At 41.9% G+C, this 71,293-nt stretch overlaps 2 protein-coding genes and 1 pseudogene across 5 annotated transcripts; 1 reads left to right on the top strand and 2 right to left on the bottom strand.

The window, feature by feature from the left end:
* Positions 1-11,558: 11,558 nt before the first annotated feature.
* Positions 11,559-21,307, bottom strand: AICDA (activation induced cytidine deaminase). Of its 3 annotated transcripts, none has more exons than XM_077953600.1 (5): positions 21,112-21,251; positions 15,273-15,420; positions 13,638-13,908; positions 13,222-13,337; positions 11,559-12,756 (listed from the first exon to the last, which is right to left on the bottom strand). In XM_077953600.1, the coding sequence occupies exons 1-5, from the start codon at positions 21,117-21,119 to the stop codon at positions 12,703-12,705; spliced, it is 597 nt and encodes a 198-aa protein (XP_077809726.1). In that variant the 5' UTR covers positions 21,120-21,251; the 3' UTR covers positions 11,559-12,702. The 3 variants fall into 3 exon arrangements, with proteins under 3 accessions (XP_077809726.1, XP_028685087.1, XP_077809727.1); XM_028829254.2 differs by having other exon boundaries at positions 13,222-13,307; XM_077953601.1 differs by lacking the exon at positions 13,222-13,337 and having other exon boundaries at positions 21,112-21,307.
* Positions 21,308-40,457: 19,150 nt separating this feature from the next.
* Positions 40,458-42,328, top strand: LOC722255 (trifunctional enzyme subunit alpha, mitochondrial pseudogene; annotated as a pseudogene).
* An 11,112-nt stretch (positions 42,329-53,440) lies between these two features.
* On the bottom strand, positions 53,441-70,529 carry MFAP5 (microfibril associated protein 5). Of its 2 annotated transcripts, XM_015151032.3 has the most exons (10): positions 70,257-70,529; positions 69,676-69,735; positions 68,488-68,523; positions 63,486-63,530; positions 63,112-63,144; positions 62,037-62,072; positions 59,469-59,498; positions 57,992-58,079; positions 56,995-57,068; positions 53,441-55,694 (listed from the first exon to the last, which is right to left on the bottom strand). In XM_015151032.3, exons 2-10 carry the CDS (start codon positions 69,731-69,733, stop codon positions 55,582-55,584), a joined length of 513 nt encoding a protein of 170 aa, XP_015006518.2. In that variant the 5' UTR covers positions 69,734-69,735; positions 70,257-70,529; the 3' UTR covers positions 53,441-55,581. The 2 variants fall into 2 exon arrangements, with proteins under 2 accessions (XP_015006518.2, XP_015006519.2); XM_015151033.3 differs by lacking the exon at positions 62,037-62,072 and having other exon boundaries at positions 70,257-70,519.
* Between the last annotated feature and the right edge of the window lie 764 nt (positions 70,530-71,293).

The raw sequence follows: 71,293 nt of genomic DNA, 5'->3' as shown, positions 1-71,293 counted from the left end.
TTCTAAGTAACAGGTTTGTTCTGTCATATTAGAATCTCCACATAAACAATAAAATAAATAAATTGCAAGTTTGATGAAGTTACTCCCACTTTTTTGTTAGAGACGAGGTCTTGCTATGTTGCCCAGGCTGGAGTGTAGTGGCTGTTCACAGGCACGATTATAGCACACTACAGCCTCAAACTCAAGTGATCCTCTTGCCTCAGCCTCTCGAGTAGCTGGGACTAGAGGAACACACAACCATCCTCAACTTAAGTTATTAGGTTGGTGCAAAAGTAATTGCGGTTTTGCCAAAACCACAATTACTTGTGCACCAACTTAATACTTCCCCTTTTAAAAAATTATTTTAGATTAGCCAGGCATGGCGGCATGGAGTTGTAGTCCCAGCTACTTGGGAGATTAAGTCAAGAGGATTACTTGAGCCCAGGAGTTTAAGGCCGTAGTGTGCTATAAGCTCCCGGAAGCCGCCTTTGAACCTGTGAGCTGATTTAAGATGATATCCTCCATGTGTTTCTGTGCATGATGGTGTCAGATTTTGTGTTTGAAATTGGGTATCGTTGGTCTCTCCTTCCTCTAGGAGCATTTTTGAAGGGAAAGGCTGTTTTTCACTAACTTCGTAGCACCAGCACCTACAATGGGGTTCAACAAACAGCAGGCACTCGAAAGGTATGTGATACAGAAAAAAAGATTTCCCTCTGCTTGAGGAAGATATGGCCAACCTATCCAGTCACAGTCACCAGAAAGTGAAATTAAATTCTGTAGCCTTTGTGCTGTAGAGTTCTGTTCTTACCCAAAACAGCAGCTTCATCAGGAATTGCAGGGCTGAGCTAAGCCTGAGTAGAGGAAAACCAGCATGCACATTTCAGGAACAAACATGAAAATTCGAAGTCTAGAACAAGAGCTGGGCGTGGTGGCTTGTGCCTGTAATCCCAGCACTTTGGCAGGCCAAGGTTGGCAGATCATTTGAGTTCAGGAGTTCAAGACCAACCTGGGCAACATGGTGAATTCCTGTGTCTACAAAAAAAAAAAAGGGGGCAAAAATTAGCTTGGCATGGTGGCTCGTGCCTGTAGTCTCGGCTACTTGGGAGGCTGAGGTGGGAAGCCTTGAGCCCGGGAGGTGGAGATTGCAGTAAGCCGAGATCATGCCATGACACTCCAGCCTGGGTAGGCCAGGCCCTGTCTCAAAAACAAAAGTCCAGAACAACAGAGACTAGAATTGAGGTATTTCCATGAGACTGGAGTTTAGAATACTGACCTAGCAGAGCTCATCAGAGCATAGGTAGGACAGAAATAAGGTGAAAGTGTCCTGGGATGATGGTGAGAAACATAAGCTGGGCTTTGAGTTTAAGTGCTGTTAGGTACATGTTTGTGAGTCATACTGGTTTATAGGGCCAGGGACAGAAGAGACAGCCAGTTAGGCAAGGAAGTACAGCCACTGGGTAAGACCCAGGCTCAGATGCAATATGTTCTTCAAGTATAACTGTTAACAAGGAGCAAAACTCCAGTCAGTGTAGAAAATGGTGGTTTGCTTTTAATTCAGTTTCCTTTTGCAACTTTCATACCTAGTCATTCACTTTCTTTAAGTTAATTCTTCATAAGCTGTTTTATAGCTGTCATGCTAATTCTCACTAGTACCACCTTAGTTTCAACATTCTTCATGGTGAAAAGATGAGTAGGGACAATGATATTGACCCTCTTTGGGGAATTCGAGGGAAAAAATGCCCGTTAGCCATAGGATTAAGAATATAAAATAGAAAGTGAAGAAAGGGGTGGGTATGATGGGCTGCATGCAAGTTAAATTCTTATAGAACAGAAACTGAGTAAGCCAGGAATTCAGCTGACAAGGGAGGCGAGCAGGAGGGAACCCTTAGAGAGAAAAGGAGATATTCAGAGAGACAGGCTGTGTAGTCCCTGAAAACCAGACAGAAGAAGTAGCCAATCACTACAGCCATCTCAGTTATTCAGTCCAACACAAAAGTAGGTGTTGCTCTAAGGTATTTTGTAGATATGTCTGAAGCCCATCATCCATTGCTTTTAGGTATGGAGGATGATTCTAGATCATTGGGTGGGCCTGATTGAATTAGTTGAAAGAAGTTAAGAACAGAACTGAAGCTTTCCCTGAAGAAGAGATTCCACCTATGGAATAGAGCATTGTTCACGTCCTAGAGTTCCAGCTTGCCCTTGTTGACAGCCTGCCCTGCAGATCTGGGACTTCCCTTGCCATCCCCCATAACCACCTATGCCATTATAGCCCCACGTACAGTCATCTTTCTCCAGTTTAACCCTGACTGTTAAACTATCTCCCATAGATTGTTCAACCCTCAGAAAATGTTTTGTAAGTCACTGTTGGAACAATGACTTGAGTGCTTGAGGCCACCCTATCCAGGTGGATCCCATTGCTGTGGAATGTTATAGCACAGGGTTCCTACAGACATAGCTTTATGATCACTGTCTCAGGCTATCACATGTGGAAGGACAGTTTTTAGACATTCAGAGAACCATGCCATCTCCTCTGCTAGATTTCAATTTTACTGAAATTTTCTTAACTCCTTAAAGCTGTGAAATATTCTATAGAGTAATAAGAAAATGCTGGAGAATATAGAATAATGAAGTTTATATTGCTTCCTAAGTTTAAAATAGTATTTCTTTTCTTTAATTTTAATTATTAAAGATATTCAGTGCTTCTTTCTCTCGTCTATTCTGTCTTCCTGGAGATAACCACAGCTAACAGGTTGGAGTTTCTCTTTAGCCCTTTGGCTAAGCATATATATATGTATGTGTATATATATGTTTGAAAGGAAGGCTATATGTGTCTGCATGTGTTATCTATCTACATACACACATACACATGTTAAAACATAAATGAGATCAAGGTATGCAAATTATTTTTGCAGGTTTTTTTTTTTTTGGTGAGACAGAGGGTCACTGTGTCACCCAGGGTGAGTACAGTGGCACAATCACAGCTTATTGCAGCCTCAATTTCTCAGGCTCAGGTAATCCTCCTACATCAGCCTGAGTAGCTAGGACTACAAGCACATGTCAGCACACCCAGCTAATTTTTTTTTTTTTTAAGACAGAGTCTCACTCTGTTGCCCAGGCTGGAGGTCTGTGGTGAGATCTTGGCTCACTGCAACCTCTGCCTCTTGGATTCAAGCAATTCTCATGCCTCAGCCTCCTGAGTAGCTGGGATTATAGGCACCCACCACCACACCTGGCTAATTTTTGTATTTTTAGCAGAGAAAGAGTTCTACCATGTTGGCCAGGCTGTTCTTAAACTCCAGACCTCAAGTGATCCTCCCGCCTCAACCTCCCAAAAAGCTGGGATTACAGGCATGAGTCATTGCACCTGGCTGAATCTGATCTTTTAGATATTGGCATTTTAAGACGAAAAGTTTGGCTGATCCAAAGGTAGGAAGTTATCTCAATTGACTGTTCACAGTTACAGATTAAACTCTTTGTTCTATTCTTTCCCTACCTTCCCACTACTGCATTTGACTAGTCTTTAAAAAGAAGTCCTTAAAATGGGCCAGGCACAGTGGCTCATGCCTGTAATCCCAGCAGTTTGGGAGGCCGAAGCGGGCAGATCACTTAAGGTCAGGAATTCGAGACCAGCCTGGCCAACATGGTGAAACCCTGTCTCTACTAATAATACAAAAATTAGTCGGGTGTGCAGGCAGGTGCCTGTAATCCCAGCTACTTGGGAGGCTGAGGCAGGAGAATCGCTTGAACCCGGGAGGTGGAGGTTGCAGTGAACCTAGATCGTGCCATTGCCCTCCAGCCTGGGCGATGAGCAAAACTCCATCTCAAAAAATAAAATAAAATGAACAAAAATAATGAAAGATCTGAGAAAATTTGATTAAATCTGTTGACATCATTGATATATTTAGGATATTTAAGAAAACTTGTTTTGCCATTGTGTAGCTTTAATTTATTAGATTTACTTGCAAATCTGCCCTGTAAAGCATTTTAACTGGTTAAAAGCAGTTATGTTCATATGCATGATGTAATTTGAAATGTTAAAAGTAGTGTAAGCTGGGTGCTGTTGTGCATGCCTGTAGTTCCTGCTACTGGGGAGGCTGTGGCAGGAGGATCATTTGAGCCTAGTGGTTAGAGTCCAGCCTGGGCAACATAGCAAGACTCCAGAAGGGGAAGGGAGGGGAGGGAAGGGGAAGGGAGGGAAGGGGATGGAAAAGGGAAGGGAAGGGGAGGGAAGGGAGAAGAAAGGAGGGAGGGAGGGAGGGAGGGAAGGAAGGAAGGAAGGAAGGAAGGAAGGAAGGAAGGAAGGAAGGAAGGAAGGAAGGAAGGAAGGAAGGAAATGAAGGAAGGAACGAACGAACGAACGAAGGAAGGAAGGAAATAGTGTAATCAAATTTGCCAATAGGATTTTTTAGCCAGATGTGGCAGCTCAGGTCTGTAATCCCAGTGTTCTGGGAGACTGAGGCAAGAGGATCCTTTGAGGCCAGGAGTTTGAGACCAGCTTGGTCAACACAGCAAGAGTGCATCTCTACAAATAATATTTTATGTTATTTTTTTAATTAATTTTTTTTTCTGTATAGAGATGAGGTCTCACTGTGTTGCCCAGGCTGGTCTCAAACGTCTGGGCTCAAGTGATCCTCCTGCCTCGGCCTCCCAAAGTGCTGGGATTATAGGCATGCACCACGGCACCTGGCCCTCTACAAATTATTTATATATTTATTTATGTATTTTGAGACAGGGGCTCACTCTGTCGCTGGGGCAGGAGTGCAGTGGTGTGACCTTGGCTCACTGCAACCTCTGTCTCCCAGACTCAAGCGCTCCTCCCACCTCAGCCTCCCCAGTATTTGGCACTACAGATGCACACCACCACGCCTGGCTAATGTTTTGTATTTTTAGTAGAGATGGGGTTTTACCATGTTGCCCAGGCTGGTCTCAAACTCCTGAGCTCAAGTCATCCTCCCACCTCAGCCTCCCAAAGTACTGGGATTATAGGCATGAGCCACTACGCCCAGCCTCTACAAATAATTTTTTTTTTTTAAGTAGTCAGGCATGGTGGTATATGCTCTTAGTCCCAGCTACTTGAAAGACTGAGGTAGGAGGATTGCTTGACCCTAGGAGTTTGGGACTGCACAGTGAGCTATGATCATACCACTGCATTCTAGCCTCAGTAACAGAATGCCGGATCTGTCCCGCAGATGCTGGTCAAGCGACGGATGAAAGGAGTACTCAGACACAGGTATACAGTGTAAGAGCTGCTAGGGGACTGCCAACAGGGTAAGCAGTGTGGAGCAGCTGGAGCTGCTTGCATTTATTTAGTACAAACATAATGTGAAAGCCTGGTACAAACACAATCTGCAGGTAATTAACTTTATTGTTTCCCCTTACTGGGAGCAGTCACGCTTGGATGACCACAGGTGGTTTCTGGGCAACATGGGTAAGCAAGGCTATTTAGATAAATTCCCCTATACTTCCTTGTACCTATTTCTCGCCCTCTGCCTCGGGATAAGTGAACAGCTGCCTCCAGTTTATTCTCCCCAGAAGCTTTGCAGAGCCTTCTGACCTTTCAAAAGGCCTGCTTCTTTCCCTATAGCTTCTTTCACCACTCTGACCTATCCCACGCAACAGAGCAAGATTCAGTCCCAAAAAAATAATACTTTTGTTTTTAAAAGTATAATCTCTATCTTGGGTTGCTCCAATATTAAAGAAGAAGTGAAAGTGGTTGTCATTTAATGCAAAAAATTAGATTTGTAAGTCATATAACACAATTTTTAAGTTTGAAATAGGACCGGGCATGGTGGCTCACACCTGTAATCCCAGCACTTTGGGAGGCCAAGGCGGGCAGATCACTTGAGGTCAGGAGTTCAAGACCAGCCTAGCCAACATGGCGAAACCCTGTGTCTACCAAAAATACAAAAATTAGCCAGGCGTGGTGGTGCATGCCTGTAATCCCAGCTACTCAGGTGGCTAAGGCAAGAGAATTGCTTGACCAGCCTGAGAATCAGAGGTTGCAGTGAGCTAAGATCATGCTAGTACACTCCAGCCTGAACAACAGAGCAAGCCTCTATCTCAAAAAAGAAAAAAAAAGTTTGAAATAAAGGCTTAAAATTCTGAAATACTATGAATAATGCTTTCTGTGATGAAAAGTTCCCCAAATTTCTTTCTTTTTTTTTTTTTTTTTTTGAGCTGGAGTTTTGCTCTTGTTGCCCAGGCTAGAGTACAGTGGCATGATCTCGGCTCACTACAACCTCCGCCTCCTGGGTTCAAGCGATTCTCCTGCCTCGACCTCCCAAGTAGCTGGGATTACAGGCGCCCACCACCAAGCCCAGCTAATCTTTGTATTTTTAGTAGAGACAGGGTTTCACCATATTGGCCAGGCCAGTCTCGAACTCCTGACCTCAGGCGATCCACCCACCTCGGCCTCTCAAAGTGCTGGGATTACAGGTGTGAGCCACTGTGCTTGGCTGCCAACTTTCATTTTAAAACTTCATGTAATATTTTATCCATGTACGTGGATTGCCAAAGCTTATTGAAGGCAGAGACTTTTTTTAATTAAAAACTTTCTTCATATAGCTTCATGATGTCACAATGTTATGCACATAGTACAGTTCATCAACAAATATTTGGAAGAATAAATAAATAAATAAACTCTATTTCTCATGAAATCTTAAAAATAATTATTGTCGGCTGAGCACGATGGCTCATGCCTATAATCCCAGCACTTTGGGAGGCCAAGGTGGGTACATCACTTGAGGTCAGGAGTTCGAAACCAGTCTGGCCAACATGGCTAAACCCCATCTCTATGAAAAATACAAAAAATTAGCAGGATGTTGTGGTACACGCCTGTAGTTCCAGCTACTCAGGAGGCTGAGGCAGGAGAATCACTTGAACCCAGGAAGCAGAGGTTGCAGTGAGCTGAGATCATGCCACTGCACTCCAGCCTAGGCGACAGAGTAAGACTCTATCTCAAAAAAAAAAAGAAAAGAAAAAAAAGAAAAGAAAAGTCATACTGCCTTTTAAAAAATGTGTATAATTCTACTATCTAACTCCAGGCTATTTTCATCACCCTTAAAAGAAAAATCTCATAACCATTAAGTAGACACTCCTCATTTCCCCCTCCCTCCAGTCCATGACAACCACAAATTTTTCTGTCTCTATGGATTTTCCTCTTCTGGACATTTTATATGAACTGAATCATACAATGAGTGACTTTTTGTGTCTAAATTCTTTCACACAGCACAATGTTTGCAAGGTTTATCCATGTTGTAGCATGTATCAGCACTTCATTCATTTTTATAGCTGAATAAAATTCCATTGTGTAGATATACCACCTTTTGTTTATTCATTAGTTGATGGTGTGTCTACTTTTTGGCCATTATGAATATGTTTTTTTGAACATTCCTGTACAAGTTTTAGTTTAAACACATGTCTCTAATTCTCTTAGATATATACCCAGGAGTAGAATTGCTGGGTCATATGGTAATTGTATGTTTAACTTTAGAGGAACTGCCAAACTGTTTTCCACAACTGCTGCACCATTTTATATTTTCACCAGCCAATATATGAGGGTTCCAATTTCTACAGTACTCGTTATTGGGTTTTTTTGTTTGTTAGTTTGTTTATCGCCACCATCGTAGATATAAAATAGTATTTCTTTGTGGTTTTAATTTGCATGTCCCTAGTGACTAATGATATTGAGTATCTTTTCATGTGCTTATTGACCATTTGTAAATATTTGAAGAAATGTCTGCTTAAGTCTTTTAAGTGGCAATTTGGCCATTTTTTAATGAGGTTGTTTGTCTTTTGTTGTTGAATTATAAGAGTTTTGTTCTCTCTCTCTCATTTTTTTTTTTTTTTTTTGAGGCAGAATATTGCTCTGTCACACAGGATAGAGTGCAGTGGTGTGAACATGGCTCACTGTAGCCTCGGCTTGCGGGGCTCAAGAGATCATCTGCCTCTGCCTTCCATGTATCTGAGACCACAGGCTCACAGCACCTGTCCAGCTAATTTTTTAAAATTTTTTGTAGAGATTGGGTCTCACCATGTTTCCCAGGCTAGTCTTGGACTCCTGGGCTCAAGCAATCCTCCCTCCTCAGCCTCCCAAAGTGCTGGGATTACAGACATTAGCCACCGTGTCCAACCTAAGAGTTCTTTAGATGTTCTGGATACTAGACTCTTGAGTAGAAAAAATACACAAAGTGTTTTTCCCTCTGTTCTCATACCACAGCCACAATCAACACAGGAGACTTCTGTAATCAATGCAAGCAATCTATTCTGCAGCAGACACAAACCGGGTATCCTCCAGTTCAATTCAGACACTATCTACCTGGACAGTTTCAGATCCCGCAGTTGAGGGTTTAGTCCCACAAGATTATCCCCACGCTCCCACCAGTCACACGTCCAGACCTCTGGAACTTCTGACCGGTTACTTCAAGTTGGGGTTCCCATGACCTTCGTTGGGTTTGATTAATTCATTAGGACTGCCCACAGAACTCAGGGAAATACTTATGTTTACTGGTTTATTACAAAGGATAATGACACAAATAAACAGCCAGATGAAGAGATACATAGGGCAAGGTCTAGAAGGTTCCTGAGCACAGAAGCTTCTGTACCCGTCGAGATGTGGTACACCACTCTCCCAGGACACAGATGAGTTTGGAATTTTTTGTTTTTGTTTTTGTATTTTTCTGTAGACCTGCACTGTAGGCATGGATGAGTTTTTGTTTACCTTCTTGTGTTTAACTCTCTGAAAGCTCCCTAAACCCTGTCCTCTTGGGCTTTATGGAGACTTCATTGGATAGGTATAACTGAAGCATGGACAACCACGTAAAATTGTGATTAGAAAAAAGGGTATGATCAAGACTGGCCACAGTGGCTCACGTCTGTAATCCCAGCACTTTGGGAGGCCAAGGCGGGCAAATCACCCAAGGTCAGGAGTTCAAGACCAGCCTGACCAATATGGTGAAACCCCATCGCTACTAAAAATACAAAAATTAGCCAGGCATGGTGGCAGGCGCCTGTAGTCCCAACTACTTGGGAGGCTGAGGCAGTAGAATTGCTTGAGCCCAGAAGGCGGAGGTTGCAGTGAGCTGAGATCACACCACTGCGTGCCAGCCTGGGTGACAGAGCTAGACTCTGTCTCAGAAAAGAAAAAGAAAAAAAGGTATGAGCTAATGCTAATAGAATGGGGAAACCCAGCAAGGCCTGTCGGTCCAGATTCTTCTTGGCCTCTCTGTGCAGCATTCCTTCACCCAAGACCTGGGCAGGACCCTGTCGGGAATGAAGGTCTCATGATCTACAGTCCAACAAGATAGGTCAGGTTTTTTGTTTGTTTGTTTGTTTTTTGTTTTTGAGACAGCCTCCTGAGTAGCTGGGACTACAGCTGTGTGCTACCATGCCCGGCTACGTTTTGTAGAGATGGGGGTCTCACTGTGTTGCCCAGGCTGGTCTTGAACTCCAAGGCTCAGGCCACCCGCCCGCCTCGGCCTCCCATAACGCTGGGATTACAGGCATGAGCCATCATGCCCAGTCAGATTATTTCTTTATAGCCAGTGTTTATATGGAAAAGAGGGGGAATTAGAGTAGTATTTTTAGGTTTTATGACTGGTTTGGGGGAAAGGAGGTGCTGGTTTCTTTGACTACCTTGTGGAAGAGAGATTCTAGTTTTTATGGATGGCCTCAGGGAAGAATGAGGGGCCAGAGACAGGAGGGCAGGAGAAGGTCAGAGAGACAGTTTTGCTTCTGAGGTCTAAACCATCCAACCTTATAACATGACTGTAATAAGGGTTGGGGGGGGGTTATAAGCCAGGAACTATGGACAATAACCAACATATATCATAATATCACAGCCCTTATCAGATATATGATTTGCAAGTGTTTTCTACTACTTCTGTGGGTTGTCTTTTCACTTTATTACTAAGTGTCCTTTGATGCACAAAGATTTTTAATTTTGATGAAGTCCAACTTATTTATTTTTGTCTTTGGTTACTTGTGCTTTTGGTGTCATAATTAAGGAACTGTTGCCTAATCTAAAGTCATACAAATTTTTACCTATGTTTCTCTCTAAGGGTTTATAATTTAGGCTCTAATATTTAGGTATTTGATGAGTCTTTTTTTTGTTTGTTTGTTTTGTTTTGTTTTGAGACGGAGTCTCGCTCTGTCGCCCAGGCTGGAGTGCAGTGGCCGGATCTCCCGGGTTCACGCCATTCTCCTGCCTCAGCCTCCCGAGTAGCTGGGACTACAGGCGCCCGCCACCTCGCCCAGCTAGTTTTTTGTATTTTTTTAGTAGAGACGGGGTTTCACCGTGTTAGCCAGGATGGTCTCGATCTCCCGACCTCGTGATCCGCCCGTCTCGGCCTCCCAAAGTGCTGGGATTACAGGCTTGAGCCACCGCGCCGGGCCTAGAGTCTTTAATTTTTATATACAGTGTGTAGTAGAGACTCAAATTCATTCCTTTGCATGTAATATCCAATTAGCTCAGCACCATTTGTTGAGAAGATCATTTTTGCTCTAATGAATGGTGCTTACACCCTTGTGAGAAATTAGTTGACTACAGATGTATGGGATAACTTCTGGACTCTCAAGTTTATCCCATCATACTGATTTTTTATTTTAACTTAATATAAATCACTTTTATATTATTACACTTGGTATTTTATCTTCAAAACTTCCAAAATTATTTATCATTTATTTAATTGATAGAAAGTGAGCCAGAAGCAAATTTGGTGTCATAAAAGTTTACTAAAAATCAAGAGAAATGGCTTCATAGCACCATTACTTCAATGTTACAATTACATACATTGTTATTAGAATCATTCCTACAGTTATAAATTTATGAAGCTTTGGGAATCCATTTCAATATATCAGAAAAGGAAATCATGTTAATAAAAATATCATTAGACACAAAATAATATAAAATATAAATGAATACATGAAGTAACAATTTTTAATATTTAACTTTTTTACAAACTTATGTACAATAAGATTAAAATAAGACAGCTGTGTATACAAGTTTTCCTATGGATCTGTTCATCTTCACTGCAAGGGTTGCTAGGTAATAACTGCACACGGATATAGTTATTCTGAATATTTTTCTCACTATCAAAGACAGTTGTTAGGGACAAATAGACACCAAATTGAGATAAATAGGGAATCCCTTATTGGCTCCTTACATTTTGTTGGATAAAGCACAATTTCCTTGCAATGCTTTCCCATCCTTCTCTCCCAAATATTGTTCTCTTTCTCTTTCTCTCTCTCTCTCTTTTTTTTCCCTTTCTTTCTTTTTTTTTAATACAGAGTCTTGCTCTTAACACCCAGGCTGGAGTGCAATGGCACGATCTCGGCTCACTGTGACCTCCACCTCCTGGGTTCAAGCGATTCTCCTGCCTCAGCCTCCCAAGTAGCTGGGATTACAGGCACCTGCTACCATGCCTGGCTAATTTTTGTAGTTTTAGTAGAGACGGGGTTTTGCCATGTTGGCCAGGCTGGTCTCAAACTCCTGACCACAGGTGATCCGCCCAGCTCGGCCTCCCAAAGTGCTGGGATTACAGGCATGAGCCACCACGCCCGGCCCTCTCTCTCTCTCTCTCTTTTTATTTTTTCTTTTTTGAAGAGACAGGGTCTTGCTATGTTGCCCAGGCTGGCCTTGAACACCTGTCTTCAAGTCATCCTCCCTCCTCAATCTCCCAAGCAGCTAGAACTATAAGCGTGTGTTTTATCGTTGGCAGCTTTATCATTCTGTTTTGTCACAACTCTCTTATATAGTTAATATACCTTTGGGAGAAGCATCACACACATACAAAAAGTAGCAGACCTTGACCTGATTGGCATTTCTGAGATTAAGAGACCCAGGAGAGCCAATAGATTTTCCTCTTCTCAACATTCAAGGGACTTCCTTCCAATTGTTCGCTAATAATGATATATGAAGTTTGTGGGTATTTCTAAATTAGGGACTTCCTTAAAAGAGTTTGTGTTTCCAGAAGATTTGCTACATCAGCCATCAACCCATTATTAGGGTGTCTTGTTCACAGTTCTCCTGCCTATTTTAAGATCCTTTATTAAAATAGCTTGAAGGTGACCATGCATGGTCTATACCTCCATCCCCACCCATAACAATCTTCTTTTATACAAACATAAAAACATGCTTCTGCTGATTAAAACATACAGCACATCATTGGATATTAATGCTTTGGAGAGATGGTTTGGGATCACAATCACCCAGATACTCTCATTAGGAGGTTCTATAGATCATGGCCTGATGGAGGAGTTTGTGTTACTTGAAAGTAAACATCAAGGGAAAAGAATAGAAAAATCTATCACTAACACCATTGTTAACTCAAATGAGTCAAATAATAAAGGATGTTGATATAAAAACTTTTGATCCTCTCACCATGCTTTCTAGGATCTACCTTCTGCTCTCATCCCACCTAAAAGTCATAGAAAAGCGTTGACACTTTAGGATGCTCCCAGGTCCTGCCATTCTGTTATTCCCAGTAGGGGACAATATTGCATTCAAAACTGCACCAATTGCAGCATGTCCCTGGTCAGGCCTGTGTTCCTTCTCTATTTTCAAGACATAGATCTTTTTAAAGAGTCGCATATAAATATTTTTTCTCTAAACTCTAAGAAAATGAGAGTTGAAGAAGAAAACCAGAGAAGACTTGAAGGATTGTTTTTTATCCACTGTCTTCAGCAGAAATATTTCATCGTGTGTGACATTCCTGGAAGTTGCTATCAAAGTCCCAAGGTACGAAATGCGTCTCGTAAGTCATCAACCTCATACAGGGGCTGTAGAGAAAGAGAGGGGCAAATTGAGTGAATGGCTTCAAAACTCAGTTGGAGGTTAGTGGGGCCGGAGAGGCTTCTAAACTGAATGGATGGCTTTCTAACATTTTGGAAGAAAGTAAATTGGGAAAGAGTTTTTTGGGATTTTTTGTTTTGTTTTGTGTTTTTGTTTTTCTTTAAAAAAAGGAGAAAAGAATTCTGACCAGGAAGGAAACACAACCCTGGGGATAGACGGAAATTTAAAAATGTGAAACAACAAAAGAAAGAAAAGGGAAGGAAAAGGAACCTTAGCAGAGGGCTCTGAATGGTGAAAGAGCAGAAGAAAAAGCTGATGTGGAGAAGCAATAAAGTTTTCATCAGATGAAAACTGAGAGTGATTAAACAATAAGAAAATATAAGAAATATACGAAGCTCCAAAAAAGACTACAGAGAAAGAAAGGAAATTTAAAAAGCAAGGAAGCCCCTTACCAAAAGGATGCGCCGAAGCTGTCTGGAGAGACGAACTGAATTTTCATGCAACCCTTCCCAGGCTTTGAAAGTTCTTTCACGATTTTCTACAAAAGTATTCCAGCAGTAAAAATAATCTTTAAAAAAAAAAGAAAGAAAGAAAGAAAAAAAGGCGGGGATGTGGTGGTAGAAGACAGTTCAGGTTCCAAATCGAGGGAAAAGAAAGCAACCTGGCCCCATTTTCTTATTTCCTCAGGGCCTTGGCTCTGAGCCATTTACTCTTTCCTCTACTTGTAACCTTTAATTTCGGCTCCAAAGGTGAACCAGAATCCCCGCCCACTTCTTCCCCTGGTGCTTCCCCACTGACTCATTCGTTCTGCATCGCAATCCCGAATGAGGGCTGCTGCACTGCGCCTGCGCGGAAGGCCCTTTCGCACCTTTGAAGGTCATGATGGCTATTTGCACCCCGGCGCGGTGCAACCGTCTCAGCCCCTCAGGCTCAGCCTTGCGGTCCTCGCAGAAGTAGAGGCGCGCGGTGAAGATCCTCAGACTGAGGTTGGGGTTCCCTCGCAGAAAGTCGGCCACATGTCGGGCACAGTCGTAGCAGGGGCTCCAGGAGGTGAACCAGGTGACGCGGTAGCACCTGCCAGGGTCTAGGTCCCAGTCCGAGATGTAGCGGAGGAAGAGCAATTCCACGTGGCAGCCGGACTGGGGAGACAGAGAAGACCCCGCTAACATTCACTGACTTCTTGCGGCTCTGGTAGCCTTAGTCATTGTCTCCTACAATGATCTTTGGGGATGCTAGGAGCTACCGTCCTTGTGTTACAGAGAGGCTAAGCAACTTGCTCGGAAGAGCACACCAGTAGGTAGAGCTGAACCCTTGGCTGCACTAGTCCTGCGGAGTGAAGGAAGGCTATGGGTTTTTGCGGAATGAGGAAGATGAAGTGCGCTGAGTTTGGAGGAAGCAGTGTCACACTGCCTCACCGAAGATTTAATTTGTGTTTATGAAGTTGCTTTTTGCACCTTTTGAGAAGGAAAATGGCTGCAAGTGCCTGTTGATGTAACATTGTGGAAATATACCTGGACCACTAGGTGGAGGTAGGACAGTTTATGAGGATCTGAAAAGCGGAAATAGATTTTGGTAAAGCAGACAGATGGGTGTTGTAAGAGAAGTACTAGGCACTGCCACGAAAGGTAAATGAAAGTGCTTGGTAAAACCAAAGCCTTCTGAAATAGAATGTGTCATGTCACCAGATAGGAAGGAGACTGGCATGTACCTAATACAAATGTAGGCAAAGAAAATTGCATGGTAATATAACCATCAAACAATGAACCATATGATGACCTTCCACCCCATGGATGCTTCCCTGAGATTCCGCCAAGTCCAGAGGTCACAGCATGTTAGGATAAAGGAGATACCCACGGGCAGAAGTTTATGTAAACCCGTCTGGATTTTGGTGAAGAAGTCTCTTGGAAATGTAATTCTCTCGGGTAGCTGAAAGATCAGTTTAATTCATCAATCAGCTGAGGCTTCTCTGAGTTTTCTGGGGATCACCATGTTGAATGTATTCACTGGTCTATGATCCATGTGAACAGGAGGGAAAAGAAATCATTTGGAAAACAGAATTGAGCCACTGTTAATTTTTTCCCAAATTCTTCTTCCTTAATCTTCAAAAATGCTTAAGACACAATTTGTTTTTCACATTTAAAATTTTTGCTTGAACAAGCTGATAATATTCTCCCAAATAAAAATGATTTTAGCTTAATTAATCTCAAAGGCAATTCAGAGGCTGAGGAAAGCGGGTAAAAATTTTGGGAGCAGTTGTTCTTGGCATTGAAGGAAAGTGTGGCATTAGGGTGCCCAGCATTACTGGGGAGGAATTAAATCACATATTTTGGGCCACGTCTAATATGGGTGCATGGACATGGAAAAAGAAAGAAAAAAAAGATTTGAGGAATGTAATAGAGACACGAGTGCCAAAAAAGGATGGAAGTAATACCATCAGCAGGTGGCTCTAAAAGCACTTACAGTTGACCATTAGACTGCTTGCAAAGCAGACTTTAATTGATACCTTATTGCGAAGATGACCAAAGTCCAGTGAAAAGGAAGTAGCACTGTCCCGCCTCTTCACTACATAGCACAGGTAGGTCTCATGCCGACCCTTAGCCCAGCGGACATTTTTGAAGTGGTAAAGAAACTTCCTTCGGTTCATCAAGAGGCTGTGGGTGAGAGGAGGGAGAGAAAATGCAAGAGTACAGTTTATTATCTGATCACTCTAGATTTTCCTTCAGCTTTTTAAAGAAGTCGTTACTTGGGCTAAACCAAAGAAGATGCTCTGGCTTCCTCTGCTGGATGCCTGAGCCCTACTGAGCCCTGTTGAGCCTGGAATCCATCATAAACTCCTTTTCCTGCTTATATTTAAGGCCAATTGAGAGATACTCATCAAGGACCCCAAACCCTTACCCACAAGACGGTCACCTCCTGCCACTGTCTCCTAGATGCTGATGACTTGGAATTACAATTAAATTTGTTCTTCAACAAGAAAACAAAACAAAAAATAAAAAACTTGTTCCTCAGTCCCATAATTATATTTTCAGATTTCCCCTCCAGTCTTTACCTAAGTGTCCAACTTGTACCTCAAACTCAAAATGATCAAAACGATATTCCTCAACTGCCCCCTGTCCTAAACTGCCTCTCCTTTGCCACCTCAGGTAAGCAGGTTAGCATCCTTGACTCATTTCTTCTTCCTCGGTCCTCATATTTAATTCATCATCTAAATGTGCTGATTCAAACCCCCCAATATATCTTGAATTGGTACCTTCTCTGTCTGCGGTTCTCTGCTTCGGTCCAAGCCCCCATTTTCTTCCTCCTTATCTGTTGTGCTGGCCTTTTAACTGGTCTCTCTGCCTCCAGTCCCTCCAAAATAACATTCTCACAGTGTCACCACCATGATCTCACAAAAACCCAGGTGCACCATGCCATTTCCATGCTGAAGAATCCCGATGGTTCTCTTCTGCCCGCAGAATAAACTCCAAACTCTTTAATGTGGTGTTTAGGCCACTTTTTACAGTTGGACCTCAATCTGAATTTCTTTTTTTAATTTTTTTTTTTTTTTTGAGATAAGGTCTCACTTTGTTGCCCAGGCTGAAGTACACTGGCATGATGTTGGCTTATTGTAGCCTCAACCTCCCAGGCTCAGGCAAATCTCCCAGGGTCAGCAGATCCTCCCACCTCAGCCTCCTGTGTAGCCGGGATTACAGGCACCCACCCCTGTGCCCAGGTAATGTTTGTATTTTTGGTAGAGACGGTGTTTCACCATCTTGGCCAGACTGGCCTCGAACTCCTGACTTCAGGTGATCTGCTCACCTTGGCCTCCCAAAGTGCTGGGATTACAGGCATAAGCCACTCCACCGGCCTATTTTTTAATGTATAAGAGTAATACCTGGCTGGGCACCGTGGCTCACACCTGTTTTTTAATGTATAAGAGCAACACTTGGCTGGGCATGGTGGCTCACACCTGTAATCCCAGCACTTTGGGAGGCCGAGGCAGGTGGATCACCTGAAGTCAGGAGTTTGAGACCAGCCTGGCCAACATGGTGAAACCCCATTTCTACTAAAAATACAAGCATTAGCCAAGTGTGGTGGTGAGCGCCTGTAATCCCAGCTACCCAGGAGGCTGAGGCGGCAGAATTGCTTGAACCCAGGAGGCGGAGGTTGCAGTTAGCTACGGTCACGCCATTCCACTCCAGCGTGGGCAACAAGACCAAAACTCCACCTCAAGAAAAAAAAAAAGAAAGAAAGAGTAATATTTGATCATTGTCAAACTTGAATACTATGGAAAAATAGAAGAACTCTAAATTTTAAAATATTAAAGATTTTTAAAATCTCGAATATCAGTGTCTAATAATGATAATTAGACATAGTGTCTAATGACAATGACTGTGAAGATTCTTGTGTTTATTCCTCTAGTCTTTCTACAGGCACATATTTACATAATTTGGATTATACTGATTGCATGTGTGATTTTGTACTCTGCTGCTTTTTTAACTAGGCAAAATAATCCAAATATCTTGCTATGCTATTCCCACATAATGACTGATTTCTCCTCCTCTTTGGTTTCTGGCTCCTAGCACAGTGTCTTGCATATCATAAGCACTAACTTGAATAGCATTTGTGGAAATACTCTGGTAACCCAAGTTTCTTTAAAGAAATCAAGAGTCCCCATTGCAGCTGCAAACAGCAACACAAGCTGTACAGCATGGTTGATATGAAAGCACAGTGGTGCCTGGATTTTGTCCCTAGTCTTTTCCAGAAATGCATTTATCCAATTTGTGGAGCTAGTGCTGTCACCTAATGGTACGGGGCAGAAATGCAGAGAATTTGCGAAGTAAAGGGCTCAGGAATTTGAATAACGTTTGCTGGCAAGAGAATTGAAACTTTTCTTACTCATTATTTTTTCTTACATTGAGGTATAATTTACATACAGTAAACTTCAACCATTTAAGATGCATAATTCTACGAATATTTTTGGGTGTAAACACCCCAAACTGCTACCACAGTCAGGATACAGAAGCTGAATCACCACCCTCACCCCACCAGAGCTTCTTCCTCCCCCTTTGCAAACCTTCCCCTCCCCACAGGGCAACCACTGATTTGCTTTCTTTTTTTCCTCTTTTTATGGAGAATGGAGTTTCACTGTGTTGCCCAGGCTGCTCTTAAACTCCTGAGTTCTAGCAATCCTCCCATTTGGACTCTCAAAGTGCTGGGATTATAAGTGTGAGCCACTATGCCTGCCCTGATTTGCTTTCTGTAACTATAAGTTACTTTCATTTTCTAGAATTTCGTATAGCATACATTATCTCCTCCTTCGTGTCTGACTTCTTTCATTTAGCGTCATGACTTTGGGATTCATCCCAAAGTACCTTCTTCCTTTGTCCTGCAGGGTGGTATTCTATTGCATGGATATAGCACATGTTGTTTATTTGTTCGCTTGGTGGTGGATATTTGGATAGTCTCTACTTCAGGGTTTTGTGAATAAAGGTACTATGAACATTCATGTACCAGTCTTTGTGTGGATATACATTGAGAATTGATATTTTAGTAATGTAGTGCCAGTGATAGACCCTGACGTTAAAAGTTAAATACCAAAACATCAGCCTAACTAAGGAGATCATCTAGGACAACAGTTCTTTGTAGTTGTTTCCATTTATTTTTCATTTTTCTTATTATTTTTTTGAGGCAAGTTCTAGTCCTGTCACCCAGGCTGGAGTGTAGTGGCGCAAGCATTGCTCAGTGCAGCCTTGACCTCCTGGGTTCCAGATTCTCCTGCCTCGGCCCCCTTGTAGCTGGGACCACACGCACATGCCACCATGTCCAGCTAATTTTTGTATTTTTTTATAGAAACAAGGTTTTGCCATGTTGCTCAGGCTGCCTGGGCTCAAGCGATCCACCCACCTCAGCCTCCCAAAGTGCTGGGATTATAGGGGTGAGCCACTACACCCGGCCATCTGTTTCAATTTAAATGTCTCCCCCCACATACATGAAGCTTATTGGAAAGCACTTTAAACCTTAGGCAGCAAACTGGCTTTATTACCAGTATACACATTATGTAAGGTAAAAATTAGCCATATTATTTTAAAATTAAAAATGCATATTTTGATCTAAATGGATACTAGGCCAGATGCAGTGGCTCATGACTGTATCCCAACACTTTGGGAGGCCAAGGCAGGAGGATTGCTTGAGCCCAGGAGTTCAAGACGGCAGATAAGCTATGATTGCACCACTGCACTCCAGCCTGGGTAATAGGGTGAGATTGTCTTTAAAAAAATAAAAAGCATAAGAAACATAAAATGAATACTAAAAAAGATACAATAATAATTAGCTTTATTTTAAAAGGGTAATAATTATTATGGTCATTACCATAGTACCAACCACCATTACTATTACTATATTAGCATATAATAACCTTTTATATATATAAGCTCAACACATAATAGGTGCTTAATAAGTACAGAAGAAAAAGAAAAGCAATTCTCCCTTTGAGGCCCAGGGTTAATTAAGCATCATCTCTTACCAATAAATCTCTTTTCTATTTAACTTACCCTCCTGAGCTGTATAGATGAGAAAGGCAAAGGAAACCACCTCTTTTTACATGAACCTTGGTTGGTGGGATGTGTGTGTGTGTAGAGAGATAGAGAGAGAGCCTTATCATAAGGAAGAAAAAGTGTCCTGGAAGTCTAGATAAGAAGGATGTGGCACAGATAAAGGATTTCGGGTGGATTTTTGGGTCCTACTCTACATGGAAATGCCATAGGCCCGCACTGTTTCTGTCACATGTTACCAGTCAGAGCGAAATGAATTGCATGATCCTAACCTGCTAGTTAACTTTGTTGATCCATTACTTCCCTTCTCTGGTTAGGGGCCTGTTTCCAGCTCCCTGTTCTGGTCATTTCTCTCCGGGGTAGGAAGCACTTTGCCGAAGGAGTGTTTCAAGCCTGCAGGCTGACAGCTGCCTGGACAGCTGTGCTCCCTGAAGCAGAACCCTAGCTGCATCCCCAGCCGTGCAAACCAGAAACAAGCGGGTTAAAAATAAGCCTGACCAAGTCATTTTGCCATCACCGATGAGCGCCACAGATACTCTCCTCTTTAATGATGATATTAATCGCTCTTTCGTCCTATTGAATTTCATCTTGTCTCCTTTTCTGTCTTTCTCTGAATTTCAACTGCTGAGTTTACCTTTGCTTTGCATTTTACTTCGAACAAGTATTTCCAATGGACCCTTCACAAGGACCTATACCTCAGACTTGTTTTCAAAATCTCGGTGTAAACTGAGGAGACATTTGATATTGTTTGCCCTCAAGAAAATTTTCTGAAGGATATTAAGTCCTCCATTAAAAATCTTTATTCTGTATATTGAATGTGATGGCTCATGTCTGTAATTCCAACACTTTAGGAGGCCCAGGCAGGAGGATTGCTTGAGACCAGGACTTAGAGACCAGCCTGGGCTGGTCTAAGACCCCGTCTCTACAAAAAAATATATTTTTAAAAAATCTTAATTATGTAATGCATGTTCTTTATAAAGGAATTAAATTGAGGTAAAGTATAAGGATTAGGCATTATTCTCATACATTCATAGTAATCATAAAGGTAGGAATAGAGTAAGTTCTATGATATTAACTGATCAAAAACTGCAAATAAAAACATTGTGAGGACCTTAACCAAATTCACACCTGAGAGGTAAGTTAAGCTATGTCTGAGCAAATGGAAAGATTAGTTAATAGTAAAAGTGCCATTAACTGCCTAACAATTAGTCCTTTAACATTAAATAACTTGCTTGAATGAATTTTTCTCCTTGTAATGGACATAATCAAAGTGACTTTCAAGCAATTAATTTAAAATGTTTGGCATTTCTAAAATTACAAATTGTCTTACTATAGCTAAATTATTTCAGTAACATCTCCCTAGGAAAGTGTGTCTTCAAGTTGTTTTATTGTTGAATATGTACAAAATTATTATGAAAATTGACACTACCATTTTTAGTACAGTACTGCTATTACCTTTTCATGATTTGAGTCTCTAAAGATTTGCTATGTTCATATTATTACCATAAATTAGTTTCAACCATGGTACAAATCTCAGGACGAATCAGTACATTGTACACACTACTTCTTCTGCCACATGAAAAAGAGAGAAATCGAGAGAAGTCTGAAACAGAAAGAATTGGCTGACAGCATATAAGATCTGAATAGAACAAAAGGAGACAGATCAAAAATATATATATGCATATTGATCAAGCTGATCTTATCAGTCAGACAGTTATATGAGAGAAAGGGATAGCTACCAGTCTCATTACTCAGTTTGCTCTGAGAGGAAGGCCAGTGCAATCACCCATGAGGAGACTGCCTCTTTACCTGTCCATAGCCGTGTCCAGAGTGTCTTTCTTGGCTCCCTGAAAGTCTCAGGCCAGAAAAATCTTGCTTCAATTAATGATGGTTCTCTGCCTCAGTCTGACAGTGCATTGGCCCTTCACATTCAAATTTGAGCTTGCCCTTTTGGGCTCCTCCCCTGACAGCATCACCCCCACCAGGTACCCCAACGGCCTTGCTCCTGATTTGGATCCAGTGAAGATGGGTGGGTGGGGCTGTCATAGGCAGAGTCACACAGGTTAAACGATTGAGGGCAGCTCTGCTTAATGTTTAGGTTCCTTTAGGGCTGCTGCTCTGAAAGTCCAGTCCATGCTCCACAGCTAGCAAAGATCAAGAGGCAGTAGCAGCAGACACTTAAATTGTAATCATGATAACACAAAATAAAAGCACAATGATAATAGTAATATTTATGTAAATACCTTAAAGAGCATTTAAATAGCTTCTTGTGTTGTCGTGTTAAAGAGCACTTAAAAAGCCTCTATTCCCCCATAGTGTCACACTATCTCTGAACTCAGTAGAGACAGCCACTAACAGTTCCTGCTTTGCAGTTAAGCAAATGAACTCAGTTATACAGAATTTAGAACACAAAAATTTTCCCTCCCAAACCATGGATTTTTTTCTTTCTGATTGCATTACAAGAATTGCTTGAAGACTAGATATTTACACCAAAGAATGATTTTTGCATGAGCCATCTTTTTTAGAAAAAAAAAAAAATCCTTAATTTGGAGTCGGAAGCAGCAGCAGTCCCCCAAAATACAAAAATGCTTATTTCACCAGACAGAATCAGTGTCTAATTGACTACATTGAATTTGGAAAACAGGCTAAGATCTTCAAATAAAAGACTTTAATTTTGTGCTCGCATAGAACTTGGTCTATTAAAGATTTTCTTTCTCTCTCCTACTGTAGCCCATATGCATTCTATTTATTCACTGAGTAGATACTTAATGGCTACTGTGTGATGGAAACTATGCCAAGTGCTAGGGATGCAATGGTAAGCAATGCAGCTAGGATCTCTGCCTCAAGGCTTTGATACCATCTATACCTTGATGATTTTCAAATCAATAGCGCTAGCTTGGACCATGTATTTGTCTGTTCCCACACTGCTGATAAAGACATGCCTGAGACTGGGGAATGTATAAAGGAAAGAGGTTTAATTGACTCACAGTTCCACATGGCTGGGGAGGCCTCACAATCATGGCAGAAAAGCAGGGGACATCTTACATGGTGGCAAGCAAGAGAGAGCTCATGCAGGGGAACTCCCTTTATAAAACCATCAGCTCTTGTGAGCCGTGTTCACTATCACAAGAACAACATGGGAAAGACCCACCCCCATGATTTGTCTGCCTCCTACTGGGTCCCTCCCATGACAAGTGGGAATTGTGGGAACTACAATTCAAGATGAGATTTTGGTGGTGACACAGCCAAATCTATCAGACCGCTTCCTTCAACTCAAGACAAGGGTGTCCAGCTTTCCTCTCAGAATCTCCATTTGGATGGCTGAGCACCTCCAGCCTGTCTAAAACAGAACCCCTCTTCTCTGCCTTACCTGCACTTCTTGCCATCTTTCCCATCTCAATAAACAGCAGTATTCTTCCAATTGCTTGGCAAAACCTGGGCAGAGTGTCTCTCAACTCCCCTCTTTCTTTTAAATCCCATGCACACTCCATTAGCAAATCCTGTTCTCTCTGCTTCCAGAATATATTCACAAACTGATCACTTCTCACCACCACCTCCAGGTCCAAGCAAACTGGATTAGTACATTTTGCCTCCCAACTGGCCTTTCTGCCTTCCCCTTCTTCGATTATAGTCTGATCTCCACACAGCAACTAGAGTATTCATTCTGGAACATTTAAGGTCATGTCACTCCCCTGTCATAACCCTCCATGGCTTCCCATTCTCTCAATACAGGCCAGCAGCCTGAGATGGCCCACAAGCCCCGCTACCATCTGCTCTGCTTCATCCCTCTGGCTGCATGTGCCTCCACTTTCTCCCTTGCTCACACAAAGAGCACACACTCCTTCCTCTGCCCTTGAGGGTCTCTCTGCTGAAAAGTTATTTTTTTGTGTATGGTTGTGGCTTACACCGTCATGTATTTTACGTCCTTATTCAAATACTCTCTGGTATTTGAGATTTGTCCTAGTCACCATATCTAAAATATCAACCAAATCTCACCATTCTGACACTCCCTTGTCCCCATCCCCTAAATTATTTTTCTCTTTAGTACTTATCACTTAAAATACACTCCTCAGTAAACTAAAGACAAGTAAAATAATCTGTTTAAATTATTTTTTAATTAGCCATGAGATTCGAAATAATAATTAGTTATAATTATTTCTAATAATTATATAATTATAATCATTACTATTTTGAGGCAGAGTCTCTCTGTGTCACCCAGGCTGGAATACAGTGGCGTGAACATGGCTTACTGCAGGCCTTGACCTCCTGGGCTCAAGTGACACTTCTGCCTCAGCCTCCCGAGGAGCTGAGACTACAGGCATGTGCCACCACACTCAGCTCATTTTTGTATTTTTCTTTAGAGATAGGGCCTTTCCATGTTGATCGGGCTGGTCTTGAACTCCTGGGCTCAAGTGATCTGCCCACCTCAGTCTTCCAAAGTGCTGGGATTACAGGTGTGAGCCACTGCACCTGGCCTTGTCTAAATTACTATTGCTGAAAAAATTCCTCAGGGCACCAGCAAGATAGTAGACAGTAGTTGCCTTTGGCACTCTTAGTTCTATAGTACAGTTGATCAAGGAGCAGAATGGAGACTCCAAATTCATCTGCAGTGTCCACTGGAAGGTGCAGGCGTTTGAAATCTGATCCCTTTAAGTTGTATCCTCAGATGTCAGTTGGGCTTTTATCATATTTTCACCCATTTGTCAAGAGAATAACACACAGGTACACACAATTGGGTTGTTTTATTGTTTTAAATAAAAATGGCATAGATTTAAGGTGCATAACATGGTGTTTTGATATCCATAATGAAAGGATTACTACAGTCAAGCTAATTAACTTATCCCTCTCCTCACATAATAACCTTGTATGTGCAAGTGTGTGTGGTTACCGCACCTGAAATCTACTGTCTTAGAAAATTTCCAGTATACAATTTTTTCTTTTTGAGACAGAGCCTCACTCTGTTACCCAGGCTGGTGTGCAGTGGCATGATCTTGGTTCACTGCAGCCTTGACCTCCTGGGCTCAAACAGTCCTCCCACCTCAGCCTCCCGAGTAGCTGAGACCACAGGTGCACACCACCACCCTGGGCTATTTTAAAAAAAATTTTTTTTTGTACAGAGAGGGTCTCACTATGTTGCTTATTTGGGTCTTCAACTCCTGGGCTCAAACAATCCTCCCATCTCAGCCAAAGTGCTGTGATTACAGGTGTGAACCACTGGCCTGGCCCAATATAGTATTTTTTAACTACAGTCATCATGTTGTGCAATAGATCGCTAGACTTATTAATCCTGTATAACTGCAACTTTGTACCATTTGAGCAATGTCTTCCCATTTTCCCTACCTCCCCATACCTAGTAACCACCATTTTACTTTCTTTCTTTTTTTTTTTTTTTTTTTTGAGACGGAGTCTCTGTTGCCCAGCCTAGAGTGCAATTGCGAGATCTTGGCTCACTGCAACCTCTGCCTCCCAGGTTCAAACGATTCTCCTGCCTCAGCCTCCCAATTAGCTGGAATTTCAAGCATGCACCACCACGCCCAGCTAATTTTTGTATTTTTAGCAGAGACAGGGTTTCACCATGTTGGCCAGGCTGGTCTCAAACTCCTGACCTCAAGTGATCCACTGACCTCTGCCTCCTAAAGTGCTGAGATTACAGGCGTGAGCCACTGTGGCTGGCTCACCATTTTACTTTCTGCTTCTATGTATTCAACTTTCTAGGATTACACATGTAAGTGAGATTATGCAGTATTTTTCTTTCTGTGTCTGACTTATTTCACCAAGCAGAATGTCCTCCAGATTTATCAATGTTGTTGCAAATGGCAAGATCTCCTTTTTTAAAGCGGAATAATATTCTTATTCTGATATATACATATATATATGTGTATATATATATATATATATATATATATATATCACATTTTCTTGATCCATTCATCTGTCAACAGACACTTACGTTGTCTCCGTATCTTGGCTATTGTGAATAGTGCAGGAGTGGACATGGGAGCTATCTCTTCAAGGCACTGATTTCATTTTCTTTGGGTGTTTACCCAGAAGCAGGATTACTCAATATGGTAGTTCTGTATTAGAAGTTTTGAGGATCGCATAGTAGTTCTATTTTTAGTTTTTTTTTTTTGAGAAACATCCATACTGTTCCCTATAACAGTTGTGCCAACTTACATTCCCACCAACAGTGTACAAAGGCTCTTTTTGCTCCACATTCTCACCAACACGTGTTTTCTTTTGTCTTTCTGGTAGCAGCCATTCTAACAGGTGTGAGGTTATGAGATAGGAAAAAATAAAAATGTAAAATGCGAAACCAAAAGTATATAATAGGGGCCAGGCACAGTGGCTCACGCCTGTAATCCCAGCACTTTGGGAGGCCAAGGCAGGCGGTTCGGGGTCCGGAGTTTGACATCAGCCTGGACAACATAATGAAACCCCATCTCTACTAAAAAAAAAAAAAAAAAAAAAAAAAAAAGCCAGGTATGATGGCAGGCGACTGTAATCCCAGCTACTCGGGAGGCTGAGGCAGGAGAATTGCTTGAACCCGGGAGGTGGAGGTTGCAGTGAGCAGAGATTGCACCACTGTACTCCAGCCTGGGTGACAGAGTGAGATTCTGTCTCAAAAAAAAAAAAAAAAAAAAAAAAGATACATATGAACAGCCGGAAGAAAGTACAGAGGGTAAGAATGGGAGGCGTCTGAGCACAGAAGCTTCCTTCCCCTAGATTTGGGGTGTGCCACCCTCCCGCTACACAGACATATTTACCAACTCAGAAGCTCTTTGAACTCCATAGTTCAGGGATTTTTATGGAGCCTTGGTCATGTAGGCACGATTAATTATTAACTCTATTCCCAGCCCCTTTCTTCTCTCAGGAGAACAGGGAGTGGGGCTGAAAATTCTAAGCTTCTAGTCATTACTTGGTCTTTCTGGGGACTGGCGCCTCTCCTAGAGCCTATCAGAAGTCATCTCATTAGAACAAAATATACTCCTGTCATCCAGAAATCCCAAGCTGTTCAAAAGCTCTGTGTCAGATGCTCTTATCACTCAGGAAATTCTCAGGGCTTTAGGAACTCCGGGCCACGAACCAGGGGCAGAGACCAAATATATATTATTCTTATTCTTTCACAGAGATGATATCTCATTGTGATTTTGATTTGTATTTCCCTCATGATTACATTTTCACACACTTGGACAATTGTATGTCTTCTTTTGACAAATGTCTATTCAGGTCTTTTGTCCATTTTTAATTGGGTTATTTAGGTGAGAATAAATATGATTTAAAAGCTGTTTGTGGACCAGGCGCGGTGGCTCACGCCTGTAATCTCAGCACTTTGGGAGGCTGAGGTGGGCGGGTCACTTGAGGTCAGGAGTTCGAGACCAGCCTGGCCAACATGGTGAAACGTTGTCTCTACTAAACATACAAAAATTAGCTGGGCATGGTGGCGCGTACCTGTAATCCTAGCTACTCGAGAGGCTGAGGCAGAATTGCTTGAACCCAGGAGGTGGAGATTGCAGTAAGCCGAGATCACGCCATTATACTCCAGCCTGGGCAACAAGAGTGAAACTCCATCTCAAAACAATTTTAAAAAGCTGTTACAGAAATACTGTAAGTCTTGAGAGAGATGTAACTGTGTTCTGAGTCACATATGGTTGCAACATCTGCTTCTCAAGTTATAGACTAACCCACTTCCTTATTTTTCTTGTACTATATAGTAACTAGAGAAAATTAAATGACATCAAGGACAAAAACCTCTTGCCTTGTTAATTAATGACGCTTATTATAGATTAACTTCTCCTTTGTCATCTTGCTTTGCTTAGATCAGATGACAGAAAACATATGACTATTACACCCTCTGCAAAAGATGCTATATGTACCCTTCCCAAAAAGAAACACTGCCTATAGTCAATCAAATTGTTATAACTATGCACCAACCTTGTATGAAAAATGTTGTAATTATGCATAAACTCCTGTGTCTCTACCTGTATAAATGATACTTTAACTTCCCTAGTTTGGAACACTGACCCCATTTCCTTGGAGCTGGTGTTCTTAATGGACTATCTTCAAACTTTGTCCTTGAATAAACTTTATTTAAATTAGATTCTGACCCTTTTGATTATTTTAGGTTGACATTTTTGTTTTGGTACTAAGTTGTATGAATTCCTTATATATTTTGTATATTAAATCCTGTTCACCTTTTTTTTTTTTTTTTTTTTTTTTTTGGAGACGGAGTCTCGCTCTGTCGCCCAGGCTGGAGTGCAGTGGCCGGATCTCAGCTCACTGCAAGCTCCGCCTCCCAGGTCTACGCCATTCTCCTGCCTCAGCCTCCCGAGTAGCTGGGACTACAGGCGCCCGCCACCTCGCCCGGCTAGTTTTTTGTATTTTTTAATAGAGACGGGGTTTCACCGTGTTAGCCAGGATGGTCTCGATCTCCTGACCTCGTGATCCGCCCATCTCGGCCTCCCAAAGTGCTGGGATTACAGGCTTGAGCCACCGCACCCGGCCAGGTTTTTTTTCCTTTTTGAAACAGTGTCTCGCTCTGTCACCCAGGCTAGAGTCCAGTGATGCAATCACAGCTCACTGCAGCCTTGACCTCCCAGGCTCAAGCAATCCTCCTGCCTCAGCCTCCTGAGTAGCTGTGACTACAGACATAAGCCATCATGCCCAGATGATTTTTATACTTTTTTTGTAGAGATAGAGGCCTCTCTTTGTTGCCCAGACTGGCCTTAAACTCCTTGGCTCAAGTGATCCTCCTGCCTCAGCTTCCCAAAGTGCTGGAATTATATGCATTAGCCACTGCACCTGGCCAGACATTAACCCTTTCATCAAATATATGATTAGCAACCATTTTCTTCTAACCTATAGGTTGGCTTTTCATTTTGATGACTGTTTTCTTTGCTGTGCAGAAGCTTTTCAGTTTGATTTAGTCCTGCTTTTTATTTTTGCTTTTGTTGCCTGTTCTTTTGGTGTCATAGCCAGAAACATCATTGCCAAGGCCAATGTCAAGAAGCTGCCCATTCCCACCCCCATTTTCTTCCAGTAGTTTTTTGGTTTCAGGCCTTATTTAAGTCCTTAATTCATTTTAGTTGATTTTGGTGTATGGTGTAAGATAAGGGACCAATTTCATTCTTTTGCACGTGGATATCAGTTTTCTAACACAATTTATTGAAGAGACTATCCTTTCCCTACTGTGTATTCTTGGTGCCCCTGTTGAAAATTAGTTGACCTGCTGGGTGTGGTGACTTACGCCTGTATTTCCAACACTTTGGGAGGCCAAGGTGGGTGGATCACTTGAGGTCAGGAGTTCAAGACCAGCTTGGCCAACATGGTGAAACCCCATCTGTACTAAAAGCACAAAAATTAATCAGGCATGGTGGCTCACACCTGTAATCCCAGCTACTTGTGAGGCTGAGGCAGGAGAATCGCTTGAACCTGGGAGGTACGGGTTACAGTGAGCTGAGATCATGCCACTGCACTCCAGGACAGGCAACAGAGACTCTGTCTCAAACACGCACACACGCACACACACATGCACACACACAAAGAAAATTAGTTGACTTTGTATGCTGGCGTTTATTAGGGATCTTTCTATTCTCTTACATTAGTCTACATGTCTGTTTTTATGCCAGTACCATACAGTTTGACTACCATAGTTTTGTGATATAATTTGAAATCAGAAAGTATGCTGTCTGTAACTTTGTTCTTCTTTCTCAAGATTGATTTGTGTATTCAGGGTCTTTTGTTCCATACAAATTTTAGAATTGTTTATTTCTTTGAAAAATGGAATTTTGATAGGAATTGTGTTTAATCATTTAATCTCTATGTCCCTTTATTTAGTATAAACTTTTTTTTTTTGAAGGAGTGGAGTGCAGGCTGGAGTGCAGTGGCATGATCATGGCTCACTACAGCCTCGATTTCCTGGGCTCAGGTGATCCTCCCACCTCAGCCTACTGAGTAGCTGGGACTACAGGTATGTGCCACCATGCCTAGCTAATTTTTGTACTTTTTGTGGAGATGGGGTTTTGCCATGCTGCTCAGGCTGGTCTCGAACTCCTGGGTTCATGTGATCCGTCTGCCTCGGCCTCCCAAAGTGTTGGAATTATAGGCGTGAGCCACTGTGCCAGGCCAGTATAGACATTTTAACAATATTAACTCTTCTAATCCATGAACACAGGATATCTTTCCACTTATTTGTCGTTATCTTCAATTTCTTTCATCAATGTTTTATAAGTTTCAGTGTATGTATCTGTCACCTCCTTGGTTAAGTTTATTCCTAACTATTGTATTATTTTTGATGCTGTCATAAATGAAATTATTTTCTTGATTTCCTTTTTGGGTAGATCTTTGTTCTCGTAAATAAATGCAACTAATTTTTGTATGTTGGTTTTTTAATCCTGCAAGTTTACTGAATTTATTAGTTCTAATTTTTTGTGTGTGTGGACTCTTTAATTTTCTACATACAGAATTATGTCATTTACAAAGAGAAATAATTTTACTTCATCCTCTCAAATTTGGATGCCTCTTATTTTTCTTGTGTGATTGTTCTTGCTAGAACTTCCAGCATTATGTTGAAAAGAAGTGGCAACAGTGGGCATCCTTGCCTTGTCCCAGATCTTAGAGGAAAAGTTTTCAGCTTTTCCATTAATTTTGATGTTAGCTGTGTGCTTTTCATAAATGGCGTTATTGTGCTGAGGAATTTCCTTCTATACCTATTTTGATGAATTTTTTTCTACCATGAATGAGTGTTGAAGTTTGTCAAATGTTTCTACATCTCTTGACATGATCATGTGGTTTTTAATATGACATAGCACATTGATTGATTTGTATGTGTTAAATCACTCCAAAGGATAAATCCCACTTGGTCATGGTGTAGAATCTTTTTGATGTGTTGTTGAATTTGGTTTGCTACTATTTTATTGAGGATTTTTGTATCTATCACATATTTCTTCCTTCCTTCCTTCCTTCCTTCCTTCCTTCCTTCCTTCCTTCCTTCCTTCCTTCCTTCTTTCCTTCCTTCCTTCCTTCTTTCCTTCCTTTCTTCCTTTCTCTTTCTTTCCTTCTTTCCTTCTTTCTTTCTTTCTTTCTTTCTGAAACTGAGTCTTGCTCTGTCACCCAGGCTGGAGTGCAGTGGTGCAATCTCAGCTCACTGCAACCTCTGCCTCCTAGGTTCAAGTCATTCTCCTGCCTCAGTCTCCCAAGTAGCTGGGATTACATGTGTCCACCACCACACTTGGTTAATCTTTTTTTTTTTTTTTTTTTTTTGAGACGGAGCCTCAGTCTGTCACCCAAGCTGGAGTGCGATGGTGGGATCTCAGCTCACTGCAAACTCCGCCTCCTGGGTTCAAGCGATTCTCCTGCCTCAGCCTCCTGAGTAGCTGGGATTACAGGCGCCTGCCACTATGCCGGGTTAATTTTTGTATTTTTAGTAGAGATGGGGTTTCACCATGTTAGTCAGACTGGTCTCCAACTTCTGACCTCAAGTGATCCGCCCGCCTCAGCCTCCCAAAGTGCCGGGATTACAGGCACGAGCCACCACGCCCGGCCAATTTTTTTGTATTTTCAGTAGAGATGGGGTTTCACCATGTTGGCCAGCCTGGTATCAAACTCCTGACCTCAGGTGATCTGCCCACCTCGACCTCTCAAAGTGCTGGGATGACAAGGCGTGAGCCACCGCACCCGGCCTTTCACATATTTCTTAATGGCAGCTCTTTTACACACACACACACACACACACACACACACACTCTCACATCCTTACTGAAACTGAAATTGTTTTTTAAAGCCCAATAGTTTCCCTGACAAGGGCCCTCTTTCTTCCTGCTCAGCCTCTGACTAGGGAATGATCCCATTCTCTATACAAAAAATCATCTAAAAAGTTCAGCCAACAGCTAGAAAGCAGAAAAGCTGGGACTGAGATTTGAATGCGTCAGCCTTATTCCAAAGCCCATGCAATACTCTCAAGCTGGTAAAATCAACCCCACAGACCTTAATCTATCTGACCATATCAATTTAGAAATCTTCATCAGAGCTACAGAGAAAGATCCCCCCGCCACCTCCACATAACTGTATCATTTAGAATTGGTATATATCAGGCAAACTCAATAAATGGCTTATGCAAGAAAGACTTTGTCTTCCACCCAAAAATGTAGACAGTTGACCTAGCAAGTATCAAATCTAAATCTAGTTGAAACATGGACCTGTACTTCTTTGGAGCTCCCTGTTTTATCAAAAGAGGCTCTGTTGGCAGAATTATCTGTAGATATTTGTTTACTCTATTTTATAAAGTGTATTTCCTATGGTGCTGGCAAAACCTAATAAACACAACACAAAATACAGTCTACATTCCTGTATAATGTCTCTTTCTGTTTTGAAAATCTTGTCAGTATATAGACTGTAAAAAAAGATTCTCTCTAACATATATCAATCCGTTTTAGATATTCAGCATTTGAAAATGAAGTTCCTGAAGAGAAACAAATATTCTGTTTGTTTTGATGTTCTACCCCTTTGGGGTCAAGTTAAAAAAGTGATTTTATGAGAAATGTGTAAAGATTACCTTTGAAAGCTGAAATTCATTCATCTGATTAATATTTATTAAACGCCTATTATGAGAGAGCATAAGGGGAACATCGAAGGTGAATACTGGTGTGCATTATAGGTCTTCAAGCAGTTTATAATGTTGTTAAAAGCTTTAAAAGTAGACATGATACTTAAAGGCAGTCGCAATGGCTCACGCCTATAATTCCAGCACTTTGGGAGACTGAGGCAGGCAGATTACCTGAGGTCAGGAGTTTGAGACCAGCCTGACCAACATGGTGAAACCTTGTCTCTACTGAAAACACAAAACTTAGCCGGGCGCAGTGGTGCATGCCTGTAGTCACAACTACTCGGGAGGATGAGGCAGCAGAATTCTTTGAACCCGGGAGGCAGAGGTTGCAGAAAGCCGAGATTGTGCCACAGCACTCCACCCTGGGTGACAGAGTGAGATTCCGCCTCAAAAAAAAAAAGAAAAGAAAAGACAAAATACTTAAATGACTGACAATATTAAAATAAATAGCTATAAAAGACAAATCTAAAAATTACTGAATCATGGCATCTCAAAGTTGAAGGAACTTTAGTGTTTCTTTAGCCGTATGCTTTTCAAAATGGGACATGCACATCTGGAGATATGCTTATTTTTTGAGGGTGCAGCAATTGATCAAGGATAAGTTGAAGCGACAGGATGGACATGCCATGCTTTCCTGGAACATAAAGGTTTCCCAAAAATTAGAGGAAAACATTATTTTTATTTAATAAATTATTTAGAGAAGAATGTAATATGCACATTAATGTCCTTATACTTATGTCTTTTCCCCACTTTTTAATTTAATTTTATTTTATTTGAGGAAAATTAGAGGAAAACATTATTTTTATTTAAAAAATTATTTAGAGACGAATGTAATATGCACATTAATTTCCTTATACTTATGTCTTTTCCCCACTTTTTTTTTTTTAATTTTTATTTTTTGAGACAGAATCTCACTGTGCCACCCTGGCTGGAGTGCAGTGGTACAATCTTGGCTTACTGCAACCTCCATCTCCCAGGCTCTCCCACCCCAGCCTTTCCAGTAGCTGGGACCACAGGCACCCACCACCACACCTGGCTAATTTTTGTATTTTTTATAGAGATGGGGTTACGCCACGTTGTCCAGGCTGGTCTCGAACTCCTGGACTCAAGACATCCACCTAACTGGGCCTCTCAAAGTGCTTGGATTACAAATGTGAGCTACCACACCGGGCCTTTCTTTTCCCCATTATTATCTTCTACTCTCATGAGCAAAGGAAAAGGCCTCAAGACATGGAAGACTTCAACAATTTTTATTTTCCCCTGTCTGCATAGTAAACCCACATGTAGCAGGCCTACCAGTGTGGTTGCTAATATAGCATCATGAAACTTTTAAAGATCAAACATAGATTCCAAGTAAGTTGATTGATTTGCAATTATACCCTCAGATGCTCAGCATTTCTTAGTTTGCTCTTCTTTATATAGACAGTTTAATGGGGAAAAACTGAGAAAAAATGATTCTCTAATTCTCTGTAAAAAGCATGAATTCTTGCTGAAATTTTCCAAATGTGGTCTCCTACTTTTTTTTTTTTTTTTTTTTGAGACAAGTTCTTGCTTTGTTGCTTTGTTGCCCAGGCTGGAGCACAGTGGCGCAATCTCAGCTCACTGCAGCTTCAACTTCCTGGGCTCAAATGATCCTCCCACCTCAGCCTCCTGAGTAGCTAGGACTACAAGCATGTGCCACCACTCTCAGCTAATATTTTAATTTTTTATAGTGACAGGATTTCACTGTGTTGCCCAGGCTAGTCCTGCACTGCTGGGCTCAGGCGATCCTCTCGCCTCAGCCACCCAGAGTGCTGGGATTACAGGCATGAGCCACTGCACCTGGCCTCTCTTACTCTCTTGTACAAACCCAGTATGGTTGGCCCTCTATATGCATGAGTTCCACAGCCTTGGATTGAAAATAATTGAAAAACAAACAAAATAACAATTAAAAATAATACAAATTTTAAAAACAATATGGTATAGCAACTATTTACATAGCCTTTACATTGTATTAGGTATTATAAGTAGTCTAGAGATGACTGAAAGTATACAGGAGTATGTGTATAGGTTATATGTAAATACTATGCCATTTTATATAAAGGACTTGAGCATCCTCGGATTTTGGTATCTGAGGAGGGTCCTGGAACCAATCAATCCCTCGTGGTTCCCAAGGGACAGCTGTACCAGGATATGCATCATCCACTTTGTGGCATGAGTTCAGAGGAAGAAGAAAACCATGGTAGATAAAAGCTACAATAATAAAAATAATTGAAATAATCACAAGTTTAATGATATACAGGCAGTAGTGCTTGATTGAGACTTTGATGAATAGATAGGATTTGAATGTTTATCATTCGAATAATAAAATGAATAGAAAATATTTGACTATTCATTTATCTTCATTGAGGATGGGGCAGAGAATTCTGGGAAGAGAGTATAGTGTAATGAAACCAGCATGGTCTTCGAAGACAGAGAGACTTGGGCCCAAGATCTGTCCCCTTTTATTTTTTCTTTGAGACAGGGTCTCAACCTGTCACCTAGGCTGGAGTGCACTGGTGCAATCATAGGTCACTGCAGCCTCCAACTGCTCAGCTCAAGCGATCCTCCTACCTCAACCTCCTGAGTAGCTGCGACTACCGACATGTGCCACCACACCCAGCTAATTTTTGTATTTTTTGGAGAGACAAGGTTTCCCCATGTTTGCCCAAGCTAGTCTCAAACTCCTGGGCTTAATCGATCTGCCTGCCTTGGCCTCCCAAAGTGCTGGGATTACAGGAGTGAGCCACCGTGTCCAGCAGATCTGGCGCTTTCCCTTAGGAAATGTATGGCATTGGGAAAGAATTCCTTCCTCACAAAGTCATCCTGATGGTTTTCCTAGCTGCTGTGTGTGAATCTGAAAGCATGGCATCTGGGATATGTAAAATATGCTTGATAAAATTTCTCATCTCTCCAGGTGACAGGAACAGCATGAGCTTGTTGTCCTCCCAACCTTGCTGTTCCTGTCATCTTCTCTCCAGGTGACAGGAACAGCAGGGTTGTGAGGACTTGCTTCTGATATTTTAGCAACAGTTTGAGCTCAGTCTGGTTTGAGTGAAGGCTCACAGTAAAGCTATGATGACATAAAATTAAGATGCTATTCATATTTTATATAATCTTCTTAAGAAAAACTCTAATAAAATCCAGAGTTAACTAAATTACATGTAGCTATAAAATTCTTTATGTTAAGGAAATCTGATTTGTCCAGCATAAGAAAATACTTTATTTCTTAGAAAGCAATATTCCCTGTTCACCTTGCTTCTTCTAAAGGAATAAAAATTATATCTCTTATAATTACAGAAGCATTTTCTCTTTTGGGGGATTTGGAGTTAGTGAGACTGAAAAACAATTTTGTGGGGTTTCATTCAGCTATTAGTTATTTTCCTTACTAACTACTCTCTCCCCTCACCAACTTCTATTGAAAAACCACAGCACAACCTGGCTAGTTCATTTTTAACAAAAATAACATGACTTGGAAATTGTGCTGCTGGTGCACATCTGGACTTCACCACTTAATCCTCACCATGAGAAGCACAAGGTGAGGTTTCATTATGGCCACTATGTGAAGCCAAATTGGGGACTTCCCCTGGGAGTCTCCAGGGTGTACATTCCTGTGTCTGAGGCCAGCATGCTCCGGCAGTGACTCCCCAGGCCACTATTTTTGGACACCAGCTAGATTGTTCAATATGATACTTTGTTGTTTTTTAAAAGAGCTCAAAAAGGAGTCTGTGTGGGTGAAAGTGTGATTTTTGGAGTGCTTCTACTTCTGCATTCCCCGATTTTTGTTTTTCTCAGTTTGCTGCCAGCCATATTACAGAACTTCTCTGGGGTATGAAGAAGTTGAGTGACAGGCCTTTATGCATATACAGGAATTACTCATTCAACTTCTGCTGTGCAGCTGCCCAGGACTCTTCAAGGATGAGAGAACAGTAAACAAGAATGTATCAAAAATCTAGGACTGGGCAAAGGGCTAAAACAAAAGAATTATTTTTAATGGGAAAATGAACTAAGGAACCTTCTCTGATCATGCACATATAAGATGTAGAGTAGCAGGAAAAGTTAGGTTTTGTAATCTAGCACGTAGAGATTTGAATTCTGTCTCCACCATTTCCTAACCATCCTCCTCCTCCACATTTCTTTGAATGTGTTACCTAATGTCACATGTTTCAGTTCCTCCATGTATAAAATGTGATCAAATAATAGTGATAATAGCTAATGTTTATTCTGTACTTACTTTATGGAAGCACATTGCATATAGTATCTCCTTTAAATCCAAGAGGTAGGAAATATTATTATTCCTATGTTCAGGCATAAATATCTGAGGTGGCTCAGAGGTGAAACAGCTATTTTGCAGGATAGCCAAAGATAACATAGGCCAGGCATGGAGGCTCATGACTGTAATCCCAACACTTTAGGAGGCTGAGGCTCATGGACCACTTGAGGTCAGGAGTTTGAGACCAGCCTGGGCTACATAGTGAGACCCTGTCTTGAAAATGATAATAACATAAATAAGTGTCTCACAGAAGTTACTCTATAAATAACAACTCTTTTTATAAAATATTATCTTACAATAACTGGTATATTTAATAACTGGTATATTAGAAGATGAGATATTTCAATGCCACACCTCTACAACCATTTGATCTTTGACAAACCTGACAAAAACAAGCAATGGGGAAAGGATTCCCTATTTAATAAATGGTGCTGGGAAAACTGGCTAGTCATATGCAGAAAACAGAAAACTGGACCCCTTCCTTACATCTTATACAAAAATTAACTCAAGATGGATTAAAGACTTACATGTAAAACCCAAAACCATAAAAACCCTAGAAGAAAACCTAGGCAATACCATTCAGGACATAGGCATGGGCAAAGACTTCATGACTAAAACACCAAAAGCAATCGCAACAAAAGCCAAAATTGACAGATGGGATCCAGTTAAACTAAAGAGCTTCTGCACAGCAAAAGAAGCTGTCATCAGAGTGAACAGGTAACCTACAGAATGGGAGAAAAAATTTGCAGTCTACCCATCTGACAAAGATGTAATACCTCAGCATCTACAAGGAACTTAAGCTAATTTACAAAAAAAAAATAACCTCATCAAAAAGTGGGCAAAGGATATGAACAGACACTTCTCAAAAGAAGACATTCATGTGGCCAACAAACACATGAAAAAAGGCTCATCATTACTGGTCATTAGAGAAATGCAAATTAAAATCACAATGAGATACCATCTCACGCCAGTTACAATGGTGATTATTAAGTCAGGAAACAACAGATACTGGTGAGGCTGTGGAGAAATAGGAATGCTTTTACACTGTTGGTGGGAGTATAAATTAGTTCAACCATTGTGGAAGACGGTGTGGCGATTCCTCAAGGATCTAAAACCAGAAATACCATTTGACCTAGCAATCTCATTACTGGGTATATACCCAAAGGATTATAAATCATTCTACTATAAAGACACATGCACATGTATGTTTATTGCAGCACTATTGACAATAGCAAAGACTTGGAACCAACCCAAATGCCCATCAATGATAGACTGGATAAAGAAAATATGGCACATATACACCAGGGAATACTATGCAGCCATAAAAAAAAAATGAGTTATTGTCCTTTGCAGGAACATGGATGAAGCTGGAAGCCATCATTCTCACCAAACTAACACAAGAACAGAAAACCAGACACTGCATGTTCTCACTCATAAGTGGGAGTTGCACAATGAGAACACATGGACACAGGGAGGGAAACATCAAACACCGGGGCCATGTTGGGGGTTGGGGGGCTAGGGGATAGAGAGCATTAGGCCAAATACCTAATGCATGCAGGGCTTAAAACCTAGATGATGGGTTGATAGGTGCAGCAAACCACCATGGCACATGTATACGTATGCAACAAACCTGCAAGTTCTGCACATGTATCCCAGAACTTAAAGTAAAATTTAAAAAAAAAAAAAAAGAATAACAAAAATTTCATACTTCTACTTCAAAGCTTCTCTTTAAAAAAAAAAAAAAAAAAGAAGATGAGATATTTCAAAAATATAAGTTGTGACCATCCACAAGTTATCTGCACCCATGGTTCAAAGTTTTCTGATTAGTTATGAAATATGAGTAGATTTATGGTTCTCACATTTTGGTGTGAGTGAGTGAGTGCATAAAATTGCAGATTCCACAAATTTTGACTTCGTGCATCCCAGGGCTCTGCGTTTTTGAAAAACATGCCAATAATTCATTCCAAAGCTGGTGGTCAGTTTGGAGGCGAACTTTGATAAATATTGGCCTAGAAGATTTCCAAAGTCTCATCCAGCTCTAAAATGACAAAATAAATTTTTTTAAGCTGTCATGGGGTTACGGGGGAAGGAGGGCAGTTTTCAACGAATTGAAATGCCAGGGAAAATTAGAGGTGTTCCAAATTACATGGAACTCTTCACAGGGTTTTTTTCTCTTTGTGGGTAGATACATTCCAAAGACCAAATTCCATATTAGTTGTTTGCTCAGAGATGCAATGTAAGGTCTGATATGATTCCAAAGATTAGTAGAGTAAATATTGACCCAGTTAGCTCTAAAATGGATGAGGGACAGTTCCTAAGGAAATTATAGCATATTAGAAACACCATGCCATCTGTAGAATTGCCATTCTCATCTCTAAAGATACTTCTTTCCAGAATTCTTGAAGTCCTGGAACCATGTTGGCAAATTCTTCCTCCTCAGCTCTTTTTTTCTTTTCTTTTCTTTTTTTTTTTTTTTTTTTTTTTTTTTTTGAGACGGAGTCTCGCTCTGTCGTCCAGGCTGGAGTGCAGTGGTGCAATCTCAGCTCACTGCAAACTTGGCCTCCCGGGTTCACGCCATTCTCCTGCCTCAGCCTCCTGAGTAGCTGGGACTACAGGTGCCTGCCACCGCACCCGGCTAATTTTTTGTATTTTTAGTAGAGACAAGGTTTCACCATGGTAGCCAGGATGGTCTCCATCTCCCGACCTCATGATCCACCTGCCTCGGCCTCCCAAAGTGCTAGGATAGGAGTGAGCCACGCACCAGGCTGCGTTTTTTCTTTTAGGGTCTGCACTGGTGATTGCCTTTCTTTTATGATAATCTATTCAGTCACTACTAATCAAATCACAACCCCTCTTGTTTTCATTAAAATCAGTGTCCTTAATGAGATTTGAGAAGCAAACGACATCAACAGCTCCAAATTCTTTAGTTCACACTGCAGCCAGTTTCCCCCTTCCCACAACCCCTCACCCCTTTTACCCACCGATCCACACACTCCCCACCCGCATCCACACATTGGCTAAAAGTAGCAATCAATGAGGGCCTTTTCACTTTGTTACCAGAGGAGGAAAGGAAGAGTCAACCATCTCAGCACAGTTAGAAAACAACACTAGTAACTCACTCAGTACATGCCAGCACTGTGGGTAATTTATTCAGCCTGCCCCTACCTCCATGCATTCAGGTTACTTTAGACCTCCATCCACAGGTTCCCTAAAGGAGGCATGGCTACAGCAAAAATTAAATAAAATCAAAATTCTCCATTGAGACAATTTTCCTGGATGTGCTCTGTAATTAGTTATTTATGCTCCATGCAAATAATCCTAAAATCTTAAGACATACTAGAAAGGTCACATTGTGCATGATTTCATTTATATGGAAGTATTCAATTTATATGAAAATGTATCCAGGATAGGTAAATCCCTGGAGGCAGAAAGCAGACCAGTAGTTGCCCAGGAGCTAGAGAGGAGACTAGGGAGTGGCTGCTTAAGGAATGTGGGCTTTTCTTTTGGGGATAGGAAAAAATTTTGAAAATAGAGGTGGTAGTTACACAAGTCTGTATATGCTGAATGCCACTGAATTGTATACTTTAAAATGCTTAATACTATGTTATGTCAATTTCACCTCAATTTTTTAAAATCTTGATTAAGAGGAAAACTCCTCCGCTCGGCCGGCCCCGCTAAAAGCGCTCTCCACTGCTGTCCTCTTCAACTCAACATGGTGGCCCACTGGGCAATTGGCATCCTCAGCCACTTCTCTGCCTTCAGGATCCTCTGCTCCCAAAGTTATATATGCTGCAGTTTTACAGAGTCTTCCGCTTTGCTGACCAGAACCCATATGAACCACGGAGTCAAAGGGGATGTGGCAATTATTCGAATTAACTCTCCCAATTCAAAAGTAAATACACTGAATGAAGAGCTGCATTCAGAGTTCACAGAAGTTATGAATGAAATCTGGGTTACTAATCACATCAGAAGTGCCGCCCTTATCTCATCAAAGCCAGGCTGCTTTATTGCAGGTGCTGATATCAACATGTTAGCCACTTGCAAGACCCCTCAAGAAGTAACACAGATGTCACAAGAAGCATAGAGAACATTTGAGAAACTTGAGAAGGTCACAAAGCCTGTTTGATCCATCAATGGATCCTGCCTGGGAGGAGGACTTGAGCTTGCCATTTCATGCCAATACAGAATAGCAACAAAAGACGGAAAAACATATTAGGTGCCCCTGAAGTCTTGCTGGGGCTCTTACCAGGAGCAGGAGGCACACAAAGGTTGCCCAAAATGGTGGGTGTGCCTGCTGCTTTTGACATGATGCTGCCTAGTAGAAACATTCATGCAGACAGGGCAAAGAAAATGGGACTGGTTGACCGATTGGTGGAACCCCTGGGAACAGGACTAAAACCTCCAGAGTAACGGGCAATAGAATACCAAGAAGAAGTTGCCATTACTTTCGCCAAAGGTCTAGCTGATAAGATCTCTCCAAAGAGAGACAAGGGATTGGTGGAAAAATTGACAGGGTACGCCATGACCATTCCATTTGTCAGGCAACAGGTTTCCAAAAAAGTAGAAGAAAAAGTGCGAAAGGAGACTAAAGGTCTTTATCCTGCGCCTCTGAAAATAATTGATGTGGTAAAGACTGGAATTGAGCAAGGGAGTGATGCTGGTTATCTCTCTGAATCTCAGAAATTTGGAGAGCTTGCAATGACCAGTGAATCAAAGGCCTTGATGGGATTCTGCCATGGTCAGGTCTTGTGCAAGAAGAATAAATTTGGAGCTCCACAGAAGGATGTGAAGCATCTGGTTATTCTTGGTGAAGGGCTGAAGGGAGCAGACATTGCCCAAGTCTCTGTGGATAAGAGGCTAAAGACTATACTTAAAGATGCCACACTCACTAGGCTAGGCCAAGGACAGCAACAAGCGTTCAAAGGATTGAATGATAAAGTGAAGAAGAAAGCTCTAACATCATTTGAAACCTCCAGAGGAATCATTTGAAAGGGATTCCATCTTCAGCAACTTGACTGGGCAACTTGATTAGCAATGTTTTAAAGGTCGACATGGTGATTGAAGCTGTGTTTGAAGGCCTTAGTCTTAAGCACAGAGTGCTAAAGGAAGTAGAAGCGGTGGTTCCAGATCACTGTGTCTTTGCCAGTAACACATCTGCTTTCCCAATCAGTGAAATCGCTGCTGTCAGCAAAAGACCTGAGAAGGTGATTGGCATGCACTACTTCTCTCCCATTGACAAGATGCAGCTGCTGGAGATGATTACAACTGAGAAAACTTCCAAAGACACCAGTGCTTCAGCTGTAGCAGTCGGTCTCAAGCAGGCAAAGGTCATCATTGTGGTTAAGGATGGACCTGGCTTCTATACCACCAGATGTCTTTCGCCCATGATGTCTGAAGTCATCTGAATCCTCCAGGAAGGAGTTGACCTCAAGAAGCTGGATTCCCTGACCACAAGCTTTGGCTTTCCTGTGGGTGCCGCCACACTGGTGGATGAAGTTGGGGTGGATGTAGCGAAACACGTGGCGGAAGATCTGCGCAAAGCCTTTGGGGAGCGGTGTGGAGGTGGAAACCCAGAACTGCTGACATAGATGGTGTTCAAGGGCTTCCTAGGTTGCAAGTCTGGGAAGGGCGTGAATGTGAAGAGTAAGAATTTGAATTCTGACGTGGATAGTATCTTAGTGAGTCTAAAGATGCCTCCTAAGTCTAAAGTCTCCTTGGACGAAGACATCCAGTTCCGCCTGGCGACAAGATTTGTGGATGAGGCAGTCACGTGCCTGCGAGAGGGGATCTTGGTCACACCTGCAGAGGGAGACATCACAGCCATCTTTGGGCTCGGCTTCCCGCCTTGTCTTGGAGGGCCTTTCTGCTTTGTGGATCTGCATGGCACCCAGAAGATAGTGGGCCGGCTCAAGAAGTATGAGGCTGCCTGTGGAAAACAGTTCACTCCATGCTAGCTGCTGGCTGACCACGCTAACAGCCCTAATGAGAAGTTCTCAGTGAGCGGGTCTCATGCCTCACTCGGTCAGTGCACTAACCCCAGCTGCAGGCAGTGCTGGTTTTCCAACAGAGTGGCGTCTAGATTTATCAGAGTAACGAGAAGGAAGACAAACCCTGGCATTGGGTTTGCTCCCTGATTAAAGTGCCTTCAGCCAAAGACCATCTCTCCCTCCTGGTGAAGTCTGACTGTGAATTCGAGTTTGCACTTCCTATCGGAAGGTGGAACCCGCTGTGCTCATTGTGTAAGCCCTGAGGCCTAGAGTGGCAGCCAAGAGCCATCTGGAGCCATCTCTGCCTGTTCCTCCCAGGAGGCCAGGGTGGCCAGGGGTGGGGAGGGCAATTCTGCACCCAGCCAAACACGTAACAATAAACTCTGTATCAGCGTCTCTGCCTGGTTTTTCCTTTTTCTTCTGTCTTTGCCCTTCTGGTTGAGATGCCTCCTTCGAAAAGCAAGCTGGAAGAAAGCCCTGTGCTTTGGGAGTAAGAATGCTTGTGCAGAATTCTAGGCAGCACCTTAGGGAGGGACTGTGATGAGAGAAAGTGGGACCTAGTGGGCTTAAAATCACACACACCTGCCTGTGTAGATGTTTTGACTGGGCTTCTGCTCACCATGGTGTACCAGAATATTAAAGCTCTTTCCCCAGGAAAAAAAAAAAAAAAAACCTGATTAAACTCAGAGACTTCTAGGGACTGAATAGCCAGAAAAAAGAAACAAGCAATGACTGGGCTGTTCTCTCTTCAGGTATGTTATTAGTTTGTACAATCAGAGGAGAAAATCCATAAATAAGGGGTAAAAAGATGACAAGGGCTCTGGGACCGAGAAGAAAGAACAGATATGGGAATGGGAGGAAAGAGCCCAGGATATCAATGGAAAGTTCACTTGGCCAAAACTAGGCAGCAGATGTGAAGAGGGGAACTAAAGGCGGTGAGCAGATGTATGTTTTCCCTGAACAGGAGGACACGTGATACATTTATAGTATAATTTAAAGCATTACTTAATTTTTTATTATCAAAAATGATAAAAACTTGAAAAGAAAACAAGAAAATGAATGTCATTGTAGGAGGCAAAAGGTGTTATTAAAAGCAGAAAGAAACAACTTGAGCAATACTAAGAAGTGACTCTAGGCCAGGCCTGGTGGCTCACGCCTGTAATCCCAGCACTTTGGGAGGCTGAGGCAGGAGGATCACGAGGTCAGGATTTAAGACTAGCCTGACCAACGGATGAAAGCCCGTCTCTACTAAAAATACGAAAATTAGCCGGGTGTGGTGGTGCGTGCCTGTACTCCCAGCTACTCAGGAGGCTGAGGCAGGAGAATCACTTGAACCCAGGAGGCAGAGGTTGCAGTGAGTGTGATTGTGCCATTGTGCTCCAGCCTGGGTGACAGAGTGTCTCAAAAAAAAAAAAAAAAAAAAAAAAAAAAAAGAAGTGACTCTAATAAATGTGGAGGCCATGTCTTAGTTAACTCTGCATCCCAGCACTGACCTGGGCACTTGGTGTTCTAAAGTTGTTTGTTGACTGAAGGATAATGACTCACACTTACATAGGGCCTATGTGCCGCGTGCTACTCTAAACCACTTAATTTATGTAATCTTGCAGTAGCCTAAAGAGTTTGTTTGTTTGTTTGTTTGTTTTTGAGGCGGAGTCTCACTCTGTCGCCCAGGCTGGAGTGCGGTGGCGGGATCTCGGCTCACTGCAAGCTCCGCCTCCCGGGTTCACGCCATTCTCCTGCCCCAGCCTCCTGAGTAGCTGGGACTACAGGCACCCGCCACCATGCCCGGCTAATTTGCTGTATTTTTAGTAGAGACGGGTTTTCACCATGTTAGACAGGATGATCTCGATCTCCTGACCTTGTGATCCGCCCGCCTCAGTCTCCCAGAGTGCTGGGATTACAGGCGTGAGCTACCGCGCCCAGCCGCCTTAAGGGTTTTATATCACTGATCTCTTTTACAGATGAGAAAAGTGAGGCATAGAATGGTTTGAATCATAATGGTGGCGTGGAGGCTAAAGTAACTTCATCTTGGCTACTCAAACACCATGTTGACTTCTGATTAACTCCCAGTTCCAGTAATACCTCTAATATTTCTACTTTATCTACTGTTAAGAACACATATTTACCAAAAGTCTAGCCCCTAGATTAAAAAAACCTTGATGTTATCATAAACAGGCACTTACTATGAATCCTGCCCTTAAGCAAATTATAGGTGTGGGGAAAAGAAAGAGATCAGCCTGTTACTGTGTCTATATAGAAAGAAGTAGACATAAGAGACTCACATTTTGTTCTGTATTTGAGATGCTGTTAATCTGTGACCCTACCCCCAACCTTGTCCTTGCAAGAGACATGTGCTGTGGTAACTCAAGGTTTAATGGATTTTGGGCGTGCAGGGTGTGTCTTTGTTCCTAGAAAAGCTAGGTATTGTCCCAGGTTTATCCCCATGTGATAGGATGAAACAATGCCGCTAAAAGGTTTATCTCAAGGCACAGGATTTTCCTTTAAACTTATTCATGTCACAGAGATCCTTGTTCTTATGTCTTACTGTTGATTTCCTCCCTAAAAACGATCCTATTGTCCTGCCACTCCCTTATCTTTAAGATGGTAAAGATAATTATCTATAAATACTAAGGGAACTCAGAGACCGGTGCCGGCGTGGGTCCTCCGTAAGCTGAGCGCCGGTCCCCTGGGCCCCCGCTTTTCTTTCTCTATACTTTGTCTCTGTGTCTTATTTCTTTTCTCAAGTCTCTCGTTCCACCTAACGAGAAACACCCACAGGTGTGGAGGGGCAGGCCACCCCTTCAATAGGCTATGATGCAGGTAGCATTCTTGCCTTTCCCTGAGGAGTCAGCTTCAATTGTCTTACACATCCCTTCTGAAGCACAGATACCCTTTCCCTACGGTATATAAGCCCTGGGTCTGGGTTGGGGTAACAGCAAGGGGATCCACCATCTTGCAGATGCCTGGGACATGGCTTCTGCTTTTAAGTTCTTATTAAATGCTTTTTTGCTGAGAAACTGGGCATGTCTGCCTCTTTATCTGGCCTTTCAGCTCCCTCAGCCGTTGGGGGTAGGTTTGCACAGGCCTGCTCACCGTGGAACAGGTGGAGTCAGGAATTGCACCCGTATAGTCTAGCTCCGACACATAGGCTATCCTTCCTGAAGGAGTCAGTCAAAGAAATCAGGATAAAGAGAAAGACTGATGAGCCAGTAAACACACTGATTCTCTACCCTTCTGAGAAGGGGAAAAATCGGAACCTCTTTGGCCTTTTCCAGGTTCTTGTTTCTGGTCAGATTCATAGCTAACAGCCACTGGCTGAGTCTCCATAGAATTCCTGGTAGTGTGTGTGATGTGTGAAAACAACAGACACCTGTACTCTGCCTCAACTTTGTTTGTTTTTTTGTTTTGTTTGTTTGTTTGTGAGACAAGGGTCTCACACCTTTTGTTGCCCAGGGTGGCCTTGAACTCCAGGGCTCAAGGAGTCTTCCTGCTTCAGCCTGGGGAGTAGCTGGGATTATAGGCAGGAGCCACCACACTAAGTTTCTCTACCTCAACTCTGAATAAGAGAGCACTTCACATCCAGTGGACATAAAAGCATTCTGCACCTTGAGGTAAGCAAGAAAACAAATAAGCAGGGCCATAACCTCTAATTCTAATTTCCAAAATAAATGAAACCTTCAAGTCTCCTCCATAAGTTACTGACTCATGAAAACAACTGCATCTCTGACTTTGCCAATGGCAATCTCTGAAGGTGGGTAATAATCTTTGAGGATATGAGAACCATATGCAAAAAAAAAAAAAATCTGACAGGTTGTGGTGGCTTATGCCTATAATCCCAGCACTTTGGGAGGCCGAGGCAGGAGGATCACTTGAGGCCAGGAGTTTGAGACCAGCCTGGCCAAAATAACAAAACCCCAAAATACAAAAACAATTAGGTGGGCATGGTGGTGCATGCCTATAATCCCAGCTACTCAGGAGGCTGAAGCATGAGAATCCCTTGAACCTGGCAGGCGGAGGTTGCAGTGAGCCTAGATGACACCACTGCACCCCAGCCTGGGCAACAGAGTAAGACTCTGTCTCAAAGAATTAAAATTTAAAAAAAAAAAATCCCACCATGAACAGATAAACAGTAAGTCTAGTGACTTTGGGAATCTAATTTGTTTCTCTTTCAGTAGGTTGTATTTTTTATTCCAGGTTTTCTAAGGCGTAGCCTCCCAAACAAATCTTTGGCAAGCAAGTAAACTAACTCCTTTGTCTTAGAGTCTTCCTTTTGTGACTGAATGAACTTTTAGACCTTTTAGAAGTTTTAGAGTTTTAGAGTTCAGGCATGGTTCTGCTGCACCAAAACCGTGTGAACTTGATTAGGTCTTATTAAACCTTTTTCTCTGTCTGAAAAATAGGAATAATAATACTTCTGCTTCTCGCCACACAAGGAATATGATGTTTGTTTTTAAAAAAGCACAGAACACTTTATGAAAAAGTTGTTGTTGTTATTGTTGTTGTTGTTGTTTTAGTCTATTTTCTGTTATTGAATCTGTCACCCACTGAGTAATTTATAAAGAAAACAAATTTATTTCTCACAGTTCTGGAGGCTGAGAAGCCCAAGAACATGGTGCCATCATCTGATGAGAGTCTTCCCATGGTGGAAGGACAGAAAGTGCAAGCAAACTGGTGAGGTAGAGAGAAGAAATCGGGCAAAACTCACTTTTATTATAAACCCAGTCTCATAATAACTAACTTACCCCTGCAATAACAGCAGCAGTAATCCATTCATGATGGATTTGCCATCACCCAATCACCTCTTTTCTTTTTTTTTTTTTTTTTTTTTTTTTGAGACGGAGTCTCGCTCTGTCACCCAGGCTGGAGTGCAGTGGCCGGATCTCAGCTCACTGCAAGCTCCGCCTCCCGGGTTCACGCCATTCTCCTGCCTCAGCCTCCCGAGTAGCTGGGACTACAGGCGCCCGCCACCTCGCCCGGCTAGTTTTTTGTATTTTTTAGTAGAGACGGGGTTTCACCGTGTTAACCAGGATGGTCTCGATCTCCTGACCTCGTGATCCGCCCGTCTCGGCCTCCCAAAGTGCTGGGATTACAGGCTTGAGCCACCGCGCCCGGCCTCTTTTCTTTTCTTTTCTTTTCTTTTCTTTTCTTTGACATGGAGTCTCGCTCTGTCACCCAGGCTGGAGTGCAGTGGTGCGATCTTGGCTCACTGCAACCTCCTGCCTCCCAGGTTCAAGCAATTCTCATGGCTCAGCCTCCTGAGTAGCTGGGATTACAGGCACCTGCCACCACACCTAGTTAATTTTTGTATTTTCAGTAGAAATAGGGTTTCACCATATTGGCTGGAGTTGGCTGGTCTTGAACTACTTACCTCAAGTCATCTTCCTGCCTCAGTCTCCCAAAGTGCTGGGATTACAGATGTGAGCCACTGCTCCTGGCCCTAATCACTTCTTCTTCTTCTTTTTTTTTTTTTCAAGATGGAGTTTTGCTCTTGTTGCCCAGGCTAGAGTGCAATGGCACAATCTTGGCTCACTGCAGCCTCCACCTCCTGGGTTCAAGCGATTCTCCTGCCTCAGCCTCCCAAGTAGCTGGAATTATAAGGTGCCCGCCCCTACACCTGGCTAATTTTTTGTATTTTTAGTAGAGACAGGGTTTCGCCATGTTGACCAGATTGGTCTCGAACTCCTGACCTCAGGTTATCCACCAGCCTCAGCCTCCCAAAGTGCTGGGATTACAGCATGCCCGACCCCTAATCACCTCTTAAAGACCCCACATCAATTAAAACTCAACATGAGTTTGGGAGGGGACAAACATTCAAACCATAACAATGGTTTGAGTTCCAAATACCAAACTTCTAAAAGTTCTAAAAGTTCATTCAGTCACAAAAGGAAGACTCCAAGACAAAGGAGTAGTTTACTTGCTTGCCAAAGGTTTGTTTGGGATGCTACACCTTAGAAAACCTGGAATAAAAAAATACAATCTACTGAAAAAGAAACAAATTAGATTCCCAAAGTCACTAGACTTACTGTTTATCTGTTCATGGTGGGAGTTCCAAATACCAAATCCCAGAGTTCCAAATACCAAATTTGGATTAATTCCACTTTAAAAAAAGTTTTACTTTTAAAAAATTGTTTTACAGACAGGATCTCAATCTGTCACCCAGGCTGTTGTACAGTGGTACCATCATAGCTCACTGTAACCTCAGCCTTGTGGCCTCAAGCAATCCTCCTGCCTCAGCATCCACAGTAGCTAGGACTACAGGGGCAGCTACCATGCCTGGCTAGTATTTTAATTTTTTGTAGAGACAGTCTTGCTGTGTTTCTCAGGCTAGTCTTGAACTCCTGCCTTGGTCTCCCACAAAGCGTTGGGATTATAGATGTGAGCTACCTAATCTGGCCAAAAAATAATTTGTAATTAAATTTAAATTAGGACCAGGAACAATGGCTCATGCTTGTGATCTCAACACTTTGGGAGGCCAAGGTGGGAGAATCACTTGAGACTGGGAGTTCAAGACCAGTCTGGGCAACATAACCAGACCCCCATCTGTATGAGAAAAAAAAAAAAAAGGTAAATTTAAACACACTTTAAACAGTAGAGAAACTAGTATTTGTGGTATTGCACATTTTTTGCAAGTTTCCTACTCATTGACTATCCAACAAGGTTCATGTCATTTTGTTACAAGGGAAAGAATGGAAAAGCCAACCTACTCAAGAACAGTTTAAGAGAAGCCAATCAGCTTTAAGTAGAAAAAAGGCCGGGCGCGGTGGCTCACGCCTGTAATCCCAGCAGGTGGATCACGAGGTCAGGAGATCGAGACCATCCTGGCTAACACAGTGCAACCCCATCTCTACTAAAAATACAAAACAATTAGCTGGGCGAGGTGGCGGGGCACCTGTAGTTCCAGCTATTTGGGAGGCTGAGGCAGGAGAATGGCGTGAACCCGGGAGGCGGAGCTTGCAGTGAGCCGAGATTGCACCACTGCACTCCAGCCTGGGGGACAGAGCAAGACTCAGTCTCAAAAAAAAAAAAAAAAAAAAAAAAGTAGAAAAAAAACCCTATAGTCTTATTATATATTTAACAGTCTTACTAAACCTTTGAACACATAATCTTGTTAATTCACAGAACCACCCCTAAGGCAGGTATATTGCCACCAGTTTACAGTTGAGAAGTTACTTGCTTAACATCACACCACTAGTGAGTACCAAGTCTGGACTGGCACTGAAACAAATACCTAGTATTTGAAATTAAAATGAACAGGATGATGTAAGTGTTGCTTTTATTGTACCTAGAACCATGTTGATTTGGGGATCTAGATGTCCCATATATCAATGATGTAATAATTGTTTTTAGTTTCTACATGACAAGAGATAAATTATTCCTACCCTATCTCATTAGAATATATTGGCATTCTTGTGAGTACTTGTACTTTAATTATGAATTATTACATTATGTCAGATCTTTCTATCTCAGTCTTTGTCAGATAGTGGCAACATAAATGACCACAATTGTTTGACTTTCTCAAGTTATAAATTAACTTCCGGCAAACCAGTTTCTCTTAATAACCAATTAAGGAGCTATCATTTATTATTTTATATAAGTATTTGAAGTCATTTTTGTTTTCAACATGTATTGATTTTGATGTTAATGTTACACATTTTCATAAGCTTATTTGTTTTTTTTTTTGTTTTTTTTTTTTGAGACAGAGTCTCACTCTGTTGCCCAGACTGGAGTGCAGTGGCCTGAGATCTTGGCTTATTACATACAACCTCTGCCTCCCAGGTTCAAGTGATTCTCCTGCCTTAGCTTCCCTAGTAACTGGGACTACAGGCGCAGGCCACTACATCCAGCTAATTTTTGTGTTTTTAGTAGAGATGGGGTTTCCCCATGTTGGCCAGGCTGGTCTCCAACTTCTGACCTCAGGTGATCTTCCTGCCTCGGCCTCCCAAACAAAGTGCTGGGATTATAGGTGTGAGCCACCGCGCCTGACCTGCTTATTTGTGTTACTACCACTTCATTCTCCTTTCCCCTAAAATCTCATCCATTTTCAAGAATAGATGGATTTATAGAGGTAATTTTATACAAATGGAAGAAATGTTTTTGTGTACAATTCTCATTACCATTCATTATAACTCCTGTGTTTGATCATTTGGGACAGAAGCACATATTAGGAAATGGTATACGATGATGCAGTTGATACCTTAACATCCATCAATCTCTTCAGTATGATACAGATTATTTTCCAGAAAATGAATTTCCTTATACTTGCTCAAAACTTAACTATTCTGGTTTGGTTCGGGGTTTCTGTTTGTTTGTTTGTTTGGTGGAGGAGGGAAGACAAGGTGAATCTCCCACAAATTTATGAGATCATCTTGAATCCCTATGGATTGTTACATAAATTTAACCAAACACTCCATAAAGCTACACAGCACAGATGTACAGCCAGGTAAGCACACAGGAGAAAGGAAAAGGGAGAGGAAAGGGAAAAATACCAGAGGTAGAGAAAAGCACTGCAAGGCCCAAGGGTTAGGAATAAACTAGAACCTTACTCTAAGTGATTGGACAAGTTGAAAAATAACACAAAATCATTATCAGCTATTAAAAAAAAATGAGGGTTTGAGGTAGAGTGAAGGTCGATTTGTCAACAGGAAGCTGTGGGCTCTGCACCTCTATTTATATAAACATTTGCTTTTTCCATCTTGGGTTCTGCCCAGAATTTGTCGTCTGACTGCTGCTTCTGGGTCTGCTTGACTGGTTTTTAGAGAAAAAAAGAAAGAAAGAAAGAAAGAAAGAAAACAAAACTGTGGCCACCTGTTCCTCTCCTTACCACAGTCTTAACAAGTCACTTTCCCTGATGTCTGGTTGGTGAAAATGCTCAAAGATACAAGGGCTTCCGTTTTTATCAGAGTATTGCTTTTTTAATCAAGGCCTCCCTGCGCTGACAAAGCTACAAGGACAGCCCTGCCTGTCCTCCACTGTGCTCCTGATGTCTTCCTGTTTTACCCTAAGTTTCCAGATCCCCCAGGACCCCTTCCCCACTTCTCAAATTCGCTTTGAATTTGGAATTTTGCAATTTCCATCTTTTAGCTTCCTGCTCCCCCACCCTGGTGTCAGCCTGTTGTCACTCTCTCATCTGGCTATCCCGTGGTCTGGTGCTCTTCCATCTTTGTTCCCGCTTCTTTTAGGATTCCTTTCCTTCTTCACCGTGTTGTAGCTGCTTCGGTACAAAAGGAAGAGGGATCTGAGAGGTTGCTTGTGCCTTCTCACCAGGTGGAAAGTGGTTGGTTAAACATCTAACTTTGGCCACAAGTACCCTGAAGCGGAGAAGGAGGGAGCTTGTGTCAAGCAACATATGCTGCTGTATATGTCATCAAAGTAAGACTCCGAAGTTGGGAAGCCAGCTGCGGTTCGCACTCTCTGCCATCAGTCAAAACAATACTGAGAAAAAGTGTGCATAGAACTGTATTTACTGAGTAGAAGACACACTCGAATTTCCATAATGCGTTCATTTGAGGAGAAAGGAGAATTTTCTTGAATGATAAGCACGGAATATGGAAAAAGCCTCAGAATAGAATCAACTCAATTAGAGAAGGGAAAATAAAAGTGAATCTTTATGAATGGGTAGATGAGGCTGCTATCTGTTCAGGATACCAGGAGGGCATTCAATATCTAATTATATTTTTACCAAATTCCTTAATTCTAACATTAAAGATCCATTATTTTGGTTTAAAAAATGGCTTTTCATTGAAAGCCATTGCTTAGCAAGGTTGTCGTTTGGGCTCACCACGAAAAAAACATATTAACACCTTAATGAGGAAAAACTTTCTTCTGAATCTTCTTTTATTCTTTGAGACGGAGTTTCACTGTTGTTGCCCAGGCTGGAGTGCAGTACCACGATTTTGGCTCACTGCAACCTCCAACTCCCTGGTTCAAGCGATTCTCTTGCCTCAGGCCCCCGAGTAGCTGGGATTACAGGCACCTGCCACCATGCCTGGGTAATTTTTTTGTATCTTTCTTAGAGACAGGGTTTTATCATGTTGGCCAGGCTAGTCTTGAACTCCTGACCTCAGGTGATCCACTTTTGTTACAAGGAAAAGAATGGAAAAGCCAACCTACTCAAGAACAGTTTAAGAGAAACCAATCAGCTTAAGTAGAAAAAAAAAAAAAAAACATATAGTCTTATTATATACTTAATAGTCTTACTAAACCTTTGAACACATAATCTTGTTAATTCACAGAACCACCTCTAAGGCAGGTACTCCCTAATGCCTCGGCCTCCCAAAGTGCTGGGATTACAGGCGTGAGCTACTGCACCCGACCCTGAATCTTCTTTAAAAAAAGAAAAGACAGCGAGTAAAAGGTTTCCTAATTCTTGGAAACAAGATTATCAGGGACCTGAGATGGGATAGGGGTAAACAACAACCACAACTAAGGGGGGTAATGGAATTTCCGCCAGAGGGGAGGGGAGGGAGGGAAGTAGCTGGGACTGAAAACAACCACCTGAAATTTGATCTGGGACCTTTCTCAGGGGAAAGTCAGAGGGGGAAATATGACTTTGTAAGGATGTGGAAAGAAAGCATGGAAAGCAGATTACAAATTTGTTTTACATAGTAAGAAGAGTTTAAAAGTGTAGAGAACATAAGAACAATGAGAAATGGCAACATACAGAAATTTGATCATGTAGAAGAGAAGTGAGTACAGCATGAAACTTCACTGAGCAGGGGACAGAAAAGAAAAAGGGGACTACATGGGGAGGAGTATAAATACATTTGGAGTGTTGGGGAACTGATGGTAAAGTTATGGAGTGAAGGAAAGAATAGAGGATAGCAGAAAAGAGACATGTGAGCAATATTGTGCTCTCTCTCTCTCTCTATATATATATATATATATATATTTTTTTTTTTTTTTTTTTTGAGACAGTCTTGCTCTGTCACCCAGGCTGGAGTACAGTGACATAATCTCAGCTCACTGCAACCTCCGCTCCCAGGTTCAAGCAATTCTCCTGCCTCAGTGTCCCAAGTAACTGGGATTACAGGCACCCGCCACCATGCCTGGCTAATTTTTGTATTTTTAGTAGAGACGGGGTTTCACCATGTTAGGCAGGCTGGTCTCGAACTCCTGACCTCAGGTGATCCACCCACCTCAGCCTCCCAAAGTGCTGGGATTACAGGCATGAGCCACCACGCCCGGCTGATACACATTTTTAAAAGTGGAATAAAAGTTCATAAATTCAGGCCTTTTTTGTAAACATAAAAGTGAAAAAGAACCAGAACAAAAGACATTTTATTTTGAGAAACAAATTGGAAACAAATATTTTAAAATGTTTAATTTGCAATATACATAATACTGGAATTGAAATGCTGTCTGATGCAAATGTTGCAATGTGGAGTAGGAGGGTCAAGTTCACGAAGATATTCTTAAAATGAATCTTGGAAACTCTGTGCCTATGAGGCTTCTCTGAAGTGGCTAAAACATGCATTTAATATGTCTGTCTAAATGAGTACATTTAATCCTAGAGACTATAAGGAATAGAGATTATATGCTTTGGGGCTTTTCGTAGCATTTCTTTTTAATCAGTTGTACAGATCCCATTAAACTAAATATTTCTTAACAGCAAGAATCTGATCATTTAACTAGTTTTCTCAGCAATATAAAAGGAATACAACCTCCACTGTCTTATGTAACTTGTCTCCTAGCTCCTATTTGAATTCCATTGGCTTTTATAGAAAGTTATTGAGTTATTCAGACAGAAGGATTCATGATATATAATTTGTCAATTGTTATAATGGGATTTTGTTCTATTCCATTATGGACTGCTATCCTCACCAGGATAAAACAGATATGGTTGCTGTAAATTAGACTTTGTCTAAGCTTCAAGAAATATGAATAAAGCATTTAAATCCAGAGAATCACAGAATTAAAGGAAATCTTAGAACTAAGAATATATATAATATATATATATATTTCTTAAGATGGACTTTTACTCTTGTCAGCCAGGCTAGAGTGCAATGGCGCCATCTTGGCTCACTGCAACCTCCACCTCCTAGGTTCAATTGATTCTCCTGCCTCAGCCTCCCGAATAGCTGGGATTACAGGCACGTGCCACCATGCTTAGCTAATTTTTGTATTTTTAGTAGAGATGGAGTTTCACCATATTGGCCAGGCTGGTCTCAAATTCCTGACCTCAAGTGATCCACCCGCCTCAGCTTCCCAAAATGCTGGGATTACAGGCATGAGCCACTGTGCCCGGCAGAACTAAGATAAATTTAACCTTCTCATTTTAAAGATGAGGAAATTAAACCAGGACCTAATGAAGGAAAATGACTTATCCAAGGCTACACGGTTACTGCTAGAGCCAGGATAAGAATGTGGGTTGTCTGAATATTGTGTTTCTTTCACTCTTTCATATTAACTATTAGGCAAACTTTCTGTCTGCCTATTAAAATTCAAGTCTGAATGCTCTTCTTAGGCCCCAGTCAGGATATTCCAAAAGCTATGTGCACAATACTTCTACCGTGCACTGGTAAGTTGGGAGGATGAATGAAGTAGCAACTCAAGGAAATGCCAACCAATGGTATGGTTTCACATTAAGCTCTCTAATTTGCTTTGTGGTGGTGGGTTAACCCCAGTCTACCCATAAACGAATCAGTAAATGAGACTTACTTTCCAACCTTACTTCCCGACTGGACAACTGCATGAAAAATTGGATAGGGAATTATGAGTCCAAGTTCTATACCTGGCATAGTCCTCATGCTTTAGTCCCAGCCTCTGAGCTTAGCAGAAGACTTTTTGGGTCCTTATGTATTGCTAGTAGAATTGTATAATTCTTGACTGTGTTGCAGAATCTTACAGGACTACAAAAGTTACCATGATGTATCTTATAAGGAAGACTTGGCAGGCAAATTTTCGGGCAAGCCAGCAAAATAGTTAAAGAGTAAAGAGGAACATGTGAATGATGGGGAGTTGGTCTAGGAAACTCTTGTGAGGAAAATAAATGAAGTTCTATGGTTAGCCCAAATAGACAAGGGTAGCTTCTTCAACAACCCTAAGATCTATATCAGACAGATTCAATAGTAAAGATTACTAGCCTAAAGTTTAGTCTCCCTTGAAATTGTACATAGAATGTTTGTATATAAGCCATATAGTCATCATCTATTCACTGTGTCTATGATATTGAGAAGCAGCAAAATTATGCAATCATATAGACTTTGTATTTTAAGTGCTAAAAAATGAGATAAATGTTATCAGTTTGGGTGAAAAATTAGACAGTGGGGGTAAAAGCTGGACATTGCAAAAGGATTGGTTTAAGAAATACTGTCTAAGGGTTAGCTGTCAATGGTTGGAGAAGAAGGAGATCCTCCTTCCTCTCACCCACATATTTTTTCTTCTTTCCTCTTTTTCGATGATCACAGACCATTAGGTCTCTGCAAATCCACATTTTCACAGGGAGGAAGTCGGAAGTAATTGGAGCGACGGAGTCTCCTAGGGGGCAGACCAGCCATCTGACGGCAAAGTTCATCTGGAAGAGAAGCAGAACATCATGAGAAGAGAATGCAGGAAGATAACAAAGACTCTCGTTTTAACGGATAGAGAAGACTTTGCAGTGTGGTGTAGCGAAAAGGTTGGAGAGAAAAAGATCAGGGTTTGAACTAGCTCTGCCACTTACTCTAGTTATTTGCCACTTCCTAGAAAGTTTCTTAAATTTTATAAACCTCACTATCCCTTTCTGTAAAATGAGTATTAAAATACCTACCTCAACAGTATATTTCTGAGTATTAAAATGAAATCATGTATGCAAAGTACCTAGCACAGGTGACCAGTAAATGTTAGTTTCCTTTATATATCCAGCTGCCAATTCTTCTAATCATGGATCTATTAAATAGAAAAATGAGGTCTAATCATTCAGTATACATTTATGTGCTTACTATGGGCAAACAGCTAACTTTAGTAAGTCCCCTGAGATACTTGAAAGCGCCTAGAGTCCCAAATACTCATCCTCAATCTCAAGGTGCTTCCCTTGCAGGTGGCCTGCACAGAGCCAATGGGGGCACAGAGCAAGTTTCCTTCTGCGAAGTTAACTACAGCTCTTACTCAGGAACTCAGCACAAAGCGCGCTGCTGAGTCAGAAATGGCTTTGTCTGTGGTGTTGTCACCAACCACAGCCATCACTCGGGGCTGGCCATGGGGAAGGTGAGAGTATCTTTGTTCCCACCATGTATGGTCTATAACCACACATTTTGGGTCCTTGTAATTGGTCCTATAACTTCTTTCTACCTCCTTCTACCTGAAGTGTTACAGTAGGAAATTTACATTGTTCCTGGAATTGGTGAACTATTTATAACGTAGCTGATTTCTAAATGTCCCATCTATTTTTTAATTTATAGGTCCTATCCAAACCTTACTGTCTCCAAATTAGTGCATGTGTGTGTGTATCTTTTATTTTTAGTTATGATCATGGCTGCAGACTAGCAGAGTCTATTATCTGTAATGGCTGACTTGAAATTTTCCCTAGAACCCCAGTGAATAATCTTTAAAATAGCCAGAGTGTCAGAAAGCTCTCCAAATAGGAGACACTGTGGGGTCACAATCTAGTAGAAAAGGGATCTAGGGGTACATTTCTTAGGGTTGTGTTTGTATATCAAGCATACTGCTTTACATAGATTGTTTATTTGAGATCACTTCCAGCAGGAACTGATGGAATCTAAGGGGGTAGCCTAAAGCCCTCCCCCAATACCAGACTTTGGATATAGTAATATCATGTCCCTATTTATCCCTCTCATAACTGCTTCTCTCCATTAAACATCCAGACATCATCTTACCTTTCATAGCTTCGTGTTCCTTACAGACAAGACGAGAGCAGATCTCCTTGTTGACGATGTACATACGTCGTAAACTGCAGATGTCCCAATGTCATAGGCAAGGAAGGAGATGGAAGAAAGCCTTGAGAGGAGAACTAACCTGGGTCTGGGACGCCTCTTCGACTCTCGTATTCCCCACTTTCCCTATCTGCTCTTCCCCAACTGGATTTCCTTAAGTATTTCAGACTTTTGCCCCCCACTGGAAAATAGGGGAGGGAATGGTATTAATTACTCTTCTATTTTTTAAACTTTATTTCAATAGTTTTTGGTGTACAGGTGGTTTTTGGTTACATGGATAAGTTCTTTAGTGGTGATTTCTGAGATTTTGGTGCACCCATCACCCAAGCAGTGTACACTCTGCCCAATATGTAGCCTTTATCCCTCATTCCTTTCCCACGCTTTCCCCTGAGTCCCCAAAGTCCATTATATCATTCTTATGCTTTTGCCTCCTCATAGCTTAGCTCCCACTTATAAGTGAGAACATACAACATTTGGTTTTTCATTGTTTAGTTACTTCATTTAGAATAATGGCCTCCAGTTCCATCCAAGTTGTTGCAAAGGCCATTGTTTTAATTATTCTTCTTCGTGATACTTTGCACAGTCTACCTAGGGTCAGGCTTAATATTCCTCCCCACTACTTTCTACCTTAGAGCTGGGCCATTTTCTTCAGCCTCCTTCTATCAGGTAATAAATTGAGTATGCCAGTGTTTCCCTCATGACCCTCCTTCCTCCAGCCCTCACCTTCATTTCCCTTCTAAGTTCTATTACTCTGCCTGTTCTTTGTATACCTCAGCCCAGACTTCAGGTTCTAGTTGGTACATTCAGAAATAGCTAGGAGGGTTGTGCTAAAAACGTGGACCCCCATCAAAGGTTGCAGTTCCATAGTGGGTACTCATTAGTTACCAACACAAAAACACTACCATAGAAGATGCTTTTTGGGCATTCTGGGATCCCTTACCTGGTGAAGCATAACTGATGAATGCATTGTTTAACCGGCCGATGCACAGAGTAGAGCCTTGTGCAAGTAAATTTCTCATCCCAGCACTCTGAAGAAGCCCAACACAAAAAATAAAGAGGTCCAAATAAAAGTAGCATAAACAAAGTATTAAAGGAATTGGGAAGAATAGATAAAGTAGGAAAAAAATACAGAGTAATCTCTGCAGAGAATCATTATAAATTGGGCTACATCCTTCCTGCTCACCAAAAACACAGCAAGAGGGAATTGACTAAATGAAGTTTTGGTGCTTCCCTACTTGGAACTAGAAGTGGATAAAATAGGCCAGGCGCGTTGGCTCACGCCTGTAATCCCAGCACTTTGGGAGGTCAAGGCGGGTGGATCACGAGGTCAGGAGATCGAGACCATCCTGGCTAACACAGTGAAACCCCATCTCTACTAAAAATACAAAAAATTAGCCAGGCATGGTGGCGGGTGCCTGTAGTCCCAGCTACTCGGGAGGCTGAGGCAGGAGAATGGCGTGAACCCAGGAGGCAGAGCTTGCAGTGAGCCAAGATCGTGCCACTGCACTCCAGCCTGGGTGACAGAGCAAGACTCCGTCTCAAAAAAAAAAAAAAAAAAAAAAAAGATAAAATAATCTCTGAAAGTACTTCTAGGAAAAAAAAGTCTTTCTAGGATTATCCATTATAAAATATAAAATAGGCTGGGCGTGGTGGCTCATGCCTGTAATCCCAGCACTTTGGGGGGACTAGACGAGGCAGGCAGATCACCTGAGGTCAGGAGTTCGAGACCAGCCTGGCCAACATGGTAAAACCCCGTCTCTACTAAAAATAGCCAGGAGTCGTGGCGGGCGCCTGTAATCTCAGCTACTTGGGAGGCTGAGGTGGGAGAGTCGCTTGAACCTGGGAGGCGGAGGTTGCAGTGAACCAAGATCATGCCACTGCACTCCAGCCTGGAGTGACAGAGTAAGACTCCATCTCAGAAGAAATAGAATAAAACAAAACAAAACAAAATAAAGTAAAATAAAATAAAATAAAATAGAAATGCTGATAATCCCATTCTGAAAAAAATAAGATTACTTAGGCAGGTTGCTATTTCTCTGTTCCAGTAGTTTTCAACCCTAGCTATATATCAGAATTATCAGTACCTTAGAAAACATAATTTTAACCATGACCTCTATGGTAATATGGAGTCCTCGAAGTTAAATTGATGTCACTTCCTAATCCACTAACCACCATGTAAAGTACAAGGTACTTTAGGGAGAGGGCCATTTGGGGACCATGTAATATTCGTTCCATTCTTTCCCCATGACTTTTATGACGGGCGCTCATTTTTTTAAAAAAAGGAGTAAGGGAGTGAAGAACACTAATACTCTGAGAAATAATTGGAAGTAAACTAGAAGATGTGCCAAGTAACCTCCAAAGAACAAGGAGGTAAAGAATCCACAGGAAGAAAGAAGACATGCAAGCAACAATCATACCTGCAGTGGTATTTTTTTCACCAAGGGAGGCTGAAAGGCAGAAATTTTATTCCATTATTACCAATTCTAGAAGTTACTACCTCTGTAACTGCCACGCTGCCTCACTTAGGACCTGCTTGGAGTGCCCATAAATAGGGAGCAAATGAATTAATAACTCTTAGCAACTTCTAAAAGAAAACTTTCATTGAGCTGATTTGCTCCACGAAATTGAAGAGATTAGGAGGTAGGATGGGGTTTTTTTTCCTTTCTCCTTTCCTTCCTGAAGAGTTGAGAAATTCATTGTGTTGTGAATATCTCTGTATTGTTGACAAGAAGCAAATTTAGTAGGAACACAAGGCAAAAAGTTATATGCTTAGAGGAGCTTCTTCCTAGAGCTAAGTAGAGAAAAGATTATTATCCTGTATAAGCTCTTCCTTAAAGGGAAAATTTATTTTCTGTAGATTAGACACATCATCATAAATTATTTTGATAAAAGTTGTTGCCAAAGAATAATGAGGGTCAGCTGGGCACAATGGCTCATACCTGTAATCCCAGCACTTTGGGAGGCTGAGGCAGATAGATCATTTGAGGTCAGGAGTTCGAGACCAGCCTGGCCAACATGGTGAAACCCCTTCTCTACTAAAAATACAAAAATTAGTTGGGTGTGGTGATGTGCACCTATAATCCCAGCTACTCAGGAGGCTGAGGCAGGAGAATTGCTTGAACCTGGGAGGCAGAGGCTGCAGTGAGCCAAGTTTGTACCATTGCACTCCAGCCTAGGTGGCAGAGGGAGACTACATCTCAAAAAAACAATAATATAATAAAAATTTAAAAAGAATAATGAGGGTCATCCTAAACTAGGGGCAAATTTAATGTGGGCCTTATTCACAGAATAAAGAATAAGTCAAGGGGTTAGATGAATAGACTAGTCAGGGGAGTTACCAGGGAAAATGTCACTGGAAGTGTTGCAAATAGAATACTAGGACCTGTGTTATGAGATCTCATCTATCCCATGGTTTCAATGCAGGTCTATATGCTGATAATTTCCAAGCCTATATTTCCAATCTCATCTCTGCCCTAAGCTCCAGACCTATAAATCCAACTGCCTTTTTATGGAAGAGTTCTTGAATATTTCAAAGATCTTTCACATTCAATGTATCTCAGACTGACTTAATTATCTTTCCCTTCACTAATTCTAGTTGTTCTTCAGTGACTGAGACCACTATCCACCCAACAGCCACATCTAGAAAACAGGATGTCATGGCTGAGCGTGGTGGCTCATACCTGTAATCCCAGCACTTTGGGAGGCGAAGGTGGGTGGACCATCTGAGGTCAGGAGTTCAAGACCAGCCTGGCCAACATGGTGAAACCCCGTCTCCACTAAAAATACAAAAAAATTAGCCAGGCGTGATTGTGGGCGCCTGTAATCCCAGCTACTAGGGAGGCTGAGGCAGGAGAATCGCTTGAACCCGGGAGGTGGAGGTTGTAATAAACCGAGATCGCACTACCACGCTCTAGCCTGGGTGACAGAGCGAGAAAAAAAGAAAAAGAAAACTGGATGTCATCTCAACAATCCCCTCTCCCTTATAGCTCACATCATTTAATTCTCACTATCTCTACCTTGATTCAGGCCAGCATCTTTTATTGGGAACACTGCAACAGTGGCCCCACTGGTTTTCCCAGTTCCAGGCGATAGATCACGGTCAAATCAGTTTTCCACACTGCCCTGGGAATACAGTAGGGGGTTTGGAGGTGGGGTGTGATCCTTCCAATGCACAAATCTAATTATAATCTTCCCTTAAATGAACGTCTCTCTGGTTGGTTTTCCTGTCCACCCTACACCTTTTGATTTGTATTGTTTTCCTTATCTAAAAGCTCTTCCCTCTTCTATTAACTTAGTTCATTTCTACTTGTCTTTCAGGAAGCAGCTTAGTCAAATGTGCCCTCCAGAAAAAGCCTTTTCTCACCCCCAGCACTGAACCTAGTCAAGAACTCCTGTGTCTTGTTAAAAAATAATCTAGCCGTCTGTAATCCCAGCACTTTGGGAGGCTGAGGCAGGAGGATCACCTGAGGTCAGAAATTCAAGACCTGCTGGCCAACATGGCGAAACCCCATCTCTACTAAAACTACAAAAAATTAGCCAGGCATGGTGGTGGGTGCCTATAATTCCAGCTACTAGGGTGTGAGGCAGGAGAATCACTTGAACCCAGGAGGCGGAGGTTGCAGTGAGCCGAGATCATGCCATTGCACTGCAGCCTGGGCGACAAGTGCAAGACTGCGTCTCAAAAAAAAAAAAAAATTCATTCGAAGCATTGCTTCTTCTACCCTTTATCCTCCAAAACGTGTTTATACTTTTGTCTTGCCTTTACCCATCAAGTCTTGAAATTTTGAGAGAAAGATTAGCACAGTTCCTGTTCACTGGGTGTTCAACAATGTCATTAATTTGAATTGAACTACTGGAAATATGTGCTCCATAAACTGTCATCCTGTCTATTTAGAATCCTTCAGCAATTGCACACCATCCAGAATGGGCTCTGGGGAAAACCTAGAATGGCTCTGATGGCCCAGGGATCCCAGATCTGAACTCACCCAAGTCATCTGTGGAAGGTGCAATATCAGCCAAAACTGAAAAGGCACAAAACAGCAGGTATGAGGAGGGCTTCAAATTGCAAACGCAAGGCAGAGTAAAAAAAGGGAGAATGGAGATACTGTGGCAAGAGGAAGACTATGTCTGGCTTTGTGTTTTATGTATAAGGGAATAGAATTAATGGAAATAATTATAGTTTGTTTAAAGAATATTAGTCCTGGGTGGCTTGCAGTGGCTCACACCTGTAATCTCAGCATTTTGGGAGGCTGAGGCAGGTGGATCACTTGAGGTCAGGAGTTCAAGACGAGCCTGGTGAATATAGCGAAACCCCTTCTCTACTAAAAATACAAAAATCAGCGTGATGGCAGGCGCCTGTAATCCCAGCTATTCAGGAGGCTGAGGCAGGAGAATCACTTGAACACAGGAGATAGAGCTTGCTGTGAGCTGAGGTTGTGCTGCTGCATTCCAGCCTGGGCTACAGAGCTAGACTCTGTCTCAAAAAAAAAAAAAAAATCAGCACTGTCACTGAACAACACTCTCACAACCTCAGTATCCAAAGATAAAAGCAGGCCGGACGCGGCAGCTCCCGCCTGTAATCCCAGCGCTTTGGGAGGCCGAGGCCAGGAGTTCAAGACCAGCTGGGCCAACATGGTGAAATCCCTTCTCTACTAAAAATACAAAAATTAGTCAGGCGTGGTGGCAGGTGCCTGGAATCCCAGCTACTCAGGAGGCCAAGGCAGGAGAATCACTTGAACCCTTGAACCCAGGAAGTGGTGGTGGCCATGAGCCGAAATTGTGCCACTACATTCCAACCTGGGCAACAGAGTGAGACTCCCTCTCAAAAACAAACAACAAAAAACAAAAGCAAAGACAAAAGCACAGAATGAATTCAAGGCTGGAATAAATATTAATATTATTTTATTAATATTATTAATAATTAATTTTATATTTTATATATTATATAAAAATATATAATATATTTTTATATTATTATATATAATAATTCTTATTAATAACATTAATAAAATTAATATTAATAAGAACTATGCCTTTTTTTTTAACTACAGTAAAACTTACCTGTTTCATCTGTAGCAGGATCATTCACCAGATCTGCAAAGACACATAACAAGGAATGAAAAAATGCAGTCAGGAAAAGTAGCTAAGGAAAGCAGGATAAAGGGATGATGATCTCAAAGGAGGAAAGAAAGGCTGAAGAGAAAGTATGTGGACTCGGGCAGTTGAGGGACTATCACAGAAAGAAATGGAAGAGAGAATAAGATTGGGCGTGTGTAAAGAGATGCTGGCATCTAAGGTGGCAACAGAGCTCTGCATCAGCTCAGAGCACCCACCAACCCTTTTGAAGTCTTTCTTTTTCTATATATAGACATGGCCTTCAATCTATCTATCCCTAATAAAACAGCACATAAACAAACAAAAAAGGCATAGCTTACTAGGATCTTCTGTGAATGTTTCTGGAGTCGTTTGAGTCACATCGTCTGAAAAGAAAATTAGAAAACAATTTCTGAGATTGTCTCCCTGCCACCCTTCCACTTCCAATAACTTAAATTGTGAAGCATAGTGCCCAGCGGAGTTGAGTATCCCACAAATGTTTTTCCTTGATTGCTTACAATGACAAACGATTGATGACCTCTTTTCAATACTTATTTAAAATGAAATCGGCTATACCAAAGGCATTGTGATTTTGACATTCATGATTCTGATATAATTGGGTATAAATTTGCTGATATGCTTATGAGTGTTTATAAAAGGTAGTACTGATTTTTTTATTTTTTTTAAGAATCTCGCTCTGTCACCCAGGCTGAAGTGCAGTGGCCAGTCTCGGCTCACTGCAACCTCCGCCTCCCAGGTTCAAGCAATTTTCGTACCTCAACTTCCCAAGTAGCTGGGATTACAGGCACACACCACCATGCCTGGCTAATATATACATATATATATATATATATTTTTTTTTTTTTCTTTTTCTTTTTTTTTGAGACAGAGTCTCACTCTGTCGCCCAGGCTGGAGTGCAGTGGCGCGTGATCTCAGCTCACTGCAACCTCCGCCTCCCAGGTTCAAGCAATTCTCTGCCTCAGTCTCCTGAGTAGCTGGCATTACAGGCGCCTGCCACCACGCCCAGCTAATTTTTGTATTTTTAGTAGAGACGGGGTTTCACCATGTTGGCCAGGCTGGTCTCAAACTCCTGACCTTGCGATCCACCTGCCTTGGCCTCCCAAAGTGCTGGAATTACAGGCATGAGCCACCAGGCCCGGCCATGTTGATGGTTTTCTGATGCTCATTGAGAAGTGAGGTGAAAATGGGGAGGGAAAATGTCAATATAAGTACAGAATGGTTTGCATTTGATTATCGGAAAGTAAAGTCAGAGGAAAAGAAATAAAAATGGTCCAGGTCTTAAGGTGGAATCTATTATATTAGGATAAACTGAGAAAACTGTTTCTGAAACTGTAAATAATAGCACTTCCTAAAACCAGTGTTCTCTACTTTATAAAGCAAAATAACAAAGCAGCATTAACATTTACTTTTATTTTTAAATTTACATATAAATTTTATTGTATGTGTTTATAGTATCCACCGTGACATTTTGATAGACATGTATAAAGTGAAATGGTTACTACAGTCAAGCAAATTAACATATCCATATCCTCATTAGTTTCCTTTTTTGTATGTGTATAATAAGAGCACCTGAAATTTACTCTCTTAGCAAACAACATTTAAATATTTAGCAAACAGGCCTGGTGCAGCGGCTCACACCTGTAATCCTAGCATACTGGGAGGCCCAGGCAGGCAGATCACCTGAGGTCAGGAATTCAAAACTAACCTGGCCAACATGGTGATCTACTAAAAATACAAAAATTAGCCTGGCATGGTGGTGCACGCCTGTAATCCTAGCTACTCTGGAGGCTGAGGCAGGAGAATCGCTTGAACCCTGGAGGCAGAGGTTGCAGTGAGCCGAGATCGTGCCATTGCACTCCAGCCTGGGCGATAAGAGAGAAACCCCATCTCAAAAAAATAATTAAAAAATAAATAAATATTAAGCAAACATTGCATCAGCAATTACCCTTCAATGTAAATAGTTTACATTCATAATCCATTCTACCCACTAGGGGTCAGCAAATTCACATAGTTTACTTTGACTTTTTTTTTTTTTTGAGACAGAGTCTCTCGCCCTATCACCCAGGCTGGAGGGCAGTGGTGGCATGATCTCGGCTCACGGCAACCTCTGCCTCCCAGATTCAAGTGATTCTCCTGCCTCAGCCTCCTGAGTAGCTGGGACTATAGGCATGCGCCACCATTCCCAACTAGTTTTTGTATTTTTAGTAGAGATGGAGTTTCAACATGTTGGCCAGGCTGGTCTTGAGTTCCTGACCGCAGGTGATCCAACCACCTTGGCCTCCCAAAGTGCTGAGATTACAGGCATGAGCCACCATGCCCGGCCTGACTTTTTTTTTTTAACTTCGGATTTTATTAATAAACGTCAGATGTAAATCTGATGGGAACAAATATTTTTATAAAGCATGTCAGAGTTATGGATGATTGTTTAAAAGGTGAAATACAAATAAAGCATTTCATAGGAGTTCCCCTTGCCCACCTCATCCTTTTTTCTAAATTACAGATAGAAATTCATCAGGTTTGGCTAGGCTTCATGGCTTATGCCTGTAATCCCAGCATTTTGGGAGACCAAGGCATGTGAATCACTTGAGGTCAGGAGTTCGAGACCAGCCTGGCCAACATGGAGAAACCCCATCTCTACTAAAAATACAAAAATTAACCGGGCATGAGTGGTGCATGCCTGTAGTCCAAATTACTAAGGAGGCTGAGGCAGGAGAATGAATTGAACCCAGGAGGCGGAGGTTGCAGTGAGCTAAGATCTTGCCACTGCACTCCAGCTTGGAATAGAGGGAGACTCTCCTTCAAAAAAAAGAAAAAAAAAAAAAGTCATCGGCCTTGACAAAAAAGCCTCTTAACCTTTCACACTCATTATAGTATTTCTTCTTTCAGAACACTCTTTTTTTTAGCTGGACGTCATTGATTGGAAGAACAATCTTTAATAAAAGGAATCCAAGTCTCTTCCAGTCCCACAGAATATTTGAAAAACCGCTAACCTGAATCATTCCAGAGACTGCAAGAGAGGAGTCTCTCCTGGGTGTAGCCCAATCCTTCCTGGTTCCCTTTCTCCAGAGGCCTAGCTACATTCCAGTCCAGCCACTCACAGAAACAGCCGCAAAGCAATGGGAGAACAGAGGGCTTGAGAATGTATCCTAGCTGTCTCTGGGATTTCAGGACAGAGTACAGTTTTTCTGCGTATACCTCAGTTTAACCAACTGTTTCAAGAGCTATCACCATATAAATGCTTTATCTAGTATTCATGAAGTTCTCTCTGAAAAAAAAAAATTAACATATTCTCTTTTCCTTTTCTTTTTTTGAGAGAAACTCTCACTCTGTTGCCAGTACGGTGGTGCCATAATAGCTCATTTGCAGCCTCAAACTGCCAGGCTCAAGTGATCCTTCCACCTCAGCCTCCTGAGTAGCTAGGACAACTGGCAAACCACCACACCTGGCTTTTTTTTTTTTTTTTTTTTTTTTTTTAAGAGACAGGGTCTCAGGCTGTAAGCAGTGGCTCAAATCTGTAATCCCAGCACTTTGGGGGGCCGAGGAGGGCAGATCACCTGAGGTCAGGAGTTCGTGACCAGCCTGACCAACATGGTGAAACCCTGTCTCTACTAAATGCAAAAAATTAGCTAGGCGTGGTGGCGCATGCCTGTAATCCCAGCTACTTGGGAGGCTGAGACAGGAGAATCACTTGTACGTGGGAGGTGGAGGTTGCAGTGAGCCGAGATTGCACAATTGCACTACAGCCTGGGCAACAAGAGTGAAACTTCGTTTCAAAAAAACAAAAAGGGAGGGTCTCACTCTGTTGCCCAGGCTGATCTCAAACTCATGGTCTCAAGTGATCCTCCCACCTCAGCCTCCCAAAGTGCTTGGTATTACAGGCAAGACAATTCATCATACCTTATGATATGTCTGCAAGAAAAGCATCTAAAGTCATAACACAGGACTGGTTCCTAATCAGCCCAGAAAAATGGATTCCGATTTTCAGTTTTGCTGGTGCTGAAATCTCCAGAGGCCTTTCCCCTAGTCTGAAGTCTAGTCACATTCCTGCCCTTTTTTCCTAGATTCAGATCTAGATTCAGAAACTCTGGGATTCAGATATTTTTACCAATAACAGAAAAAATTTTTGTATTTTTGTCTTCTGCACCAGGACCCACTGCAAGTAAATATATTATACGGTACCCTGGTGTATACATATGGAAAACTAAGAGAAGTTTTATTAAATGTGTATGAAATAATACTTTACTCTTGTAAAACACATGCAATGCATCCTGGTATATTTGTTTTGGTCTATGTTAATTCATTTAAAAAACTAATACCAGTTGTGACCCACTAAGTTGATTTCATGATCCCTTTAATAGGTTACATACTGGAGCGCTCTGTCCTCTAACTCTCCTGGGATGGGAGAAATGAAGAGATAAATTATAATTATGTTGAATGCCTTGAGGCAGAATGGAGTTTTCTTCATAAAGTTGAAGAAAGTAGTCCTTTAGGAGTCACAACTTTTGGGATTTTTGCTACGGAGAATGGTGTGAGCAAAAAATACCTAAAAAGCAGAAAAACCAGAAAAACCAAAAAATACCTTTTGGGTTTTGCCCGGTTATGCCACAATCTCACTTAGTACTGACATACTGACATGACTTCTTTTTTCTATTTTTTTTTTTTTTTTTGAGTCAGTCCCACTCTGTTTCCCAGGCTGGAGTGCAATGGTATGATCATGGCTCACTGCAACCTCAGCCTCCTGGGTTCAAGCAATTCTCATGCCTCAGCCTCCTAAGTAGCTAGAACCACAGGCATGCGCCACCATGCCAGGCTAATTTTTTTTTTCTTTTTCCTAGAGATGAGGTCTCCCTATGTTGCCCTGGTTGGTCTCAAACTCCTGGGCTCAAGCGATCCTCCTGCCTCAGCCTCCCAAAGTGGTGGGATTATGGGTATAAGATGACTTCTTACCCGGTCTTTCATTTTTCCACAGTTACATGGATTAAGGAATGCTTTTTGTAAGGACTAGTGAGCATTTTCTGAGTAAGATAGGAGATGTGTAGAGAAGAGTGAAAACAGAAATGGGCATAGAGGAGGTCTTGGGAAGGTGTTTCAGTAGTTTAAACACACACACACAAGAAACTTTTATGAATGGGATAATAGGATTGTGGAAACTGGTGAAGTTGATCCTATTTCTCACACTTTGGCAACGCATCTCTCTGTTGTAGGAAATTTTTTTTTTTTTTGGCAGCGATAGATAAGCAGGAAGGATTTTTTTTAACTCTGTTGACCTAAATTTTCCTGATAAGAACCCCAACAGAGCCCCTATCCAAGGGTTCACCTACCTCCTCGTTGACTATTGACCCCCAGGGGTATCCAGTCTATAGCAAAGGAAGAGAAAAGAGATGTGAGTGACTGCAACTCTATACCTCATAACCCTTTTATGAGACAAATCAGAAAATCATGGAGAAATGGTTATACTTTATCTCTGTGACTTATCCTATATAGCTCAATATAAAATTACTGAGACCATTAGTGCCATGAACAAAACCAATAGGAATAGAAACATTTCAGAAAGACAAGTTCCTTCACTGCTGTGCATTTGTTTGGTAAAATAAAATTTAAAAAGTTCCTGAGAACAAAGCCCTGCTGCCCTCTTGCCCTCATTCCTGGCCAGGAATGAAGTCCAGCTCCACTGATAGACCTGGCAGCCCTTCTAGTGTTTCCTGCTCTTCTAGCCCCATGGCTTCCCCTCTAGCTATGCTAGTGAACAAGACAGAAGAATGATTTTTCTCAATCTGTATCGGAAGAGGGAGAAAAAAAAAATAGAGTAGGACATCTTTACAGCCTAAAATTCACTTTCTGTGGCCAATCTTCTAGCCAGATTCTGGGAAATCTGGGAAGATCACTTTTTTCTTGTGTCAGTGTGGCACATATTTTTCACATGCCTGTGAATATACCCGCGTGTATGATGGTAATAGTGTATGTATTCTCACTGTTCTTCTTCAAGATTTAAATTTGGTCCAGTTTCTTTCTTTTTTTTTTTTTTTTTAAATGGAGAAGAGGTTAACTCGTCTCACTGTGTTGCCCAGGTTGGTCTCAGTGATCCTCCCCACTCAGTCTCCCAGAGTGCTAGGAGTACAGGTGTGAGCCCACCATGCCCAGCCCAGGTCCAGTTTCTTTCTAGGTAGTCCCTCTGTGTTTGTGTATGCATTTGTATATCAGCTTCTTGTTTGCTTTGCAGTTTGTTTATTCAACCCTCTTTGGGTGGTTAATGTGCATTTTTGTGTATCTTCGTTGCACTTTAGTTTCATAATTCTCCGGAGGCTTTCCCCTAGTCTGAAGTCTAGTCACATTCCTGACCTTTTTTCCTTAACACAAAATCTGTTCTTTTCTTCTACTAGGAATTCCAGAGCTCAATATCAAGCATCTCTACTGCTATTCCTCTTCAACCTCATTCCATCCCATCTCCTGCCACGCACATGTATAGCTGAGGAGCTGAGGGTTCAGGGAGCAAAGAATAAAGGACTCACCAGAGGGGATGATGAATGCAGCAAGAAACAGCAGCACTTTGGGTCCCAAGAGCGACATATCTATAGGGGTGGTGGGCATAGCAGAGAATGTGATGCTCAGAGGCACATCAGCATTTCAGCGCCAGGGAAAGATGCCTCCGAGGTCCCTGTCTCTTTGTCTTCCCAGAACTTTCTCCATTTTCCCTTAGGACTCAAACCCTCTCTCTCTTTTCTTACCTTTCACCCAACATTCATTTCTCCCTCAAATCTATTCTTTGGTCACGTACCATTATTCTTGCTTGTATTATTCTCTTCTACCAAGTCAGAGGAAATTTTACATTTTGCATGGTCCATACTTGGCCCTACCCCTTGGCCTCTTTCATCCCTGATGTGGAATCTTCCTTTCTCATCTGCATGTCTTTTTCATATCATCTGCTCATCTTGGCATCTCCTTCATTGGAATTCCATGGTTATTTGGGAGGTCTGCTCAAGTCTAAGTTCAGTGACGCTCCCCGTTGCCCCTCTCCAGCCCTTTCACACACACACAGACATACCCACATTCCCTCTGCCTCTTTAGGGTTTTAGGTAATCAAACAACTCACTGTCTATGGTGTTCTGCTCTTTCCACCGAGTCCTTTGGCTGCTGAATGTGTCTCTCTCCTCTTACGCTGTTCCTACTTTGGCTGGAGAATAAGACGAACAGAGCCACTCCCTGGAAAGGACTTCAGATTTGGCCTCCTCTGAAACAATGAGATGAGGGAGAGCAAGAAAGCCAGGCTAGGCGTAGAATGAGTGTTACAATGAGGCTGGAATGAGAAGGGAGATGGGAATTGGCAGTTGCTCACGCCCTCATTCCGAATGTTATGACCACACTGGTGAGAGCTCTTGCTGCTCCCTGGAAGAGCTGGAACCAGCTCATGTATTGCCTTTCTTCCATCTGCCTACTTTCTGGTCCCAGCGCTCCTTTTTTCCTTGGGTTCCTTCTTACCGAAAAGTTCCATCTCCTCCTCGGTGTGTTTTAATGCACATTATAGATGCTGTTTCTCTCTCTCCCTGGCTTCTTTTTTTTTTCAGACAGAGTTTTGCTCCTGTCACCCAGGCTGGAGTGCAATGATTCAATCTTGGCTCACTGCAACCTTTGCCTCCTGAGTTCAAGCGATTCTCCTCCCTCAGCCTTCCTATCTTTCATATTTGAATCATTCCTGCATCCCACTTTCTCACTTTGTTTTGCCTCTTTCTTGACCTACACGTTTAGACTCTTCGTGGTTTTTTCCCTTGGGGATATCCTATGTATTCTCACCACCAAGCAAGCACAGATGCCATATGAGTTTTGTCCAAGAGGAACGCTGGCTATCTTGGGGTTATAAAAAGTTGAGGAAATTTTCAGAACTCTCCAAATCATTTTCAAATGTAGAGAAGCTCCGTGAAAGGGGTGCCAGCGTTACTTTGTCTTTTGGCTTTGTTTGAGCTTAACTAAGAATCTGGGTTTCTGGGATCTTAAGGATAAAATGCACTCAGATACCCAAAGAAAATTGAAAGGCAAGGTTATTATGCTTGCCTTATTTTCTACCAATATTTTTCCTTAGATCATGTAATGTGTAGATAACACTTTCTCTGATCCAGGAATCTTTTTTTTTTT

The sequence above is a fragment of the Macaca mulatta genome, chromosome 11 (genome assembly GCF_049350105.2).
Source record: "Macaca mulatta isolate MMU2019108-1 chromosome 11, T2T-MMU8v2.0, whole genome shotgun sequence".
NCBI lineage: Eukaryota > Metazoa > Chordata > Mammalia > Primates > Cercopithecidae > Macaca > Macaca mulatta.
This window is presented reverse-complemented; position numbering and strand designations above follow the sequence as displayed.

Bases quoted from the DNA above. Each gene is read 5' to 3' on its own strand.
- AICDA (XM_077953600.1), bottom strand. The intron at 13,909-15,272 runs GTATCAATTAAA...CTGTCTCCCCAG, and splicing joins TTGGTCATCTTCGCAATAAG to TCCGGCTGCCACGTGGAATT. The intron at 13,338-13,637 runs GTGCGAAAGGGC...TTTTTTTTAAAG, and splicing joins AGCCATCATGACCTTCAAAG to ATTATTTTTACTGCTGGAAT.
- MFAP5 (XM_015151032.3), bottom strand. From the start codon at position 69,733: ATGTCGCTCTTGGGACCCAAAGTGCTGCTGTTTCTTGCTGCATTCATC. The intron at 68,524-69,675 runs GTGAGTCCTTTA...CCTTTGCTATAG, and splicing joins TGCATTCATCATCCCCTCTG to ACTGGATACCCCTGGGGGTC. The intron at 58,080-59,468 runs GTATGATTGTTG...GGGCTTCTTCAG, and splicing joins TGAAAAAAATACCACTGCAG to AGTGCTGGGATGAGAAATTT.